Here is a 70,478-nt window from a genome sequence, read left to right on the forward strand (position 1 = left end):
TCGTGATCCACCTGCCTTGGCCTCCCAAAGTGCTGGGATTACAGGCGTGAGCCATCACGCCCAGCAACAATTTTGAAATTCTTAGTCATCTTTGACCAACAGGTCCTGCACATTTTTCCTTTCCTTTCGTTTCTTTTCTAGCTCACTGCAGCCTCGAACTCCTGGCCTCCAGTGATCCTGTTACCTCAGCCTCCCAAGTAGCTGGGAATACAGGTGCATTTCACCACTCCCGGCCATTTTTTTTTTTTTTCTTTGAGAGAGAGTCTCGTTCTTGTTGCCCAGGCTGGAATGCAATGGCGTGAACTCGACTCACTGCAACCTCTGCCTCCAGAGTTCAAGCGATTCTCCTGCCTCAGCCTCCCAGGTAGCTGGGATTACAGGCGCCCGCCACCATGCTTGGCTAATTTTTGTATTTTTAGTAGAGACGGGGTTTCACTATGTTGGCCAGGCTGGTCTTGAACTCCTGACCTCAGGTGATCCGCCCATCTCAGCCTCCCAAAGTGCTGGGATTACAGGTGTGAGTCACTGTGCCCAGCTTTTTTTTTTTTTTTTTTTTTTTTTAAATAGCATCTTGCTCTGTCACCCAGGCTGGAGTGCAGTGACATGATCTGGGCTCACTGCACCCTCCACCTCCCAGGTTTAAGCAATTCTCCTGCCTCAGCCTCCCGAGTAGCTGGGACTACAGGCACACGCCACCACAACCAGCTAATTTTTTTTTTTTTTTTTTTTGAGACGGAGTCTTGCTCTGTCGCCCAGGCTGGAGTGCAGTGGCGCAATCTCGGCTCACTGCAAGCTCCGCCTCCCGGGTTCACGCCATTCTCCTGCCTCAGCCTCTCCGAGTAGCTGGGACTACAGGCGCCCGCCACCACGCCCAGCTAATTTTTTTGTATTTTTAGTAGAGATGGGGTGTCACCGTGGTCTCGATCTCCTGACCCCGTGATCCGCCCGCCTAGGCCTCCCAAAGTGCTGGGATTGCAAGCGTGAGCCACCACGCCCGGCCTATTTTTGTATTTTTAGTAGAGACGGGGTTTCGCCATGTTGGGCAGGCTGGTCTCGAACTCCTGACCTCGAGTGATCTGCCCACCTCAGCCTCCCAAAGTGCTGGGATTACAGGCGTGAACCATCGTGCCCGGCCTCATTTTTACATTTTTTGTAGAGATAGGCTCTCATGATGTTGCCCAGGCTGGTTTTGAACTCCTGAGCTCAGGCGATCCTCCCTCCTCATACCAGTTCTCAGGACAGGTTGCTGAGAACTCCTCAGGCTCTGAGGACACTGAGGTGGGAGGGAACCCGCGCTCTCCTTGCCCCTCGCCCCGAGGTGGGAGGGAACCCGCGCTCTCCTTGCCCCTCGCCCCCCAGTGAAAACACTCTCATGTCAGGACTCGGCTCTCGTATTACTGAACACAAACCATGGTTCTCTGGGCAACGCAGGTGTCTAGGTTTCTCCTTCTCTTCCAGCAATCCTTTTAAGTTGTGCTGAGAAATTACTGAAGTTGAAACACACACAAAGCCCAGGGGAAAAAGAATGCAGGCCTCAGACCCTTGACCTTGAAGCGAGCAATGGAAATAGCCCCCCCCGAGAGGCGGGGGTCCAGAGGGGACTGGTGGAACTCGAACGTCCCCCGCAACACACAGGGTCCTGGCTCGGGGCTGGGCCTCTCGGGCTCTGAATTCTGGGGTGAGGCGGGGATCGGGAGCCGTCTCTTCTCCTTGGAGGAGCTCGTGGGGGGATCTCCTTGCTTGGTTTGGGGTGGCCTCAAGACCTGTGGTGAGAGGATGGAGGGTGTCCAGGCCCCCTGGTGTCTGAGCCCCTAAGCCCTGTCTACCCCTGCAGGTCATGCAGGCAGTACTCAGCCTCTTGCCCACCCTCAACTTCCCATCCATGTCTAAACCCTGAAACATAGTTCAGAGGCACAAAACTAAGGGGGCGGCTGAAAGCCAGGATGCTCTACATCCAACTAAGAAAATTATCACCAGCACAGCGTGTGTTTTCCAATCTGCCAAGTTCCGCTGTGTCATCTGTGAAATGGGTGCATGAACGGTAAAGTACTGTGTAAAGCAAAAAGCTAACATTCACTATTGCGTCCTTCCTGTTCCAATGTCACTCCCTTAAGGGCCCTGCCCCTGCTGCCCAGAGCGTCCCGGCATTCAGCACCCCTACTGTGTGGGGCAGGCGTGCCGTCTGTTCTCCCTGCTGCTCAGTGGGTGGGCCCTCCTGGGTGGAGTAGAACATGTTTAAGCCCTTAACCTGGGATCAACGCTCCCTCGTCCACAGGGCTGCTGTGGGACGTCATGGTTTCCTGGCCAGGCGAGGTGGGTGGCTCATACCTGTATTCCCAGCAATTTGGGAGGCCGAGGTGGGACAATCATCTGAGGTCAGGAGTTCAGGACCAGCCTGGCCAATATGATGAACCCCGTCTCTACTAAAAATACAAAAAATTAGCTGGGCGTGGTGGTGTGCGCCTATAATCCCAGCTACTCAGGAGGCTGAGGCAGGAGAATTGCTTGAACTGGGGAGGTGGAGGTTGCAGTGAGTTGAGATCGCGCCACTGAAGTCCAGCCTGGGCGACAGGGCAAGACTCCATCTCAAAAAAAAAAAAAAAAAAAAAAAAAAGGCTTGCTGAAGTTGTCGTGGCAGAGGATCAGGGGCAGCAGAGGGTGAGAGGTCTATTCGCTGTGCTCCCCCCCGCCCCAATAAAAACACTCTCATGTCACAGCTTGGCTCTCGTATGACTAAACACAAACTGTAGTTCTCCAGACAACGCAGGCATGTTTCTCCTTCTCTTCCAGAAATCCTTTTAAATTGTGCTAAGAAATTATCGAGGTTGAAACACACACATGCAAAACCCAAGGACAAAAGGATGCATGCCTCAGACCCTTGACCTTGAAGGGAGCAATGAAACTAGCCCCCAGAGGCAGGGGTCTGGAGAGGTCTCATGGAACGCGAGTGTCGCCTGCCGTGCACAGGGGCCTCGCTGGGTCTCTCGGGCTCTGAATTCTGGGGTGAGGCGGGGATGGAAGCCATCCCTGGAGCCAAGGTAGAGATGGGGGCTGTCAGGTTTCATTAAGGTTCGTCCCACACAGGGGACTCTTCTAAACTTCTTGCTTCTCAAGGTGAGTCTCTGACACTGGTGTCACCAGGGAGAAATACAGGGTCTCAGGCCAGGCGCCGTGGCTCACGCCTGTACTCCCAGCACTTTGGGAGGCTGAGGAGGGCAGATCACCTGAGGTCAGGAGTTTGAGGCCAGCCTGGCCAACATGGTGAAACCCTGTCTCTACTAAAAATACAAAAATTAGCCGGGCGTGGTGGCGTGGGCCTGTAATCCCAGTTGCTTGGGTGGCTGAAGCAGAATTGCTTAAGCCCGGAAGGCAGAGGTTGTAGTGAGCTGAGATTGCGGCAGTGCACTCCAGCCTGGGCAACAGAGCAAGACTCTGTCTTTAAAAAGAAAGAAAGAAAAATGCAGATTCCCAGGCCCACACCAGACCTGCAGAAGCTGAATCTGCTTTGAAATGATGCTCCCCTGTGGGAGGCAGATGCATTCTTAAGTTTGGAAGGCACAGACACCCAGACCCCTTTCTCCTGGGTTCACAGGTTGAGCAGTCAGGAGATCCACTAGCCTGAGCCACCGGAGCTACCCAGAGGGCGCAGGACCCCCAGCTGTCGGCCCCTGGGGTCTGAACACCTAAGGGATGGCCCTGAGCACTGTCAGGGCTCTGGCTGGAGCACAGCCCCGGCCCTTTGGCCTCAGGTGGTGTCGGACAACATGGGTTTTTCCTGGAAGCCAAGGGATCATTTAGTCACGTCTGGAAGAGAAGGTGATGAACGCAGACCCACAAGACGCACAAGCAATAGAGAAACTAGCAACTTGAAAACGGGCTCTGTAAATGCTTTCCGAGAGGCGGGCCTGCGGGCCCATGTTAGTTCAGCTCTCTGGGTGCTGCGTGCGACCATCCAGTCCTTGGCTGATTCTTGGTAGCAACTGTCACCATCCCTACTTGATCTCATTTTCCTGAGGATCTGGAGGGGGTGGGCAGCGTGGACCCATTTCACAGAGGGTAGAGCAGAGACTCAGAGAGCCAGGGACTTTCCCCTGGGTGGCACGCTGGGGAGTGGTGTCAGAGCTAGGATTTGAACCTGGACTCTCTGACCTTGAGACTCCTAACCATTCCCATCCCAAAGGAGATCAGTCTCACGGAGGGGACGCTCAGGTTGGCCCCAGGGCTCGGGAGTGACTATGGTTCCACATACAGATGGGGAAAGAGGCAGGATCCCCGGGTCACTGTTGGGGGAGCACTGGTGTGGGAAGCAGATGGAAGGGGGCCATACCCAGGGGCCAGTCGGTGGGCCCACTGACCTGTGAACCTGGAGAAGAGGGGCATCTGGGTGGGAGCTGAAGGGCCGTGGGTCAGCCAGCACAGGGCACACCCGAACTGGGTGTCCCCTCGTGGGCTCCCAGGGCCTGGCACAGGCTTACCTCGGAGGGAGGAGGTCCCCATCCCCTGGCACTCTATTACTGGGCTGTGGGCTGCTCACAAGTCATACACCATCACCCCTACACCAGCACATCGCAATGATCCCACTTCATTTATTACCAAAATATCACAGAATTCCAGTCATAGTTAACATACAGTGTTTAACACGAACCTGCTATCTGTAGAAAGAACTGAGTATCTGGACAATTGAGTCGTTTGGAACTGTAAGCCACGCCCCAAACCGCATCACTCCGTACTTCAAAAATACGCTTTTTTGAGAGCTTTGGAAACTGAATTAAAATGTCTACACAGCTATGAACAATTGTTTAATAAAACTTTTTCATGTTTCCATTACATGTAAATATATCAATTTGGCATCTCTATAAAAACTCTGAAAATGGTGCAAAAGTTTCATTCTCTTTGAGAAAGCCATTGACAAAAAATATTCACACTTCACTAAAATTTTGAAAAATGGTCTTCTTTCAAAGCTTCTTTATTTCTGAAGTCTTCTGGGTTATCAAAATCTAGGTTTGCTTTTTCCTCCTAAAACACTAAAGAACATTTATTCACAAGGATTAAAAAAATAAAAATAAAAAGGCAATGGGCTGATGAAAAACTGATAAGGGCTTTTTTTTTTTTTCTGAAAATAATTTAAAAAGCTTAAAAGTTACATAGGCATCTTCAAAAGAACACAATGGGATTCATTTTATTGTTGACTTTTGGACACCAGTGTCAGACTTTATTGAAAACAAACCCATGTAAAAACAAAGTTAAAATGAAAAATGGCACCTGAAAAATAAATTATTTTATATAAAACAAATCAATAACTTAAAACACACTAATATACAAAAGGTCTAACCATCTACTGTACAACATGGGAATCGGTTAAGAGAGCCTCCCCTCCCCCAAAGCAAGTCACTGCTGTAAACGGAACATCACACGGTCACGGTCAAAGAGGTGGCCCCAAACCAACGGAAAAGCCTTCTCTTCTGGTGGAAGAAAAATCCAGTCCTGTCAAAGTCTCCGTTAGCCTAACTTAGGTACTGGCGGTGACTTACAAGTGAGAAAAAAAAAATTGTTTTTTTAAATGGCCAAGAAAGAAACCTGAACGATGTCACTGAAGGGTTGTAGAAAAATAGGATCCAGCCATTAGAGGTCAGGGGAAATCAAAAGGTTTGGAAATGTGAACCCTGCCTGGGATCCCAGATTCAGATTCCACTGCCATCGTTACATGCCAATTGCCAATGCCACTCAAAAGAAAGCACTTGTGACTTCAGGGCTGTCTTGGGAAGTTTGGGGACAGGACCCCCTGACCCCCAGAGTCTGCTAAACCCCAGGGGTCTCTGCTAAGGAGCTGCCTCAGGTCCTAGTAGGTGAGGTAGGTCTGGGGAAGATGGGAGGGGATTGAGGTGGAGGGTGGGGTGGAGGGACAGGATAGAGGCCTCCTGTCAGCTGAATTCTTATTCCCTTTCATCCAACAGAGGAAGGCTACGAAAAGCACATGGAAATAAAACGGGGCTGAATCAGATGTGAAATGTAACAGCTGAGTGATGTCAATTTCGATTTTTCAAATCCGATGCCGGACTGGGTAAGTCATGTCTTTTCAATGCCTGGTGGACAAATGGCCTTCGTTTGGAAGCAAACCGGGTCAAGGAATTGCCACTAACCGTCTTCGGGTGCTTCTATTTCTCTGATCCAGCAGGGACCCCTGGGCTGCCGGCTCCAAAGGGCCGGTCTTGGCTCCTGACAGCAGCACGGTTCAGTCCCTGGAGGCTGGGTCTCCAGGACTAAGGCCAAGCGCAGACTCTCAGAGGTTAAGGCAGCTGCCCTTGGCCAGGAAAAGGCTCACCTTCCAGGAGAAGGTGGCGGAACCCACCCAGCACCACCTGCGGGCGGGCCCCCGAGGAAGCCCATGAATTTCAGGATATTCACGCAGGATGGTGGCCGGGGAGGGGACTCAGCACCCGGGAGGGAATCAGTCACAGAGCTGCGACTAGAGGCACAGCCAGCACAGAAAACTGTGGCTTGGCAAATTACACTGAAAACGAAATAATGGCAGAGCCAAGGGGGAACAAGGGAGAATTCATCAGGAAGCAGGTTCACAAATTCGGAGCTGCCTGGGGTCTAACTACCAGAGGAAGTTACACACAGGTCAAAAGGGAATTCAATCAAAGCCTCTTTGGTATTTCCCAAACCAGATTTTTGATAAATGAACATTATCTACTCTGAACGCTTTTTCATCGAAATTCCCAAATAAAAGGAGAGCACTCATTTTTGCTAAATACAAATACAACTGATCTATGTAAAATTTTTTAAGAAATGGTTTCTTTTGGGTTGAGCCTTTTTTAAGAAAAGGGATCTCCCCTTTGCAAACAGGCCTTGGTAAGATGTAATGAACTTTGAGGGCACAGGGCCAGCAACTAGAACCTTGATGGAACGGAGATTGCTTTTCAGGAGTGACAGTTCAAAAGCTAAATCCTTCCACAAGCTTGCAAGCTAAGACTCCCAAATAAAGGCATTGGAATTTTTTAGCTAGAAGGCTGTTCAAACAGCGGAGACCACATACAATGAGAATGTTCCTGAACTGAGAAACTTCAGGGAACTTTCAAAGGCTCATATACTTCACAGTTTCTTCTCACCTGTCCCAGCATCAGAACAATTGATAAAATTCAGATAAAAGGGGGCAAGGAAAGAAGCTGAGGTGCTGGCTACAAGCCCGTCATCATTTTCACAGTTGAAGCTTAAGACAGAGTTCTCTGTTGAATGCTAGCTATGGGCATGTGTGGGAGTGAGACTCCAGGGGGAGTTTCAGAAGCGGGAATCCCGCCTTCCATCAGAAGATGTTGGCTCCCACCTTCCATCAGAAGGGTGTTGGCTCCCACCTTCCATCAGAAGATGCTGGCCCAGGAAAACCTGAAAGGCTTCTTTTTCCAGGAAAACATTCTGGTCCCAGGATAGAGACTGCTCTTGGGCAACAGAGCAGGGACCTCTTTTGTGTCGAATCTGGGCAAACGGGCCTCGGTTTTGGCTTTTCCTGACGAACTGGGATTCTGTGGGAGAAAGGAGGTCCTCTCTGGCACCAGGCCGAATTTTATGAGACACGGCCTGGGTACGGATGGCAACATCATCAATTTGCAAGGATTGAGCACACAGCCCCTCAGTAAAAGATCAGGGAAAGGGGAGGGGATGGGCATCCTCAATTGTCCAGGGGCCTCTCGAGACGCTGACCTGCTCTGGGGACGGTGGTGCCTGCCTATTGCTCAATTTCCCACTTCAATAAATAAATACATAAATAGATAGGTATAAATAAACAGATAAATACAGCCGTCATCTCATGAGAGCAATAACTAAAAAACAGCCTACGGTCACGTTTTAGTCTCACGTCAAGGTTAAAAACTGCTGGTACTAAGTTATCCTGTTTGTGATTCTCTCTGTATACTAGTTATTTATAAATGCCAGATCCCAGTCCTGAGGAGTTTTGGGAGATCTGGCCCTGCCTATTTCACAGGCTTTCTCTTTCACCCTTCCTCCGGGCTCCCGGCTTAAAAGCCACCAGCCTGTAACCGCACATTCCTGCGTCACAGATTCAGAAATGCTTTTGCTTGAGGCAAGTATTGGTTTCTTAAGATCTTACGACTCCTCCCTGAATGCTGGGCCGCCTGCACCTTCCCTAGCCAAAAAGAAAGAAAAGGTAAAATAAAAAACAAAACAAAATTCGAGCAAAACAAAATCAAATTTAATGGTCTTAAATGCAAAAGTAAAAACAAACAAAAAACACAAAAAAGCAAAAGAAAATTAACAGAACAGAACAACCCAAAATGTCAAGGCAGTTATGAAGAGAACTTTGAGGGTTAATCTTTAAAACTACAAATCAAAGGTTTTGGTTAATAGATAACTGGCAAGAAGTAAGTACTTTTCTGCTGAGTGTTCATACAAAAGCAAAATTCCAAAACAAAATCCGACTAAAACAGAAAAAGGTCTAAGCGCTCACGAGAAGGGATGCGAGAAATACAATGCTCAAATGTTTCTGTGTTATTAAAAAACAGAGCCATTTTACGCCTCCAAGCTATGTTAAATGCTCTGGAAAACGGGAGAAATTATCGTGAACAACAGTATCCAATGTGTGGGGCGCCGTGCATGCAATGTGTGGACAGAAACTCGGGGTGTCAGAGTAGCAACACATCTTCAGGCGTGCCTGGAGCTTAGATCTGACTCTGGAATATACTGGAGTTTCCCTGAAACTCTTTGGTCCATTCCCATTGGTGCCTGGGCTTACGAAACACGTTTGTGTCCTCTGGAGGGCCCGCCCGGCACGCGGCCCACGGCTCGCGGCCCCAGTGGTGGCCCACGCTGGTCGGGCCCGCTGCCATTCCCAGGACCACTCGGCAGAGCCTGGGACTAAGTGAGCAGGAGGTGGCAACGGGACCTGCCTGGAAAAGGAACTTCCTGTCAACCAAAGCATACATCGCTTACAATGTTGAAGCGGTTGAGAAAACGCACACTCAGCATCTGTCTAACATCTTTAGATTAAAAACTAAAACTAAAAGGTGATTTTTTTTTGCTACCCAGTCTGTGGAGACATTGAATGAAACGCGTGTTAGACAGTCTTAGAGGTTAAAGCATGCTTCAGGTTCACCACCATCCAGAGGGACTGGTTAGTCAATGCAGTTCTACTTAGATTTCTGTTTAATATATATCTTAAAGGAAATAACTTACGAAACTTAAGATTGGTCTAACATTGTGGGATTTCAAACATTTGAACATGTCGGTTGCATCCCAGAGTATAAAAACCTTCTCACTTCTCATTCAGACAAAGACAAACACTTGTGAAAATTGGCGCAAAATGAGTTGTACACTAACAAGAAAAGTTTCAACTCCTTCACTCTTAATTATCTATTCCGTACAAAAAAAAGCATGAGCGAGTTATTTGTGGGACTTGTTGGTTTTGAAGGAAACCTGTAAGATTTTGTCCCCCAGGCGGTAGCCATTCAGGCTGGCTATGGCCATCGCGGCTTCTTCATAGTTTGTCATGGTCACAAAGCCAAACCCTTTGCACTTGTTGGTGTTGAAGTCGCGGATCACTTTCACATTGGTGACGGCGCCAAACGGCCCAAACATCTGCCAGAGGATCCCCTCGTCGGCGTCCTGCCCCAGGTTGTAGATGAAAATGCACCAGCCGGAGGAGGCGTTTCCCGGCACATTGACGCCAGAGAGCCCGCTCATGTGATCGACGCCCATGGGGGAGAACCTGGCAGACAGAGAGCAAGCGTCAGGCCACGGTCAGTGCAGGCGGCCTGGGGATGAGGCAAGGCCTGGACGCATGCTGACCATGGCCGCCGGGTCCCATCCCGCTCTGCGCAGCCACGAGGTGCTCACGGTCGAGACACCTGCATGGGTCAAAACCCTGGGAGGAATTAAATACAGTAGTGGAGGGGCGGGACCCTGTTCTGTAGGGAGCTGACTCTGAGGGGCTGGTTGGTGCCCTCCACTCCTCCTACTGTGTATGTGGGGGGTTTCTGTTTAGGGGTTCCTGTGGTTCCCCACATTTTAGATGATGGGCTCTTCTGGTCCTCCATTGAGGAAACTCTCTGCAGGCCTCTGACAGCCTCAGCTCTCCCTGGAGGAAACTCCTCGTACTGTGGGGTACATGCAGGGGCTGAACTCCTTTTTCCAAATTTTGCACCTTCCCCTCATCATGACCCGCCCCCAAGGGTTCACAGCCCAGTGGTCTCTGGTTAGATCACGCCTTTGCCTGGGCCACTGTAGGGCACAGAATTCCTTCCCAAGCACCAGGCAACCAACCCTCTGTGGCTGGAGCTCAATATCCCACGAGGGTCAGGGGCCAAACCACTGAGGGTTGAGAACTCAAGGGACAGGGAAGGGCCCTGGGACACCAGCAACTGCAGGCTCACCAAACTTGACCACACACGTGGGGCTCTTTCCACAGTGATACTTTTATTTACATAAAAAATAAGCCTTTCTGGGCCAGGCATGGTGGCTCAAGCCCGGAATCTCAGGACTTTGAGATCCTCCCAAGGTGGGAGGATCACTTGAGGCCAGGAGTTTGAGACCAGTCTAGGCAACACAGAGAGACCCCATCTCTAGGAAAAAAACAAACAAAAACCTCAGAAAACAAAAATTAAACTAAACTAAACTAAAATAAAATAAAATAAAGCCTTCTGAAAACGGACAGATGCCATAATAAGGATTCAGGCAGATGACAAAACAGTTCCTAAAGCCATGCTTCCCTCTGGAACTTTCTCAAATTAAAAAAGTAAAGTTCTGCCAGGCGCGGTGGCTCACGCTTGTAATCCCAGCACTTTGGGAGGCCGAGGCAGGTGGATTACGAGGTCAGGAGATCGAGACCACAGTGGAACCCCGTCTCTACTAAAAATACAAAAAATTAGCCGGGCGTGGTGGCAGGCGCCTGTAGTCCCAGCTACTCGGAGAGGCTGAGGCAGAAGAATGGCGTGAACCCGGGAGGCGGAGCTTGCAGTGAGCCGAGATCGCACCACTGCACTCCAGCCTGGGTGACAGAGCGAGACTCCGTCTCAAAAAAAAAAAAAAAAAAAGTAAAGTTCTGAGGGTCAGTTTGGGAATATCTGAGTAGCATACATCTGTGAAGCCGGCATCTGTGAAGCTGCATGATGCATGCAGAGAAGCATCACCTGCTCCAAAATAAAACTGGTCTTCAGGCTATGGCCCTATCAGCCAAGTGCAGCCCTGCAGGCCCCAGCTGGGGTAAGTGAGTGCCTTCAAGTGCAATTAAACAGATTCACCCTCTCGACAGACACGAGAGGACACCAGCTGCCGCGGGGCAGCTCACTAGCCCAAGGGTGATTTTCTTTTTTTTGAGAGAGGGTCTCACTATGTTATCCAGTATGGTCTCAAACTCTTAGGCTCAAGTGATCCTCCTGTCTCCTGAGTAGCTGGACCACAGGTGTGTGCTACCATGCTGGGCTAATTTTTACATTTTTTGTAAAGCCATTTTTAGGATGGAAAGACTAAGGAGACAGGGTCTATGTTGTCCAGGCTGGTCTCAAATTCCTGGACTCAAGTGATCCTCCTGCTTTGGCCTCCCAAAGCATTGGGATTACAGGCGTGAGTCAATGCGCCCAGCCTTCTTAGGAATTACTCTTGCTGGTAGTTTTTCTCCTGCTGATTTCTCTGGTCTTGACAGTCATAAATCTTCTCCTCTCTTCCTCCAACCCAATTCTTTTCCATCCCTTATCTCTGGGCTTTTCTGGACGTGATAGGGACTGACTGCAAACTCCCTGCAGTCTGGGTCTTTCTTCCTCCTCTTCTCTCAGCCTCCTAAGCGAATCTTTCCCTCTTTCCCTCCAGACTCTCCCGCCCTCCCCACTTCTTTCCATCCCTTTGTCTTGGTGGTTGCCCTGCCACTCACTTTCCTGCTCGACCAGAAATGTCCACTTCTCTGGCTTCCCCTTTCTTTTCTTGTCCTCGTTACTGGGACCAGAGTCCCATGTCTCCTCCTCCAACCTTCCCTGTTTTCCTTCCAGGCTAGGGAGCAGTTCACCCAACCCCACTGCCCACATAGGCCACCCCATCAAGAGCAGTGCCGACTGTATGATGGGATTTCTATAGCTGGATTTTAAAATTCAGCTCCATTCCGTCCAGAGAAGCTTCCCCAGCCTTGTCTTCAAGCCAGAAACCTCAAGGAAGGCAGGCCAGCTTTGGAATTTGAGCCAGGCTGAGAACGCTGGGTAACTCAGCCATGAGAATAACACCTCTCACAGCAGCATGTGTGGCACTGGGCAGCGCCCACCCAGCCTCACTGTTAAAACAATGATGGGGCCGGGCTCATGCCTATAATCCCAGTACATTGGGAGGCTGAGGTAGGAGGATCACTTGAGGCTAGGAGTTTAAGACCAGCCTGGGCAACATAGTGAGACCCCATCTCAACAAAAAATGAAAACATTAAAAATTTAAAAAAAGGGAAATCTATCCTTGTCATACCTGAGATAAGCCCTTGATGCCACTCCTTGAGGTTTTGACAAAAACAAAACAAAACAGTCCTGACACTGAGACTTCTGCTGTTTCTGAGGCGACAGCACACCAGATCCTGGAGTCCAAGGCCCTGACTCTCATCGCCTCTATCCCACTTCATCCTGGCAGCCAGAACCATTTTCAGGATGGAAAGGCTAAGGAATCCGGGAAAACTGCTCCCCTCTAGGACAGGGCTTATAAACAGAATGCATACATACAACATTCACCAATACAAATGACTCCACAAGGCAGGTGTTTGAAAAAGGTTTGCCTTAGGGCTGCTGATCAAATGTCTAAGAACTCTGGAAGATCTGCTGTCACCCGAGTATACCTAAGGCAGCGTCTTTTCTCCCACAAATATGAGACGTTCATTATTCATTTATTTTTTAGAGAAAGGGTCTCATTCTGTCACCCAGGCTGCAGTGCAGTGGTGCAATCATAGCTCACTGTAGCCTTCACCTCCTGGGTTCAAGCGATCCTCCCACCGTGGCCTCCTGAGTAGCTGGGACTAAAGGCCAGCACCACCACGCCCCGTTTTTTCATTACTTTTTGTAGGAACAGGGGTCTCACTTTGTTGCTCAGGCTGCTCAAACTCGGGGCTTCAAGTAATCCTCCTGCCTCGGCCTCCTGATAGCTGAGATTACAGGTGTGTGCTCCCCCACACTGGGCATGAAACCATCTTTAAAGCTCACAGGTCTGTTCTGCTGTTACTAGGAACTGCGTGCCGAAGCTCTAAGTGCTCACACTCACAGCAACTGGTGGGGACTGGTGCTGTCTTTTTTTTTTTTTTTTTAATGAAAACAAAAAAAGACAGGTTCTGGCTCTGTGGCCCAGGCTGGAGTGCAGTGGTATGATCACAACTCACTGCAGCCTCAACCTCCTGGGCTCAAGCAATCCTCCCACCTCAGCTTCCTGAGTTGCTGCAACGACAGGAGCATACCGCCATGCCTGGCCAGCTTTGAATTTTTTGTAGAGATGGGGTCTCACAATATTGCCCAGGTTGGTCTTGAACTCCTGGGCTCAATTGATCTTCCTCTCTCGGCCACCCAAGGTGCTAGGATTACAGGGATGAGCCACTGTGTCCAGCCTGGAGTCACTGTTTTGATTCCCATGAAAGACAACGCCCCATCGGAAGTAAACGGCTTTCCTACAGACACCTTTCTGACGGAGGCTGTGGTGTGGAGCTGCAGAATGATTCTGAAACGCGCTCTCTGACGGGATCAGTCTAGCATCCCCGTGGTTTCTATTCTGTGGCTGTGCCGTCGCCTGCCAGCGGGGCTAAGTATGGCTTTCAGGAGTGCGCACCCTCCCGACCCACCTGAATCTCTGCGCCTGGTGGTGAACGGGGCCTCCGAACCGTCGCGCTGGCGAATGGTACAGCTGCGAGAGGAGTGCCACGTTTTTGTTCTGGTTGGGGTTGGCTGCAAACTTCACTGTGATGGGCTCAGAGGAACCTGGGGGTTTATGACCATTGAAACTGGTAATTGCCTCTTCTGCCTCCGACCGTTTGTCAAACCGGATAAACGCAACCCCTCTGGACAAACCTTTTTAACAAATCAACAAAAACGGAGTTAGGGGGAAAACCGCTAGAACTTTCAAAACTGAAAAGCAAAAGTCAGGTCAGTCTACTGTGGGCCAGGCTGGAAGTCTGGTTAAGGAAATAAACAAAAATTAAACCTAAAAGTGAAAACAAATGGATGGAGTAAAGAAAACCAATGACTAACAGAAGATTAAAGCTTCAGACTTTCTTCCCGGCTGAAACTATGACTCCACAGTGTCGGCGCCCAAAGATATTTTGGTGACAGACATCCCCAGTAGACACCCAGGCCTCTTATTTGGAAGAAAGCAACATTAGTAAACAGCACATCCACCATCACTATTTAGCCGCCAGATGCCCGCCACAGAGTGGGTGCGTGGGTGTGGTGTGTGGTTAGTGGGTAACAGGGTCAGAGTGGGGACTGCGTCTGAGAGATCCTCCCTGGGCTCTGGGGCCACTCTCCTGGCTGCTGTCTCTGGGCCCGCTGTGACAGCAGGCCTCGTGGCCGAGCCTGCTGCAAAGGTGCCCAGCTCAGCCTGCATGCCTTCTCCTTCATGCCAGGAGGGAGTGGGGTCCTGTGACCACCCCCTGCCAGCTCCGTGTTGCTGCTGTTACCTCACTCCTGTCTTGGGATACTCCACTCTAAGGTCCTACACCCTCCCGTGGGCCCCAAATTGCCATCAGAATCAAATGAGGCCAGAACACTGCCCAGGCTCACACAGCGGAGCTGAACCTATCCACAGGCTCGCCAGGCAGGCCTGGGGTCCCTGTGTAGGAAGGGCCAGGGCCCCAGCAGCCAAGCCCAGAGGGCACCTTCTCTTGCCACCTCAACTGAGCCACCCAAGGGCCAGTCCTGGGTTCCCAGCTGAACCCAATCCCTGGACGGAGCAGTGTGAGACCTGAGGCCCGTCCTGCTGTGGGGGGCATTGGTCAGCTGGGCATGGGTGTGAGATGCTGAGCAAGGCAGGTGGAAGGAGAGCATGGCTGTCCTCCACCCCTGCCCGTCCATATGCTAGGCCCGGGAGGGAAACATGAGTAGCCCGTCCCTTGAGGAACCTGGGGAGCGGGCTAGGAACTGGATGAGGGGGATGGGGGTGAGGGCACACTGAGCAGCGGACTAGCTCCTTCTCCTGGGGCAAGGACACGATGGAGTCAGGGGAAGGCCCAGGGGTGGGAGAGGTGACAGCTGAGGGGCCAGTCTGAGAGTGACATCACTAGGCAGGAGTCGTGGGTGTGTCCCAGTGGGAGAGGCCGTCACAGACAGCCCAACCCAAACACCCTGGTTCTCAAGACTTTTAGTCAAGCCAGGCCAAGGCTCGTGCCTGTGGTCTCAGCTACTCCAGAGGCTGAGGCAAGAGAATCGCCTGAGGCCAGGAGTTCAAGACCAGCCTGGACAACATAGTAAGATCTCACCTCTTAAGGAAAAAGAAAGACTTCTAGTCAAAGGGTGTCTTAAGTCAGGTTTCCTCCAGGCAAAGGCCTCTGGCGCATGGTAACAAACAACGACCAAAGCCAGGCAGCCTGGGGTCTTGGGTGACCTGTCCAGCGGGCACCCAACTGTTCCAATGTCCTGTCTCCACGCCTCACGCGGCACCTTACTCCAGCACTTCCCAGAGGGTCCCGCCAGCTGCCCCCACAATCGCGACACTGCAGGCCCCCCGTGAGCACACAGACAGCAGTTTTAGTAAGGTCAGACCTAGCGCTATGCACATGTACCAGGAATATTCTGGGGCTCAAGCTCATTTCTGAGCTGCTGCTCAGAAGGAACACCTGAAAACATAACCCTGATAGATGCTGTTTTGAGTCTCTCACGACACGAATGACAGCTTAGTCAAGTCTTGGAAACCTAAATGAAAATCTAACTTTAGGCAAATATGACTGAGAGCTGACGCTGGCCGGCTTGTAGGGAAGCTGGCTCCAAGCAGATGGCTTCATTGTTTCTAAAGACCCTGTGGCCCAGTGGAGAGAAGGCATGCGTGCAAGTGTGGGTTCCTTGTCTAGGGTTGTAGAGTGGCTTTCAAATGCAAACTGCCTTAGTGAAACGAAGAAAACTCTAGTAAGGGGGGCAGGAGGGATGCTGTTTAACACAGGGGGATATCAATTCACTCAATTATTTAATGGATGTATACTTTCTGAAGATGGCTCTGCATTTGTTTTTTGTTTTTTTCTTCCCCTAGTGTTTTTTAATTTTTTTTTTTAAGATAGAGTCTTGCCCTGTCGCCCAGGCTGGAGTACAATGGCAGGATCTCAGCTCACTGCAACCTCCACCTCCCCAGTTCAAGTGATTCTCCTGCCTCAGCCTCCCAAGTAGGTGGGACTCCAGGCGCCTGCCACCATGCCCGGCTGATTTTTATTTTATTTTACTTTATTTATTTAGAGATGGAGTTTCGCTCTTTTTGCCCAGGCTGGAATGCAACGGTGCGATCTCGGCTTACTGCAACCTCTGCCTCCCGGGTTCAAACGATACTCCTGCCTCAGCCTTCCCAGTAGCTGGGATTACAGGTGCCTGCCACCATGCCTGGCTAATTTTTTGTATATTTAGTAGAGATGGGGTTTCACCATGTTGGCCAGGATGGTCTCGACCTCTCGACCTCGTGATCCGCCCGCCTCGGCCTCCCAAAGTGCTGGGATTACAGGCGTGAGCCACTGTGCCCGGCCTATTTTTAGTACAGATGGGGTTTTGCCATGTTGGCCAGGCAGGTCTCGAACTGCTGACCTCAGGTGATCCACCCACCTTGGCCTCCCAAAATGCTGGGATTACAGGCGTGAGCCACGGCACCTGGCCCCCCTTGTGTTTTTTAGAATTTAACAGCAGAGTCCAAGAAACGGCATAACCTCCAGATGAATACACTATAAAGTTCACAATTAAGGTGGATATAGAAGCAAAGGAATAAAAAAAAATTAAGCTCTGTCAGCTCAGGATGGGATTTTTTCCTCTCTCTTTTTTTTAAAAAGAGTTGGGGGTCTTGCTCTGTTGGCCAGGCTGTTCTGAACTCCTGGGCTCAAGCAATCCTCCCACCTCAGCCTCCCAAAGTATTAGGATTACAGGCGTGAGCCACCACGCCCGGCCATCCTCATCTATTTAACACTAAAAAGCCCGTCACAGGAAGGCAAACTCCACACAGGCTGGCCTGCCACACACTTCTCTTCCCTGCTGGCCGCCTTGGGCCTCATGAGATCCCAGCAACAGGCACCCTCTGTCTCCAGCAGAGGGAGCCACAGCCCTGGGATGGGAGCCTCACCTTCCCACCAATTCTGCACCCTGGGGTGGGAAGCAGAGCCGGGAGACCCTCCTGGCTCCCTTCTCTCTGCCTCCCTCACTGCTCTGCAAAGATGCCAAAGGTTCCTTACGCCACCTTGAGGTTCACAGCCGACCCTGGGGGCGCAATACTGAGGTGCCCCCAACACCCTGGGAGACACTACCTTGCAGAGGGAAAGGAAGCAATGCCCCCAGCAGCTGTGTGCAGAGGTGAGCTCCCCCTGCCTGTGGCCTGCGTGTGCCTAAGAGACTAGGGAAGGCCCCAGGAGAGTTGGGTGGCTGGAGGCGTGTTCTCAGGCATTGGGGGGCTCCAAGTGGAGCACAGGCTTCCCTCATCAGGGCCATACTGGACACAAACAGGCCGAGGCAGAGCCATGCATGTGGGGTCTAGAGGAGGAGGGGAGTGGACTGTGGGCCAGTGAGGTTGGCTCCCCCGGCCCCGGGCCCTGCACAGCCAGCTCAGATGCCCCAGTGCAGAATGGGGGGCAATAAACCCACACACTGGCCCACTGACAGGATCGTTTGCTCGGCTGGCACTTGAAGGTAAGTGAGGGGACTTCAGGGACCACAGGAGACTCTTCTGGTGCAGACCAGGGGAGTTTACACCGAGTAACTGGCATCCCACGACCCAGAGCAAAGGCAGAATGGCGGCGGCCGTGCGAGTGAGCCCTGTCCTTCGGCACTGCCCGGTGCCAGGGCGCGAGTCTGTGCTAGGCTACAGGCAGCCCCCAGGGCCCCCATGAAATACAAAGGGGCCCTTCCCCTCCTCGGGCCCCAGCGGGACCAAAGGCTGGCAGTGGCAGGGCCAGTGCATGCCAGGTGGGGTTCCTACAGCCGGAGAGGAGGGAGAGAGACTGATAAGGCCGCCCACCCCAAAGCACGCTGCTCAGGGGATGCAGGACAATGTGCGTGCCCCTCCAGCCTGCAGGCCAGGAAGGCCCCACCTGTGTGCACATGAAAGGCGAGGCTCTGGGCTGCTGGGGGAGTGCTACTGTTCTCTCAAAGAGGTCACCTCAGAGCATGACTTCCTGTGGCCCAACTACTCGGTGTTATTTCAACATCACAGCCAGGTGGGGCGCACACAGTCTATGTGGGAAGAATATGAAAACCACCCATATGACGCATGGGCCTCACTGGGCTCGGGGAGCAGACTCTTCCCTCCTGGTTAGTTAGCACACTCCTGCTCCTGCCCCAAACAGAGATGAGCGATCCTAAATCCCCACAGGGTGGCCCGAGCTCCCTGTCCCCCAGGCAGGGCCATGTGCAGGGCTTGGCAAAGGATGTGGTGGGGCACTAGTTCCTAGCCTGGTGCGGCAGGCGAGCCAGGCAGCGGGGCCGGAGCACAGCCGTGGGCGTGCGCGTGTCCCCTGCTCATCTCTGCCTGACGGCATCACACAAAGCCCAGAGCCTACGTCCAGTGCCAGGACGGACTGGGAGGGCCAGCAAAGTGGCCAGGATTGCCTACCCATTAGAGGAATTCACTGCCATGTGCTCTGTGCACTTTAGATGTGCTCCCCAGAGAGGGGCATCCGAATTCTGGGGATTTGGGCCATCAGACTACTGCACCCCAAATGCCTGCAATGAAAGCCACAGTGGACAAATGTGCAGCAGCCTTTTTTTTTTTCTTTTTTTTAAGAAACAGGGTCTTGCTCTGTTGCCCAGGCTGAAGAGTAGTGGCACGATCACGGCTCACTACAGCTGTGAACTCCTGGGCTCAAGCAATCCTCCCACCTCAGTCTCCTGAGCAGCTGTGATGACAGGCCCGCGCCACCACACCTGGCTGCAGTATCCTTTTTTTTTTTTTTGAGATGGAATCCCGCTCTGTTGCCCAGGCTAGAGTTCAGTGGCACAATCTTGGCTCGCCGCAATCTCTGCCTCCTGGGTTCAGGCGATTCTCCTGCCTCAGCCTCCCTAGTAGCTGGGATTACAGGCGCCTGCCACCACACCTGGCTAATTTTTGTATTTTTAGTAGAGATGGGGCTTCACCATGTTGGCCAGGCTGGTCTCGAACTCCTGACCTCAGGTGATCCGTCCACCTTGGCCTCCCAAAGTGCTGGGATTACAGGCGTGAGCCATCACACCCGGCCTGCAGTGTCCTTTTCACCCCATTCATGGGCAAGGCCAGGACATTTGGGTGCCTGAGGGAAGGTGCTAGAATCTCTGTGTTTTCACTGTACATGAAATGCTGGCCTAATCCCGAGCTTTTTGTTTTTGTTTTTTTAAGACGGAGTCTCGCTCTGTCACCCAGGCTGGAGTGCAGTGGCAAGACCTCGGCTCACTGCAACCTCCGCTTCCCGGGCTCACGCCATTCTCCTGTCTCAGCCTCCCAAGTAGCTGGGACTACAGGCGCCCGCCACCATGCCCAGCTAATTTTTTGTATTTTTAGTAGAGACAGGGTTTCACCATGTTGGTCAGGCTGGTCTCAATCTCCTGACCTCATGATCCACCCGCCTTGGCCTCCCAAAGTGCTGGGATTACAGGCGTGAGCCACCACGCCCAGACATTCCCAGCTTCTTTTTTTTTTTTTTTTTTGAGAAGGAGTCTCGCTCTTTCACCCAGGCTGGATTGCAGTGGCGCGATCTCAGCTCACTGCAGGCTCCGTCCCCCGGGGTTCACGCCATTCTCCCGCCTCAGCCTCTGGCATAGCTGGGACTACAGGCGCCCGCCACCTCGCCCGGCTAATTTTTTTGTATTTTTTTAGTAGAGACGGGGTTTCACCGTGTTAGCCAGGATGGTCTTGATCTCCTGACCTCGTGATCCGCCCGCCTCGGCCTCCCAAAGTGCTGGGATTACAGGCGTGAGCCACCGCGCCCGGCCCCCAGCTTCTTTTAATGCCATCTTACCTCCTCAGCCTCCTCAAACCAAAGTCAACGGCTTCTCATTTTGGTGCTGTCCTCGTTTGCAGAATAACTAATGACATTTAAAATCAAACGGTGATCTGCCTTCCCTAGAAAACCCAGCCTCCACCTAGAGAACACCCTCCCCACGCATCTGGGGCCCCTCTGGTACCTGTGGTCTGATCCACGAGGACCCGCGAGTTGATGATCCGCCCAAACCGAGAGAACATGTCCTCTACGTCCTTCTGGGTCATGGTCCGAGGGAGCCCGCTGATGTACAAGTTGGCGTCTTTGATCACCTCTGAGCTCGGGCGAGCATACGACACCTTGAGAACACAACCACTTTCCGAGATTAGTACAGGCATGTGGCCAAAGCATTGAGGAGGGTGCTGAATGTTGGGTTAGGAAAAGCCAACACTGCGTGTTAGAAATCATGCAGGGAACAATTATCATCACTGACGCTCACTGCCTGCAGCCGCATGGTGGCAAGCTCACTGAGGGATGGGCCGTGAGCCGGGGTGCCTGGCAGCGCTTCCTCACTGGGTGCTCACCATCCTCAAGGAGGCAGGCGTGACTCCTATGTCACAAAGCCCAGCAACTGAGGGCCCGCGGCTTGTGGGTGGCTACCTCTCTGATGTGCTGGACAGTGAACCAGTGCCAGAGATAGGTCCTGGTGCCTGAAAGCAGCCCATGCTGCAGCGGGCAAGCAAGCTGGGAGCTACTGGGAGCACACGAGACTCCCCTGCCAAAGAGCAAGCTCGCCACGGAAGCCCTGACGGGGGCCGTGAGTTCTGGGAGGACCCCGAGTTTGTATGCAAATCCACTCAAGTGTTCAATATTAAATGACTCAGTGCCTTTTGGATTTATATTTTGCAAAATCAAAGAAAACTGAAGAGAACCTTCTGGGTGCTTTGACAAAATGGTACATTCATCATTTGTGTGAAGAGGGTGGTGAGGGGAGCCCAGAGGCCAATGCAAGACAAGGTCTTCAGTGCTTTCTCAGGTTGGCGCTGACGGCCGTGCAGACCCCATGGGCCCAGAAGGAGGAAAAGGACCACGGCGGAACCCCTCTGCCTGTGAAGGGGCAGCCTGACAGGACTCACAGCCTCGTCAGGAGGCTGGGATATGGAGGAGGGAGCAGGAGCTGTGTTCCCGAGAAGGGTGGGGACTTGAACCTGTGCGAAAGCTCGTTCCCTTTGAGTGAGGGGCACAGAACTGATGAGCCAAGGTAACCGAGACCAGAACGCAGGGAGAAGCCGCCGCTCAGGAGTCACTGGGCAGAATCTGTGTGCCGAGAACACACACACACCATCCTCTGAGAAGCTCCTATCATGTTCCAGAGAAGGAACAACAGACATTGCCCCTGCTCATAGGGCAGCAGGTGGCCCAGCAGGGGAACAGGACAGCCCCACAAGGAGGAGTGTGGGGCTGGAGGCCAGCTCCGCCTGGTAGGGGTGGGAATCGAGGGAGCATGTCACTACGGGGCCCATGAGGTCTCTGGGGAAGCCGTGCTGCTCCCAGGCCCGGGGTACCTCCATCAGCCTGTGGGCAGGAGCTCTGGGGACACTTGCTCACCCCATGATGTGGGTCGGGGCTGCCAGTGCTATTCCCAGAGAAAAAGAGGCTGCCTTGGCCCCCAGCCTCCCCTGGTGTCCGGGCCTGCCCTGGCTTTCTGCAGACCCATCTGGACTGGGGCAGTATTTGGGGGCCTGCCAAACTGTGACCCTGGCGCCGGTGGAGCGGAGCTGAGGCTGGCACTGACTGGACCTACTGCCGTCCCTGGATGAAGCCCCAGGGAGAAGCGCCCTAAAGCCAAATGCTGGGGAAAGCTCTGATGCCTCCCAAGGACAGGTGTCTCCAAGGACCATGGGAACTCTGCTTTCCTCTTCTCTCTGGACACTGTCATGTTCAGTCAGGCTAGAATCAGAGCAGCAGCTGGCGCACAGCGGGCATGCACTGACCTGGGGCTCCCTGGCCCCTCGGCCAGAACCATCTTTCCTAAGCTCCCAACATTGCTTGCTCTTTGGCCTCAATCAGGTCTTTTTCTGGCTGCCCATTCTCAAGAATTCATCCAGTGAGGGGTTCAATCATGTTCCCCCCACCCCACAATCCAAATTCATATGCCGAAGTCCTAACCCCTCGGGACCTCAAAACATGACCCGATTTGGATACAGTCATTGGGGATGTAATCAGTTAAGACGAGGTCACACTGGTATAGTGTGATCTCTAATCAAATGTGACTGATGTCCTTATAAAAGAGGGAAATTTAGGCCAGGCATGGTGGTGCAGGCCAGTAATCCCACTGTTTTGGATGCTGAGGTGGGAGATCGCTTGAACCCAGGAGTTCAGCCTGGGCAACATGGCAAGACCCCATCTCTACAAAAAATAAAATTAGCTGGTCATGGTGAGGCACACCTCTAGTCCCAGCTACTTGGGAGGCTGAGGTGGGAGGATCACCTAGGCTCAGGAGTTTGAGGCTGCAGTGAGCCGTGATCACACCACTGCAGTCCAGCCTGGGTGACTGAGTGAGGCCCTGTCTTTAAAAAAAAAGAAGTATTTTTTTTTTGGCCGGGTGCGGTGGCTCACGCCTATAATCCCAGCACTTTGGGAGGCCGAGGCGGGCGGATCACGAGGTCAGGAGATCGAGACCATCCTGGCTAACATGGTGAAACCCCATCTCTACTAAAAATACAAAAAATTAGCTGGGCATGGTGGCAGGCGCCTGTGGTCCCAGCTACTCGGGAGGCTGAGGCAGGAGAATGGCGTGAACCCGGGAGGCGGAGCTTGCAGTGAGCCGAGATTGCGCCACTGCACTCCAGCCTGAGTGACAGAGCAAGACTCCGTCTCAAAAACAAAAGTTTTTTTTTTTGAAAAAAATAAATTCAATTTAGAAAGGCGGGAAATGTGGATACAGGCACTCTCACGGGGAGAGAAGGCTGTGTGAAGATGGAGGCAGACACTGGGGTGATGCTTCTCTAAACCAAGGAATGCCAGAGACCACCAGCCTCCACCAGAAGCTGTGAGAGAGGCCTGGGACAGATCCCTTCCCAGTGCCTTCGAGAGAAACCAACCCTGCTGACACCTTGGTCTTGGACTTCCAGCCTCCAGAACTGTGAGTTGATACCCTTCTTCTGTTGAAGCAACCTGGCCTGTGGGGCTTTGTCACGGCAGCTGAGCAAACACCTGACCACTCAGCTTGCCACAGATCCCTCCACTGGCATCAACGCCCAGTTCCTCCTGTCCCTATTTAGTTCTTAATTGTGTTGATCATGACCTGACACACTACATTTTTAATTTTTTTTTTAGTTTTTTTTTGTAGAGACAGGGTCTCGCTATGTTGCTCAGGTTAGACTTGAACTCCTGGGCTCAAGTGATCCTCCTGCCCCAGCCTCCCAAATGGCTTGGATTACAGGCATGCATCACCCTGCCTGGCATCTATTTTACTTATCTTTTAACTTTGCAAATAGACTGTGTGAGGGCCAGACTTGTGTGTTTCCTGCCGTATCCAAAGCACTCAGAGCAGCCTCGGGTGAACGGCAGGCATCCGGGGACTGCTGCTGCGTGAGTGGAGTGCGCAGTAGCCACTGCTGTGAAGAACGCCTGCCTATCTGCACTGCAGTCCCCGGCGCTGGCTTCTGTGGGTGACAGTTTTGCTGTTCTGGTTCCTGAGGCTTGGATCTCACAATGTGCTGGGGAAGCCTCCAGGTGACAACGTTAAGTGCCTGCAGCCACACACAGCACCCGGTTTCACACCCTGGCTTTGCCCCTCCATCCCTCCGTGACCTTGGCAGAGCTCTTTCACTACTTGAAACATCAGCTTCTTCAACCCAAATCTGGAGACCATTTTTTATGGGGCTGTGGAGAGGGCACATGAGATACAGGATGGAAGGTCTGGCCCCCTGTCAGCCTTTGGTAAGCACTGGCTATGTGTGGCACACAGGGACCCAGCAGTGATACAGAGCTGCACACAGAGACTGTGCAGCGTCCCGGCAGGGACACCGAGCTGCATCTGGGACATGCTCAGCCTGTCTCCTCCATGCAGGACCACTCCCACTGTGGCTGCCTGGGCTGCTACTACGGGAAAAAGATAGGGATGAGGAGACAGGACTCCTCCTTCTCCACTCTGCCACCAAGGGAATGACATCAGGACCAAAGAGGACAGAGCGGACAGGGTGAAGGCAAGGCACGTCTGGGCTGTCTGTGCCAGGCTGGTGCCTCAGAGCCCAGGATGAGCACAAGGCTCCAGGAGGCCCTGCCTGCAGGGGAGGAGCGGGGCAGAGGCTTGGGGCCAGCCTGCAGTTCCCAGGATGTGCCTGGCCACTGGGTCTCCTCTAGGATGTGGCCCTTGCCTTGTGCCCCTGCAGGTCCTGCTGCTCAGAATACCCTCATCTCCACCCTGGCCTGGCTAACTCCCTCTCCTCCTCCAGATCTCAACTCTGGCTTTCTTGAGGGAGCCTCCCCCGGCACTGGCCACTATTATAGGCTCCTGAGCCCACCCTGGGACCACCTTACAGAGAATAGTGGGCACCGCTGGGCTCCCCAAGGGCGGATCACGGGCCAGTGACCCCCAGCACCTGGCAGAGGGCTTGGCCCTAGCCCGTATTGTCATAAAGGATTTGTCTAGTCTCTGTCCCAGATTCCTAGGGGGAAGCTTGTAAAACTCCTGGAATTTCTGTCTTTGTTACCAGGAGGCCTTGGATCCCACTTGAGTTTGTGCTAAGTGATGGCTCAGGATGGGCCCCGGCACCAGAAAGACCAAGCATGTGACTAGAGGGCTGGGGCTGTGAGCTGGGCGATACGGGCCTGACCTTCAGGGTGGGGGAGGGGAAAGGGGTGCTAGGGATGGAGTTCGATCACATGGCCGAAGAGTCAATCGGTCATGCATTCGTAATGAGCCCAGTAAACACGCCAGACACCAAAGCTCCACAGAGCCTCCTGGCAGGTGCACAGGTCACATGCAGGGAGGATGAGGCACCTGATCCCACCAGGTGCAGACATGTGAGCTCTGTGCTTGGGGGACCCTCCCTGTGTGGCTCTTCATTTGGCAGGCCCTGAGTTGCAACCTTTATAAACAAACTGTCATCAGAAGCGTGAGTTCCAGGAGTCATTCTAGTGAGTCATGCACCCTGAAGGGGTGGCAGGAACCTCTGAATTTGTAGCCAGTTGGTCAAAAGTGCAGGGGCCTGGCGTCTCCCAAAGGGTGACTGGCATCTGAGGTGAGGGTGGTCTTGTTGGGGACCGTGGCTTTAAATGTGAGGGCCCTGTGCTAACTCTGGGTGACTGGTGTCAGAATAGGACTGCAGGACACCAGGTGGCATCAGACCAACATGCAATAAAATCCAGGATGAGTTGAACGCACAACTCCATCCAGGCCCTTATCATGCTGCACAGATGAGTCACCTTTAAACTGGGGAGGGCAGGGGATATGAAGCCCCTCAGTATCAAGGTATCTGGCCCAGTACCAGACACTGGCCAGGGGCTCAGTAAAGGTTTGCGGAATGAACACACTTGGAGCACAGAGGACCCCAGGGCTGCGCCAGGGGAACTGCTAGAGGAGCCAGGCCCGGGCACCCTCAGGGAGACCTGGGGAGAAATTACTTAGGGCTGTCACGTCCCCATGAGGCTGGCCTGTTTCTGCAGAACTAGGACAGTGGTGGGAAGCCACCGAGAACCAGACTCTGCCAGCAGAGGGCAGGGCCACTGAAGGTGAGGCAGGCTTCTGCATGCATGGCCGGGATGACAGGGAGGGACACCTGCCCAGGCCTGGGCCCCTGGGGTCCTGTGAAGCTCTGGCTCCAAACTCAGGCAGCCACTCCAGCCTTTGCCACCAACATCAATCCTAGAGAGGCAAGAGAGTCCTGTTTACACACTGGGCACCCGGCTCTTGCATCTGAGTAAACGGAACAGCTGCACAGGAATAATCAACCGTTCTGCTCCACACCTCAGCCTGGCTGCCTCAGAAACAAGAACCTTCAAACATTTTCTAAATGGGGGAGAGAATTCCTAGATGGGGAGTCCAGGGCCAAGGATAAGCTACCCGGGGCTGGAGGCAAGGAAGCGCTGCCCCTGCCCAGGTGGAATCCCATGGCGCTTGGCTGCCCTCACCAGCCCCCACCGGGGAAGGTGCCTCTGAGGACCTGCACTGGACACGAGGAGGCAAGAGTGGCGCGCCTGCCCTCAGGGAGCCCACTGCACACCACGTCCATGCGGCACAGGGCGGGTCTGGGAGAGCTGCTGCTGAGCGAGGGTTTGGCCACTGAGTAACCAAGATGATGGGGCAGTCTGAAGGCAGGGACAGAGGCCACCTCTTGGCTGAAGGTGCTGTCACTGCCAGGTCACAGGACCTCTCTTGGTGGGCAGGCAAAAATCCAGGCTCCCAGGCCCACCCTGCAGTGACTCAGGAGGCCCCCTGTGGCCTTGGAATCTGTATTTTACAGCTCCCCAGGGGGCCCTGATAATTGGCAGGTCCAAGAGGGACCCTTCTGGGTGCCTGATGTGACTCAGGGAGCACCTTTCTCTGGGGCAGGGGAATCTAGCAGATCTAAAGGCTCACACAGGACCATCTCATTCCAAATGGCCTCGGAGCAAGAGAGGGGATTCTGGCCGGGAAGCCCTCACGTCTGTGGGTATCTTGTGAAGGCAGGCACTGAGGGTGGGTGGGTGCAATGGCTGCTGCAGGAAGCCCAGTTGCAGGGGCCTGCCTGGGGCACGGGAGGCTCAGGGAAGGCTCAGCAGCACCCAGGACTGACAGGAGACCAGGGAGCAAAGGTCGGAAAGACACGAGGCTTGATCCAGGTGGCAGGAGCTGCCCACGAACCCGGGAGCCAGAAGGCAGACACGTGGGGACGGGGGTAAGTGGGGCTCGGGGTTGACAGCCCCAGTGCACAAGGGCGTGGGTCAGATGATGAGGACAGAGGAAATCCATCTGTGTGACCTGGAGGACCTGCGACTCATCCCAGGAAGCCACTACGGCCCTGCTGGAGGTGCCGCCCCTGGGTTGCTGCACATTGGCTTCCTCGGGTCACCTGCCGCTGTGAAGCCTCCACACACAACTGCCTGTTACGCATGGCTATCCTCTGTCTTGTTTACTGTCTGCACCCCCGACCCATGGGGGCACTGAATTTATCTGTTTTGGTCACTGTGGGGCACACAGTAGGTGCTGGGTGAGGGAAGGGTTACAACTGGCCCTAAGGAGGGCGGAGGGAGCTCTGGGCGGCTGGGGGTGGATGGAGCTGTCCAGGGATGGGAACACAGCGAGCCAGGCAGGAGAGATGACAGGGGAGGCCTGGGAGCTGATGCAACCTGGGGGCACCCTGGGCGGGGAGTGGGCCCTGCGCCACCCATGTAAGGCCTGGGACAGTCACCACCTGACCAGGGTATCTGATGGGAGCCTCCGAGGAGCGGCTGTACTCATAGCCCCTTGGAGAGTGACTGTGAGGCTAGGCAGGGCTCAGCACAGACCTGTGCCCAGGGCAGGAATGGACGTGGCGGTGATCAGATCCCTTTACCTTAATGGTTTTTGACTGGAGCCTCAAGCCGTTCAGCGTGTTGATTGCTCTCTCTGCATCCTTCGCGGTCACGTAGTTCACAAAGCCATAGCCCAAGCTGTGTCCTGTGCGGGAGAACACGAAGACACTGGTAAGCCAACCGTCTGCGAGTGAGGGACAGGGAGGTCGGGAAGCACTATATCTGCTTGGCCTTTGGGAAATGGGATTACAGGTGCTAGCAAACTTTCTTACTTTCTTTAGCAAACACGGACATTTTCTGCAATGAACACAGGTTACTTTTTTTTTTTTTAAGAGCTAGGATCTTGCTCTGTCACCCAGGGTGGAGTCCAGCGCTATGATCACAGCTCACCGCCACCTCAAATTCTTGGGCTCAAGACAGCCTCCCACCTCAGCCTCCAGAGTATCTGGGACTACAGGCCCGCTCCAGCAGGCCCAAGCTAATTGTTAAAATTATTTTTAGAGATGGGGTTTCACTATGTCGCCCAGGCTGGTCTAAAACTTCTGGGCTCAAGCAATCCTCCCACCTTGGCCCCACCTCGACCTCCCAAAGTGTTGGGATTACAGATGTGAGCCACTGCGCCTGGCCAAGAGGTTTTACTTTTGTAATTAAAATAACCCCAAAAGTTATTTACAAAGGAGTATTTTTTAAAAATACTGTGCTACGGACAGCATCTTTCTGAACAACCAGTCCCGTGGGTGCCGGCCGCTCTGTGGGGCCTGGGTGGTGAGGATGAGGAAGGCCACAGCAGTGGACAGGCTGGTGGGACCCCAGTTTGTGTCACTGCTGTTTCTCTGCCACTTCCTTGTCCACAGCAGGAGGGCCTGCTGGCACCACCCACCACCAGTTCCATTTATCTTCCCAAGCCTGAGACCAGTCTGACCCCACTGTGGGGCAGAAGAGTCCAAGGAGAGGCCAGGGGCTGAGAATCCCCAGCCCTGCCAGACACTGGGGGAGAACCAGGGTCACAGGCAGGTGTCCCTGCACCCCCTTTGTGAAACACTCAGCACAGGTACAAGCGAACACCCATTCACTGGATACCATGGGAGGGACTTGGGAGGGCAAGGGCAGGACAAGAGGGGACAGCCTCTGGGGTCAGGGTTCAGAAGGAGCTTCACAGGACATTTGGCCAAACGCTCTCACTAAAGGGGAAGTGAGGAGGCACTAGGAAGAGTGCAATCCCCGTCTCCCCGCAGCTTATCCACGCACTTGCAAGGCTGCTGAGCATCTGCTGTGGGCCTGAGCCTCACCCAGCACTGCTCCATTCCCCCAGCCGGCAGAGCGGGACAATGAGCAGGTCACCGAAGAGGATGCGGCCTGGAGCGCCACTGAGGCAGAGATCCTCCTGGCAGCTGGGCCAGGGGCATCCAGATCCATCTCACCGACAGCAAGATTACAAATCCAGCAGACAGCCTAACCCAGGTTTGCCACTTTCTTTTTAAAATGAATTTTATTTTTCAGAACAGTTTTAGGTTTACAGAAAAATTACAAGGATAATACCAAGTTCCCATATGGCCCCCTCCCAGTTTCCCCTATCGGTACCACCGCACGTGAGTAAGAAATGCTGGTGATGATGAATGTTCCCATTACCTCTGGTCCACGCCCCACCCGCTTCCTTAGCCTTTCCCTCATGTTCTTTCCTGCCCCAGGACCTCATCCAGGATCCCACGTGACATTTGGTAGTCACATACCCTCAGGCTCCTCTAGACTATGACAGTTTCTTGTTTCTCGTGACCTTGACGGTTTTGAGGACTGGTCGGACATTCCGTAGACTCTCGATCGGGTTTGATGGAGTCTCTGTCACGGCTGGAGTGGGGCTGCGGGTGTTGGCGTGGAAGAGCACGGCTGGAGCACCCTCCTCGTCACACCATGTCAAGGGCACAGGCCGTCAACGTGCCTTATGGCTGCTGGTGCTGACCCTGATCACTGGGCCGAGGCAGTCAGTTTGCCAGGTTTCTTGGCTATAAAGTGACTCCCACCCCTTTCCACACTTCCCTCCGTGGAAGGAAATCAGGGCGCCCAGCCCACACTTAAGGCATGGCCCTGACATAGCAGCTACAGAAATGATGTGCAGTTAGTTCTGCACGGGGCGCTCTCATTCCTAAAGAACAAAACCAAAATCAGATCCTCTAGACCCGTATTTCTTATAAAACTCCACAGGGCTAAGAGACTCAGCTCTGGGGCCCTGGACAAAGTGAGAACCCGGAGTACCAAGACCGCAGGACCAGGCCCGTGTGGAGCAAATTGGGATTGCAGCTCGGAGAACAAGCAACGGAGCAGTGCAGCCAGGTCAGGACTGCCAGGGCCTCTGCAAGCGCTCCAGACGGCAGTGTAAAATTGGCAGGTGTCCCCGCACCCCCTTTGTGACACACTCAGCACAGGTACAAGCGAACACCCACTCACTGGACACCACGGGAGGGACTCGGGATGGCAAGGGCAGGACCAGAGGGGACAGCCTCTGGGGTCAGGGATTCCTGTGATATGGATTCTTGACCACGACGCCAGCCTGGCTGAGTTTTTTTCACTCCTGAACATCTGCTCTCGAATTGCTCAGCGCCATCTGCATTTGGGCCCCATCTTTCTGCTCCATCCACAAGCCTGGACCACCTGCCTCCTTGGCTGCAGCGCCTCAGGCAGCCTAAGCGCTGCTTGAGAAAGTCACACACCGGTAAGGACTCGAGCACCAATCCCCGTTTCTGTGTCCTCAGCCACAGCCGGTTCTTCTCAACACAGAAGCATGGTCCCTGCTTGGCCCAAGTCCCTGCTTCCTCATCTCCCAGGTGCTGGGTGGTCCTGACTGGTCCCCTAGGATGGTCAGTGCCCTGGGGACCATTTCAGGATGTGTCCCCTGAGCTTTTGGCAGCTCAGGGTAGGGCCTACCCTTTTGGGACACCCCTCCTCCGGGATGTGGAAACCACACCAGGTTTCCGTCTCCCTGTCTGTCCCTTCTCAGGCTCCTCACTCCCTGTCCATTCCATGGAGACCCACGGGCCCTGAGGACCCACCTTTGGCCCTTGTCTCTGCCATATGCTCTTCCTCACCACATGTGCCCAAGCCTACCAACATCACCGAGGGAGTCGCACACCCTTGGGCGGCCCCTGTCGCCTTCCATGGTCAAGCTCTTCTCTGTCCTCAAGGAGCTGATGCATTAACTGAGCACCTACTATGTGTCAGGCCCTGTGCTTGGCTGGGGGTTAGTGATGCATGACAGAGGACGGTCACTGCCGTCATGAAAGCTGTCACATCCCTGGGAACAAGTCAGACAACATGGCAGTGAGAAACTGACAAGCATTAAGACGGGTCAGGAGGGCCCATGGCGGAGGAGATATTTTAAACAAAACCTCTCTGCGTGGCTGGAGTGAGCATTCCAGATAGAAGAGCAGGTGCCAAGTCTCCGAGGCAGAGACAATGCCAGTGTATTCCCAGAAAGTAGAGGTGGCCCGTGTGGCAAGGGCCTAGGAGGTGGCCACTGGCAGCAGGGTAGAGCCAGTGTGGAGCCAGCGGGCTGATGATCTAATCCAGATGGGAGATGCAGCTATGTGCACAGGCCAGGGCAGTAGAGGAATGCCCCACCCAGAGGACTGGTAGTGGGGGCAGGCCCCTGACCTCCCTACAGGCTGAGCCTTGTGAGTCAAGGCCTGGCTTCATCCCCAGAATCTGCTCTCCTCTCTGTGGTAGATGCCTGGAGGCAGTGGGAAGGCAGGCAGGTGAGGGATGAAGGCGCCCTGGTTTCCACCTGCTGGGTGAGGCCGTCACTGGAAGGGCTTTGTCCAGCACCTGACCACCCACCTCCACCTTTGCCTCCAATACAAACAAACCTGGGCAGCTTTCCAAGCCACCAATGACTGCCCAGGCCACACCCCCAACCAATGAAGTCAGAAAAGGAGGAGGTGGGGGGGTTGCCAGTTGGCTTCAGTGGTTTTAAGACAGGGTCTCAGTCTGTTGCCAAGACTGGAGTGCAGTGGCATGATCTCGGCTCACTGCAACCTCTGCCTCCTAGGCTCAGGCGATGCTCCCACCTCAGCCCCCCAAGTAGCTGGGACTAGAGGGGCATGCCACCATGCTCGGCTAATCTTTTAATTTTTTGTAGACATGGGGTTTTGCCATGTTGCCCAGGTTGGTCTCAAACTCCTGAGCTCAAGCAATCCTCCCATCTTGGCCTCCCAAAGTGCCGGGATTATAGGCGTGCGCCACCGCCCCCAGCCTCCTCAGTAGTTTTTAAAGCTCCCTAGTGATTCCAGTACATGAGGGGCATGGGGCTTCCCATGGTTATGCAGAGGAGAAGAGGCCTCCAGAGGAGAAGTGGAAACGGGCCCCCAAATTACTGTTTCTCCAGGCAGGGTCCACAAGCCACCTGCACCAGGGGCATCTGGAGTTCAAGGCAACAACTTGGCTCCCTAGATGCCCCTACCCCAGACCGGGACCCAGGATGTCAGGCAGGTGTGGGAATCCACATCTCCAAACTCCTTACAGATGCTCCTCCTGCCCACCAGTGGCAGAGCCTTCCAGAGCCCCTGCCTGGAGATGGGAGATCAGCCCCGAGACAGGAGGCCTGAGGGTTTGCGAGGGAGCAGGAGGACAGGGAGCCAAGCTCAGAGGGGCCTGGCTCCTGCACAGGCCGTGGAGGGCCTGCCTGGTGTCGGTGCTTGGGGGGCAAACGGGGCCCCTGGGATGGGAGATGGGATGGAGAGGGTGCAGGTGGGAGATACAGGGAAGCAGGAAGGAGGAGACCAGCAGGGAGGAATGCAGGACGCAGAACCCGGGAGTGAAATGCAGGGCTGTCCCGGAGGACAGTGCACGCCCGGCTCTCACTTCCTTCAACTGGAGGAAGAGCCTCCTCCCCTTTCTGGCCACAAGGCAGGGTCTGAGACTCGCATTTCCCCAAGTATCCTGATGCTGCTGCTGGCCCAGGGACTGCACTCTGAAAGCTGCTGCCTGGAGAAGACAAAGCTGCCTCTGCGGGGAGCATGATGGTTGCCTTACTGGGCACCCATACCCCGCCCACACTGGACAAACGCCGGCCAGTGCTCTCGAACTTCCAAACACATTTCTCCCTCTCTTTGGATGAGGTTTAAGACTGGAAAGCTGCTTCCTTGTCTTACACTGCCAGACACAATGCTTCCATCCCTCAGTGCTTCTTGCAGCTGGAAATGCCCTGACCTGACATGTGGTGCAGGGCTGAGGGGGCTAATGCCCTGTGGGTGAAGCCCTCCTCTGCACCATGAGGGCAGGTCCCGTGAGTTCTCTCTTTAAAGGCTCAAGGGAAGACTTCACTGAGAGACAGAGACTGGAGGTGGGGAGTGAATTAATTCAGCAATAAATAAGAAACAGCAAAGGTCTGCAAAAGAAAAGAAATAGGCAAAGGACAAGAAGGGTATTTTACAAAAGAAGTACAAACAACCACTAAATAGAAACAGTGATGAACTTCACTCGAAATAGGAATCACCCTGATCGGATGTCGCTCGTCCCTCACAGGGTGGCAAAGGTGAGAAATCCCGCTAAGGCTAGCGGATAGCAGGGCCAGACAGAAGGAAGGGTGAACTAAACGTCCCCTAGGGAACGAGTTAGCGACAGGGACCAAGAGCCTTTAAAAGGTGCGCTCTCCCATCCGCCGCTTCGCAGGCAGGAAGACTTTCTATGGAAATAACCAGTGAGCAAAGATTTGTGCCAGGACATTTATCTCAGCGGGGCTTTCAAATATCAACAAATGGGAAGCAGAATACTATGCGACCGATGATGATGGGATCGCGAGATGTTCAGTGAAGTGGAAAAACATCCAGATACAGGAAGGAAAGTTCATCCACAGCCTGAGGGAAGAGCCTATTCTGTAGAAGTACATGACTGCTTATGGCCATGAATACGTAAAGAAAATCGTTTGGAGGGACATGTGCCTAAAAGCTAACAGCGGTGTGATTGTGGGTGATTTTTGTTTGTTTTGTTTGTTTTTGCTTGGCTCATGCTTAAGTTTTTTTTTCTGTGAGGAGCAAACATGACTCATATTAAGAAAAAAGCCGTCAGGCTGGGAAAGTCCGGAAGGGCATTCCTGCAGAGGGAACAGTGTTCAGAGAATCACGAGCGCCCAAGAGTAGGGCCTCCCTGGGGGGTTCGGGGCAGGGGGTGGTGCAGCGAGTGGGGAGAGCGGGCAGTTGCCCAGGGGTGTCCCTACCCTCTCGGTACACCCCTCCTCTGGGATGTGGTTAAAGCCTTGGGCAGGGGTGCGGGCTTTAACCCGACCAGAGACACACAGCAAGACAGAAGCCGTGAATGGGGCTGCAGCCCGGTAGCTCCAGCATGACAGGCCGTCCATGAGGGTAGAGGGCTGATTCCTTCTTATCCCCCAAGGGACATATGGGGCCACTGTGGAGAGACCAGACACCGGGGCAGGGCTGCCCAGGAAGGCAGCAGGCAGGACCATCGGGTGCTGCAGTGGCCTCCTTAGCTGGTGTTTGTGGGTGGAACAGCCAACAACCAACCAACGCCATATCCCCAACATAGGGACCAGGGCCAGGCCAGCCAGAAACATTCTGAGTCTTGAAGGCAGCACGTGGGACAGTCCCTTCCTCCCAGCCATCACCACACCCCTCCTTCCTCCCGCCACCAGTGCCCAGCCCATGGCTGGCACTCAACCAGTATTTGCTGAATGATGATCTGTAGTCTCCCCCATCCCCAGCAGCACTCATTCTTTCATTCCTTCCTTCATTCTGCAAACACTGACTGGCTATGTCTAGGGCTACGGAGATTAACAAAGCTCCTCCCTCCAGGAGAGATACTGATGTGCTGGACCAGAAAGCTCCAGCTCAGTGCCAGGTGGAAACCCCACAGTGCACATCGGCCCGGGTGCCATGGGAACCCACAGTGGAGCATCTGACACTTAGGCCAGGGGAGGCCTCCTTAAGCAAACACGACCAGGACCTGAATGGTTTGAGGAGGGGAGTGACAGGGTCACATGCGGGCTGTCAAACAGGCCCCTCTGCTACAGTGAGGAGAGTGGTCTTCAGGGAGCATAGGAAGCCAGTTAAGAAGCCAAAACGACAGCGCGGGCCACAAGCAGTGGTGTCCTGGGCTAGAATGGTGGCTGAGGAGAGAGGGGAAAGGGATGGACTGAAGAAACACCCAGGAGGATGAGAGCCAAGGGCACTCCTAGATTTCTGAGCAGAGCTACCAAGTGGATGGTGGTGCCATCGGCTAAGGTGGGGACAACTGGAAACGAGTGGCTGGCTTTAGGGAGAGTCAGGTCAGTTTAGAATATACTGAATTTGAGGGGTCAAGGGCGTCTGGAGCTCAGGACAGCTTTCTGGTCAAAAAGGAGGTGGCAGACAGAGGGCAGCTGGGAGCCATGGGGTGACTCTGCCCACCCTGAGTGTCGGCTTTGGAAGAAGAGGAGAATGACATAACCCTCTGAGCATAATCCTCTGGCATGACCAGCTGAGTCAAAGGCTGGGGAAAGGTGCTAAAGACAGATAGGGCACGGCCTCAGGGGCAGTTAGACAGGTGGGAGGAGGAGGTGCTCCTGAAAGCCAATGGGAGAGGATGCTTCTGGAAGGAGGTGGAGACAGGCAACGGGACAGTATGTGGGTGGGAGGCCAACGCACACAGCAGTGGCTCTCGCTAGGGGAGACTCTGTCTCCCAGGGGACATGCGGCAATGTCAGGACATTTTTGGGTTTCACCACTGGGATGTCACTACTGGGAGCACGTGGGTGGAGACCAGGGATGCTGCTCAATACCCTGCAGCGTCCAGTGCGGTGTCCAGCCCTGACGTCAGGAGCCACAGACGTGGAGGAACTCTGAGCTAGAGGAAGCTGGAAGTCTGGAAGGAGTTCCTTTCAAGACACTCGAAGCCCAGGAAAAGCAGGCACTTGGAGAGCCTGAGGCTCTTGGGAAGCCAGGAAGGGAAGGGAAGGGAGGATCGGGGCTGGAGAGCTGGAGATGCTGTTAGTTCCACTGCGAAGCGGGAGGTGGTCATCAGCTGAGGGTGAAGGGGGTGGTCAGAGGACTGAGGAGGGTAAACGGGGAAACGGCTGCTGTGGGGCTCAGGGACACCGTGTTGTGAGCTGAACTAGGCCAGGGATCAGATTCGCTGGGGTGCCTGCCTGGCCGGGTGAGAGGCTGTCTTGGGAGGCTAGGAGAAAGCCGTTGGCTGGGGAGAGCGGTGGTGAGACCTAGCGCCGCACCCCGGGCCCTGCCAGCAAAGAGGTTTGCCCACACTGGCGGCAGGCTGAGCAAAGCCAGGTTGCAGCATGTTCTCCATAAAGCTCCAGTCACTTGAAGAGCTGCTAACAAGAGGCTGGGCCAAGATGAAAGCCCAGGCCCAGCCACTCCACAACTCCTGGTGTGCCAGTCACTAACTACTGTCCAAAGATAAGACAGGCTCACCTCTGAACTGAAATAATTCCCAAATTACACTTTTGCAGCCTTCACTGATTCTCAAAACCAGTTCTCTCCAGACTGAGCCAAATCTAGGTGTTCCTTTAGCATAGCTCACATTCCTGTGAAAACCACAAGGGAATAGACAAAGAAGTCAGGTTGCAGGAGAATGACTGCAAATTCCACGGGAATGCTTGCAAAATCTCCTGTGCTCAGGAATATCAAGGAAAATTTCCTTCCACCAGAAAGTCAGAGGAAAAAGGTGAGACTTGTTACTGGCACAGGAGAATTTTAAAACCCTTCTCTTATTCAGGATGGTCTCCTGGAGCAGGAGAGAGATGCTGGCTTCTAGAACATTCTAACACTGCTCAAGTTTGTATACTGCGTAAAATCCCTATTGAGAAGGTGTTTATTAAATCAGACTCTCGGAGTTGGAAGGAGAGAAGGCTTTCTTATTCAGTGCCTGCATCTGAAGAGCTAATTCCCTGTAGAGCGGCCAGACAGGCTCTTTGGGAGTCATTCGGGGGTCAGGTGTCTTAAGGTTACTGGGGAAATGTTGAAGATAAAGTGCAACGATGGGTACATCAGGTTCAACACATCACTCTATGTTCATGTATGGTTGAAATGTTTCATAATAGAAACCTTTTTTAACTTTTGTTTTATTTCAGACAGAGTCTCACTCTGTTGCCCAGACTGGAGTGCAGTGGCGCAATCTCAGCTCACTGCAACCTCTGCCTCCCAGCTTCAAGTGATTCTCCTGCCTCGGCCTCTTGAGTAGCTGGGATTATAGAAGTGCGCCACCACGCCTGGCTAATTTTTGAATTTTAGTATAGACAGGGTTTCACCATGTTGGCCAGGCTGGTCTCGAACTCCTGACCTCAGGTGATCTGCCTGCCTTGGCCTCCCAAAGTGCTGGGATTCTAGGCATGAGCCACCGTGCCCAGCATTTAACTTTTAAATCAGTTTTCGTTTTTTTTTTTTTGGAGACAAGGTCTCACTATGTTGCCCAGGCTAAAGTGTAGAAGACACTTTAGTACCAAGCGGTGCTTGGTAAGGTGCAATCTCGGCTCACTGCAACCTCAATCCCTGAGACTCAAGCAATTCTCCTGCCTCAGCCCCTCCAAATAGCCAGGACCACAGATGCGGGCCACCACGCTCAGCTAAGTTTTTGTATTTTTCGTAGAGATGGGGTTTCACCACGTTGCCCAGGCTGGTCTTGAACTCCTGAGCAAGTGATCCTCCCCCACCTCGACCTCCCAAAGTGCTGGGATTATAGGTGTGAGCCACCGTGCCCAGCCTGAAGTGAGTTTTCAGTATAGGGAATCACAGTCCCCAAATCCAGGGTGGCAGCCAGAGCCCCGAGAGGACTGGCCACTCCTTGGCTTCCTAAAGCAGAGCGGAGACAGAAAGGAAGGCAGGGGGGTGGGGGCAGGTAGAGGGAGGAGGAGGAAGAGGGGCCATTGGGAGAGGAGGAGGAGGAGAGCTCCGCACATGGTCTGTTCGTAATTCTCTCCAGAGTCCTTGAAGCCACGCTCTCAGAATGGAGGCCACTCTGTAAGGAGGGCCTTCACAGGTGCCAGGACCTCTGCAAACACCTACGAGGTAGGGACCACCAGGATGTAGGAGCCACAATCTCCACATTCTGGATGGGGACACAAAGGCTTAGAAGTCCCACTGTGAGGGAGTGGAACAGCAGGGCTTTTAGCTGCCAGGCTCCCGCCCCTCTGAGAGTTCAAGCTCAGCATGGTGCAGGAGTTCAAGTTGATGGCGTTGACAGTAGACAGAGCAGCCCAAACATAACGAAGGGCTGTCCACGAGGTCCTCGGTGTTCTGCTGACCTGGGCCTGACCAAGCGTGGGGGCCTGGAGAGACAGAGGCGGGCCTACCTGCGCCTGCCCTGGACAGTACATTCACCAGGGTCCCTTCCACACATGGGACCCAATCAATCTGCCCAGGCCAAGCCAGGTCAGGCTGTGGTTCTCCAGCCCCTTCCAGCTCTCAGAATGCCCGTCTCTGGTTCCTTCCTCTCCTCCCACTGCCTTATTTTGTACATGCTCTCTGTCTTATAGTGAATTTTTCCTCTTTTGGGAACTTATGTCCGATCTTATACAAGAGCCATGGACAGAGTTTGAAATAAAAATGAAACTTCACAGCCATTGTTTCAAGGCTGTAGTTACCCTGCACTGAGGAATGCCACGGAGTCACAGGCAAAGGAGACAGTGCCCAACGGACGGCCACCAATACCCGGTTTACTAGAACGCCTCCATTTCTTTACCTGCTACTTTATCCCGAATAAGTTTTGCAGATTCAACTTCACCAATGCTGCTGAACAGGCTTCGTAACTCATCCTGGGTCATGTTCTGAGGGAGGTAGTTGACGATCAAATTCGTTCTCCCGATGTCACCCCTGCAGTCGTCGGCCATGTGGTCTTCATAACCATTAGACATTGTATTTTTCAAAAATCTGCCAAGAGAAAAAGAGCAAGTAAATTCAAAATGTTCATATTGCAGTATATGAAGGCAAAACTAGTAACTGCATTTGCACTTAGAGATTTTTTCTTTTTCTTTTCTTTTTTTTTTTTTTGTTTTGTTTTTGAGACAGAGTCTCACTCCGTCACCCAGGCTGGAGTGCAGTGGCACAATCTCAGCTTACTGCAACCTCTGCGTCCCAAGTTCAAGTGATTCTCCTACCTCAGCCTCCTGAGTAGCTGGGATTACAGGCGTCTGCCATGTATTTTTAGTAGAGACAGGGTTTCGTTGTGTTAGCCAGGCTGGTCTCGAACTCCTGACCTCAGGTGATCCACCTGCCTCAGCCTCCCAGAGTGCTGGGATTAGAGGCGTGAGTCACGGCACCTGGCCCTGCACTTACAGATTCTTTTCTACGCTGCATCTTAACTTACAGCCACACAAAAATCTGCATGTGGATGTTCACAGCGGCTTCACTCATAATTGCCAAAACCTGGAAGCAACCAGGATCTCCTCCAATGGGTGAATGAATAAACAGACTCCATTCGTGTGGTTCAGCTGCACACGGGCATATTTTTTGATGATAAAAAGAAACGAGTTATTAAGCCAGGAAAGACATTTAAAGGAACTTTAAATGTATATTGTTAAGTGATATACTGTATGATTCCAACTCTACCACCTTCTGGAAGAGGCACACTACAGAGAAAAAGATCAATGGTTGCCAGGGATGCGGCTCAGGGTGGGGGGGACAACAAATAGTGGAACACAGGATTGTCAGGGTTTTAGGGCAGTGAAACTATTTTGCATGATATATAATGGTGGATGTGACAATACATGTTTGTCAAAACCCATAGAATGAACAATATACAGAGTGAACTCTAATCTGAATTACGGGCTTTAGTTACTAATAATGTGTCAATATTGATTCACCAAGAATAACAGAGGTACCACGTGAATGTGAGATGCTAATAATGGGTGTGGTGGCGCCATCACAGCTCACAGCAGCCTTGAACTCCTGGGAGATCCTCAAGCGATCCTCTCACCTCAGCCTCCTGAGTAGCCGGGAACACAGGCATGCGCCACCATTTCCGGCTAATTTTTAAAACTTTTTGTAGAGATGGTATCTTGCCCAGGTTAATTTTGAACTCCTGGCCTCAAGTAATCCTTCCGTCTCACCCTCCCAAAGTGCTAGGATTACGGGCATGAGCCACTGTGTCCGGCTTCTTTCTATTTTAAAAAAATTTTATTCAGTCAATACTTCATTGTAATGCTACGGAACGAATGTTCTCCACTTCACAATTTTTCTGTAAACTTAAAACTGCTCTAAAAAAGAGTCTATGGACACAAAACAGAACAACTCCAAGTTCACTATGAGGGCTTCGGAGAGACCTACAAACAATTCCAGCACCACAATTTAAGATCCTGTAAAAAAGCCTTTGGGTTGTCTCTCGAGAGAATTCCAGATTTCCGATTGCTTTCTGCCCATGTCCAGAGCCTGTGGGGTGTACCTGAACCCCGCCCCTGGACAGCCTGCTGCTGAGGGGGCAGGTAGGCAATGGTCCTCTGCACCTGTTTATTCCCAAAGATGCAGTGACTGAGCTGGAAAGAGGTGAGGGTTTCTCTACCAGTCAGAGGAACTTCACAGTTTGCAGGCTTTGAAATGTCTTTCTCAGTTGCTGAAGTCTTTCCTTTCAGTGTAAACATCAGAGCCAGTGATGACTTTGGAGAAGAGTCCAGATCAATGCGGCCAAGCATGCCGAGCCCGCCCTGCTGAAAGTGCGCCGCACACTGGGCTCACTCCTCAGAGGCCCCTCATCCCTGCCTCTAAACACGCAGGCAGTCATCTCTGTGGATGGCCACCCGCCTGGAGGTCTCGGTGAGAGCCCACCCCTTTCCCCAGATCCCTGTTGCTCAATTCTGTTACGTTTGAACACCCAGTGCCCACGGTCACGCGCCTTTGGCCTTCTTTAAAAATAGCCTTGCCAGCAGTTACATAAAAATCTGAACACACCTCTCATGTGGAGATTTCCTACCTACTCCCTGAATCAACGCCGAGGGAAGAATTAGGTCTGGTTTCTTTCTTCCTGGTAGAAACATCCAGGTCTTCCCTACCCTCCTACTACTCTCAGACGATGTGCAAAATCAGTACAATTTCCAAGCATTTCTTTTATTTGAGGATGTCCTATGCTCCCTGCTCTTTAAAAAGTAGGTTAGCATCAAAAGCCATAGAAAAAAAGACTGAAAAGTGAGACTCCATGAAATGAAAAACTTCTGTACAGCAAAAGGCATCATAGACCTAGACAAGGAGGAGTAGCCTGGAGAAAAGATTCACTGCATATTCTATTATTTAGACCTGTGGTTTTCACACTGGGCCATTCTGCCCCCAAGGGGACACAGGGCAATGTCTGGAGACATTTTTGGTTACTGTGACTTGGTCAGAGCCAGGGGTCAGGGGGAGGGGGTGCTACTGACATCTGGTGGGTAGAAGTCAGAGAGCTGTAAAGCATCCTTCAGAGCACAGGATGGCCCCACAACCAAGAATTATCTAACCCCAAATGTCAGTACTGCTGAGGTTGGGAAAACTTGATTCGGAACATCTACAAATTGGTATGGGATAAAAGAAGAGACGTAACCAAGAAGGAAGTAGGCAAAGGATGTGAGCGGCAATTTATCAAGGCCTGAAATTCAAATGGCTCGTAAGTCCAGAAAAAGACACTGAACTTCATCTTCATGAACAATGAGGAAAATGCAAAAGAAAACCAGATGCTATTTTCTGCCAGTCACATGGAATAAAATCCAGCGCAAGATCACCTGCTACTGATCTGAGTATGAGATGGTACAACCTTCTGACTCACAACTGCAGGATCTTTCTACAGAAATAATCACCCAAGTGCAGGAGTTCAATACCAGTCTGGACAACAATGTGAGACCCTGACTCTTAACAAAAAATAAAATAATTTAGTGGGCATGGTGACCCATGCCTATAGTTTTAGCTACTTGGGAGACAAAGGCAGGGAGGATCGCTTGAGCCCAGGAGATCGAGGCTGCATGAGCCATGATGGTGCCACTGCACTCCAGCCTGGGCAACAGAGTAAGACCCTGTCTCAAAACAAAACAAAACAAAAAGTGCAAGGAAGGCACTACCTCATAGTTCATAAGAGTATAAAACTGGATAGAATTCTAAATATTCGTTAATGGGAAATGGCTAAATTTCAACTTTTAGTAGCAGCTCGGGACCTACAGAGTTTAATCATGAGAAACTCCACGTGTCTGTTACACCATCTGTGGCCATGAGATTTTAAAATAGATCACTGGCTCAAAAACAAACAAACAGACAAAAACATTTGCTGGAAGCTGATCCAAACAGACCACAAGGGTTAACTCTGAAGAATTAAAATGCACATTGAAGCTTGCTCAAAATGTAATTCAAGCATTTCCCTTCTTTCTTCCTCTTTTTTCTTTTACCTTTCCTTCTCCTCGCCCTTTCTCTAAGAGTTAGGCATCTACTTTGCTTTTTCCCTCATTCTGCTTTCACAGACGGTGAGATGGACAATGGCTGCCCCAGGCTTACTGTCCACAGTGTGGTATCCTCTAGGTCTGGGAAAAGTGGACCTTCTGAAACACACATCATGACCTGTGGGACAAATCTGGCCCATTGCCTGTTGTTATAAATAAAGTTTTATTGGAACACAGCTTGTCTCATTTGTTTATGTATTGTCTGTCTATAGATAGTTTTGTACTACAATAACAGAGTTAAATAGTAGCAACCGTATGGCCAAAAAAGCTTAGAATATTTACCATCTGGCTCTTCATACACAAAAAATCTGCCGACCTCTGTTTTAAAATGTAAAAATATAAAATTTCTTGGAGAAAAATCTTTGTGGCATTGGGCTGGGGAAAGATTTCTCAGACACAACACCAAAAGCCCACTTCATTTAAAAAAAAAAATGGATAAACTGGATATCATCAAAATTTAAAACTTTTGCTCTGTGAAAGATACTGCTAGGAGAATTAAAATCCACCAACTGGAGTAAATATTTGCAAAAGGGACTTGTAGTCAGAACACTTTTTTTTTTTTGAGTCAAAGTCTCACTCCACTGCCCAGGCTGAAGTGCGATGCCATAATCATAACTCATTGCAGCCACAAACTCTTGGGTTCAAGCGATCCTCCTGCCTCAGCCTTCTGGCTAATTTTTTATTTTTTGTTGAGATGGGGTCTCGCTATGTTGCCCACGCTGGTCTTGAATTCCTGGTGTCAAGTGATCCTCCCATCTCGGCCTCTCGTGTTAGAATTATAGGCATGAGCCACCTCACCCAACCCAGAACACTTTTTTTTTTTTTTTTTGAGATGGAGTCTCGCTCTGTCATCCAGGCTGGAGTGCAATGGCGTGATCTCTGCTCACTGCAAGCTCCGCCTCCCGGGTTCATGCCATTCTCCTGCCTCAGCCTGTAGCTGGGACTACAGGCACCCGCCACCACACCCAGCCAATTTTTTGTATTTTTAGTAGAGACGGAGTTTCACCGTATTAGCCAGGATGGTCTCGATCTCCTGACCTCGTGATCTGCCCGTCCGCCCACCTCGGCCTCCCAAAGTGCTGGGATTACAGGCGTGAGCCACCACGCCTGGCCCAGAACACTTTTTTTTAAGCTCTCAAAACATAAGCAGGCCAGTGTGGTGGCTCACACCTGAAATTCCAGCACTTTGGGAGGCTGAGATAGGTGGATCACCTGAGGTCAGGAGTTTGAGACCAGTCCGGCCAACATGGTGAAACCCCATCTCTACAAAAATACAACAACAACAAAAAATTAGCAAGGCGTGGTGGTGGGTATCTGTAATCTCAGTTACTGGGGAGGCTGAGGCAGGAGAATTGCTTGAACCCAGGAGGCAGAGGTTGCAACGAGCCGAGATCGCGCCACTGTACTCCAACCTGGGCGATAGGGCCAGACTCCATCTCCAAAAACCAAAAACAACATAATGAGCAAACAACCTGGTTTCAAAAATGGCAAAAGATTTGAACAGATACTATACCAAAGAATATATATGGATGACGGACAGGCACATGAAAAGATGCTCAACATCATTAGTCAAACTAAAACCACATCAAGACACCCCTACCCACCTATTAGAATGGCTAAAGCAAAATAAAACAAAAACAACCAACAGCAACAAAACAGACAATGTCAAGTGCTGGCAGGGATGTGGAGAAGCCAGAATATTCATACACTGCTGGTGGGAATGCAAAAATGTGAAATGTGACAGCCACTTTGGAAAACAGATTGGCAGTTTCTTATGGTGAAATATACACTTAGCATGGGATCCAGCAATCCTACTCATAGTATTAAGGCAATAGAAAGGAAAATCTATGTTCACACAAAAATCTGTATATAAATGTGCAGAGTGGCATTATTCATAATCATCCAAAACTACAACAACCGAAATATTCTTCAAGCCATTCATGGATAAACTGGGATACACCATACAACAGAATACTACCTGGCAATAAAAGGTGCCACCAATTCATGCTACTTGTGTGAATCTCAAATACACCTTGCCACATCATTTCTGTGCCTTCCTGGAAAAGGCAAAACCATAGGGATGGATCTGTGGTCGCTGGGGTTAGGGAGTGAGGGAAAAAGTTGATTACACAGGGACAGGAGGAGGGAGTATTTCTGTTTGTGGGAGAGCGAACTTTCCAATCTTTATTATGGTGGTAATCAAACAACTTTATCCATTTGTCAAAACTCAGAGAACTCTACTCGAAAGAATGAATTTTCCTACATGCAAATTTAAAAATAAATTGTCTGAGTGTGGCGGCTCATGCCTTTAATCCCAGCGCTTTCGGAGGCCAAGGTGGGAGGACTGCTTAAGCCTGGAGTTCAAGACCAGCCTGGGCAGCACAGAGAGATGCCATCACTACAAAAAAAAAAAAAAAAAATTAAAAATTACCCAGGAATGGTGGTGCACACCTGTATGCAATCCCAGCTAATCAGGGGGCTCGGCTGGGAGGATCACTAGAGCCTGGGAGGTCAACACTGCAGTTAGCTATGATTGCGCCACTGCAGTCCAGCCTGGGCGACAGAGTGAGATCCTGCCTCAAAAACAACAACAAAACCACAATAAAAATAAACTTTAAAAGGTTTAAAAAGAGAACTTCTGCTTTGTGGCCCTGTTCCTCCTGACACTCTGAGTCAAGGCTGAGCAGTCCCTGCAGGTCAAGTTCTTGGTCAACTAGCAACACGGGAGAAACCAACAACCTGCCCTGCAAAGCAGTTTCATGGCATTTCTGGGCCCCCACCCCACTCTCTGGAGGCCCTTCCCTTGACCTTCTCCAAATCTGCATCATCAATCCTGGGCCAAATCAGCTTCTCTCCCACAAGCTCCAACCACAACCAGGCCTTGTCACCACTCAATTGTCAATGACTCCCAAGTCATAGCCACTTCTGTCTCTCCAGGTGCAAGGCCTGCACTGTCCTGCAATCAAGATGCTCACCCCTCTGGTCTTCCCTGTCAGTGGTCACTGCCCACTGAGGCTGGGCGGTCACGCAATGATGCTCACGGACAGGCATGCCGTTAATAAGTGGCAGGGCCAGGCTTCAAGTTGTCATGACAGTGCAACTGTCAAACTGGCAAGGCCCTTCACAATCGGACCCAGGTGGTTCTCCAGCCTCAGTCGCCACCCTCCCTTCCCGCTCACTCCAGCTTCTTGCCAATATGCTACAGGCCTCTGTTTTGGCTGTTCCCTCTGCAGGGCACTAGTGTCCTCTCTTTCACTTCCCAGCTCATTTTTTAAAATTAGTATTTTTTTTTTTTAAGAGATGGGGGGTCTCGCTTTGTTGCCCAGGCTGGTCTTGAACTCCCAAGCTCAAGTGATCCTTCTACTTTGGCCTCCCAAAGTGCTGGGATTGCAGGTGTGAGCCACCATGCCTGGCCTCCTAGCTCACTTTGATTTTTACTTATTTTTCTTTTGAGACAGGGTCTTGCTCTGCTGCCAAACTGGAGTGCAGTGGCACAATCACGGCTCACTGCAGCCTCGAACTGCCTCAGTTTCCCAAGTAGCTGGGACTACTGGTGTGTGCCACCATACCCGGCTGATTTTTAAATTTTTTGTAGAGACAGGGGTCTCATTTTGTTGCCCATGGTGGCTTCAAGTCATCCTCCCACCGGGGCCTCCCAAAGTGCTGGGATTATAGGTGAGAGCCACTACACCAGGCTGGCTCATCTTCAAAAAGCTACCTTCCTGGCCTGGTGTGGTGGCTTATGCCTGTAATCCCAGCAATTTGGGAGGCCGAGGCAGGCGGATCACCTGAGGTCAGGAGTTTGAGAACAGCATGGCCAACACAGTGAAACCCTGTCTATACTGAAAATACAAAAATTAGCTGGGTGTGATGGTGCATGCCTGTAGTACCAGCTACTCAGGAGGCTGAGATAGGAGACTCGCTTGAATCCGGGAGGCAGAGGTTGCAGTGAGTCAAGATCACGCCACTGCACTCCAGCCTGGGCAACAGAGTGAGACTGTCTCAAAAAAAAAAAAAAAAAGGCCACCTTCCTCCAGGACAACAGGTTACTTACTCTAGTTCTCAGTGCCTCCATGCCATTGCTGTAAACCTTTGTTACTGTCCCAACCACTCCTATCATTATTTGCCTTACACTCAATGACCAGTGTCAATGGCGAGAACCTTGAGGGCCCAGGTTATATCATTGCCATCTAAGAGTTCCCAGGCAAACCGAGGGTGTGTCACACAGTAGGACAGGAAGCTGCTGACTCTCAGACCAGGCTGGAGTGCAGAGGCATGATCACGGCTCACTGCAGCCCCGGCCTCCTGGACTCAGGTGATCCTCCCACCTAAGCCTCCCAAGTACCTATGACTGCAGGTGCGTGTCACTACGCAGTCTTACTAAGTCCTCTATGTAGTTCTAAGCTTTTTTATGTTTTGTAGAGAGGGGGGTCTTGCTTTGTCACCCAGGCTGGAGTGCAGTGGCGTGATCTTGACTCACTGCAACCTCCGCCTCCTAGGTTCAAGCGATTCTCCGGCTTCAGCCTCCCAAGTAGCTGGAATTACAGGCACCTGCCACCACGCCTGGCTAATTTTTGTATTTTTAGTAGAGACAGGGTTTCACCACGTTGGCCAGGCTGCTCTCGCACTCCTGACCTCAGGTGACCCACCCGCCTTGGCCTCCCAAAGTGCTGGGATTACAGGCATGAGCCACCACGCTTGGCCGCTTTTTTATGTTTTGTAGAGAGGGGGGTCTCGCCATGTTGTTGAGGCTGGTCTTTAACTCCTGACGTCAAGTGATCCTCCTACCTCAGCCTCCCAAGCACTGGGCTTAGAGGTGAGAGCCACCGTCGGTGCCTGGCCTCTGGGAGAAGTCTTGTTTGGATGATCTCTGAAGGTTTTTGACTCCAATGCACTATTTTAAACAATCCTGGTTGTCTATGTGACATCAGTGATGTTGTTCACATCTGTAGATCATGTAGCGCATATCCAGGGGAGAGAGATGTGTGCATCTTTATGTGTGACAGCAAAAGAATGAAGCAGTGAGGCTGCTTTCCATCAGGCATGCAAGAGAATCACTTTCATTGCATCATGACGGAGCAGGTATTCTAAACCACTTGAGCCAGAGCAAAACTAGAACAGTCAAATCTAACTTCAGGCTCAATCTTGACACTTCACACATCATCTGACAGGGCTTGGACCCAATAATGTTTAAGGTCCTTTCCAGATGCAACATTCTGAGTCTTCAAGGTAAAAAAGGCTTAGGTCATTCAGGAAATGCTCTGCTGCCAGAAAAAACCCAAAGCACCACCTGACCCAGTTATAAATGCCACGCAAGGCGAGGTCTCAGGTAGACATGGCACCAGCTTCTTCCAGGCCCCTGCCCATGGCCCACAGAAGGGCAGGATGCCTGGCTGGAGCAGCTCCAGCTAAGTGACAATTCCCTTTCAGCCAGGCTGAGAAGCCTGGGGCAGAAGCAGGTCAGGTGTGGCTGGCCTGTGGCCCAGTCCAGGCACCCCATAGCCCTGCTAAGAGCTCTGGCTTCTTTCTGGCTGGTCAAGGCCAAAGGCCACTGCAGGGATCTTGCGCAGAAGTGCAAAGCAACAGGGCATGGCAGGAAAAAACCCTGAGCTCTGGAGCCTGGCAGGCCTGAGCTGGGCACTAAGTCTCCTGCTCATCGGCTGAATTACTGTGCAGAAGTCGCTCCCCTTCCCAGAGCTTCAGCTTCCTCCACTGGGGATGTCACCCCTTGCTCCATAGCGCCTGGTACAGTGAGTACCTGTCTCTAGTCCCACTTCATGAACAAAATCAAGGTGAATGTATGTCTCCCCAACCTCCCTGTCTGCAGCTACAAACACCTTCATCTCCTCTCCTCCTGTCCTTGCCCTCTCTTCAAACCGCCTCCGCCCCCTGAATTACTTCATTTGGTGGCATAGCCCCACCTGTCCCCCAAGCCACCTCTCTCTATCCCTTGGACCTAATCAAGCACCATGTCCTGCCAGTTTGACATGTGAGATCTCTCACTGTCCTGCCACCTCTCTGCCACCATCCCTATTCAGATTCCTGTCACCTCCTGCTAGACCGACTCCTAAGTGGGATTTCAAACTCAGTGTCTCTAAACCCAGCTTCATATTCTTGCTCCTAGTCACTCCCCTTCCTTGAGTCTGCCTGTTTCTGTTCATGGTGACATGAGTCTGGCCATCCAGCTGTTCAGGATTGTTCCCACTCCTGTGATTCCTTCCCCTGACATAAACGTCTCACTCTTAAAAATTTTTTTTTTTTAGAGATGGGATCTCGCTATGTTGCCCAGGCTGGTCTTGAACTCCTGGCCTTGAGCAATCTTCCACCTTGGCCTCCCAAGCTGTTGGGGTTACAGGTGTGAGCCACTACACCCAGCCACAGATGTCTGTTTGACAGGTACCTGGATCCAGTCACTTCTGAGTAGTCTGCCAATCTTTCCTTTCCCTGGCACAGACAAAATATCAACCACGTGCCAGGCACAGAGCAAAGCATCAGGCATACAAAATAAAGAAGCAGTCCCAGTCCTGACCCTCAAGCGGTTCGGCCATTACGGGTCCACCTCAGTACCGCAATAGCCTGTGACTGGTTTCTCCTTGTCTCCTCCCAGCCTCTCCACCAGGGTGAGCAGTGAACTAAAACTGCTCAGTAGCCACCCCTGGCCTAGCTGCAGGGTAACAGCCAAGCCCTCTGCCCAGTGGACACCTGAGCACTCCTGCCACCACTACCCACTTCAGCCTTCTTGCCCCTAAAGAACCCACGTGGTTCTTTGAACACACGATGTTCTCTCAACACTGCGATGTTCCCACCTACGGGCTTGGCTGTACCCTACAAAGCCCCACCCTATTGTCTTTGCCTGGTTAGCTCCTCCCCACCGCTACTGCCTCCTCTCCTCCAGGAAGCATTCTGGGCTGTCCTGTGCCCACCCAGGTTCCTTTTCTGGGCTTCCACATCAGCCAGGGCATAACTCTCACAGCACTCATCAGAGTGGGCTGAGATGACCTACAGACATCATGCACACTCTCCAGAGCCTAGCGGGGGCCCAGGACACAGCAGCGGAGCAGGGAGAGTCGTTCAGAGGAGGGAGCGAGCCTCACTTCCCTCCCACAGGCTGGCTTCCGTCGGTCTTCCCCTGACCCACAGCTCGGGTCGGCCGCACCGCCTCGCTACTGCCACCTAGGGGCGCAAGCCGGGCGCTGCGCTTCTCTCGCCATTCAGCCTTAAATTCGATTCAATAAACTGAATGGGATGAGAACACTAATGAGGGAACAGTTGATTCCGGTGCGGGTGGAGGAAGAGTGGCAGTCAGACGAGGCTTCAAACGGCCAGTGAGCTTTGGGCTGAGCCACGGAGCATAAGCAACGGATCTCCAGGTGGAAGAGATCTGTCTCTAGGTGGAGGCTGCAACACGCAGGGAGGGTTAGAGTTCGGGGTCTACGTGCAGGGGCGGGGAGGGTTAGGGTGTGAAGCAACTGGCACTCCAAACTAAGGGCTTCTAGCTTTATCTTTTAAGGCACCAGAGAGGTCAAGAAAACGTGTCTTTTTTCTGCGCAAAGATTTTAAATCAGAAGGGATACAATTTGGCCGGACGTGGTGGCTCACGCCTGTAATCCCAGCACTTTGGGAGGCCGAGGTGGGTGGATCATGAGCTCAGGAGTTCAAGACCAGCCTGGGCAAGATGGTGAAACCCCATCTCTACTGAAAGTACAAAAATTACAGCGCGCCTGTAATCCCAACTACTCAGGAGGCTGAGACAGGAGAATTGCTTGAACCTGGGGGGCGGAGGTTGCAGTGAGCCGAGATCGCGCCACTGCACTCCAGCCTGGGTGACAGAGTGAGACTCCATCTCAAAAAAAAAAAAAACAAAACAAAACAGAAGGGATACAATTAGATGTGCATTTACAGAACAGAACTCCTGCTGGAGTGTGGAAACAGGGAAGAGACGGGAAGCGGAGAGGGAGAGAGGCAAGAAATTTTCATAATTTGTTTTTTCATAAACAGTTTTTTCATAATTCTCTCATTTCTTTTACTTGAAATAGCACCATGGGCCGGGCGCGGTGTCTCACACCTGTAATCCCAGGACTTTAGGAGGCCAAGGCAGGTGGATTACCTGAGGTCAGGAGTTCGAGACTAGCCTGCTCAACAAGGCGAAATCCCATCTCTACTAAAAATGCAAAAAAATTAGCTGGGCGCGGTGGCTCACGCCTGTAATCCCCGCACTTTGGGAGGCCGAGGCGGGCGGATCACAAGGTCAGGAGATCGAGACCATCCTGGCTAACACGATGAAACCCCGTCTCTACTGAAAATACAAAAAATTAGTCGGGCGTGATGGCGGGCGCCTGTAGTCCCAGCTACTCGGGAGGCTGAGGCAGGAGAATGGCGTGAACCCGGGAGGCGGAGCTTGCAGTGAGCCGAGATTGCGCCACTGCACTCCAGCCTGGGCAAGAGAGCGAGACTCCGTCTCAAAAAAATAAAAAATAAAAAATAAATAGCACCATGATCTCAGACTCAACACATCCAGACTGAAACTCTGTCTGCTCAAAACCAATGCATCAACATAAACAGTATTATTTCCTTCCACATTTGGAGACGTTCATGTATCTCAACCTCTTCGTGGGCCTCGAAGTTGCAGAATTTGATAACAGATCCCAGCACAGAACTTTGCACACAGAAAATATTCGATGACAACTGAGTGGAGTGCCCTGGAGCCTTGTGATTATAGGAGCAGCACAATCGAGTGGTTATGATTCAGAGGGCCCGAGTTCAAACCCTGGCACGGCCACTTTAGTGCATGAGACTGGTCATATCAAGTGACCCATCTAAGCCTCAGTTTCTTCATCTCTAAAATGGAAATTAATGGAAACTATAACATCACCTGCCTCAAGGACTGCAGACAAACGTCCACAAAGTGTCAAGCACATAGTAAATCCTCAATAAATACTGGTGGTTATGTACAACATCATTTATTCAGTGCCTACCAGGCACAGACCACGCACAACGCAACGGGCTTCCTACCCTCTTCAATTTGCACCACACTTTTGTCCTTCCCATTTTACAGATAAGAAAACTAAGGCTCAACAGAGTCAAGTTTGTTCGAGGTCTTGGAAGCATCTCTCAGGGCATTAGAACTTTTGGAGGAAGAGCATTTAGTTCAGTAATGGTTCTCACCTGAGACCCCTCCCCCGCAACCCGGGCCATCTGGCAATGTTTGGAGATACTTTTGATCCTCACGACTTGGGGCATGGGGATACTGCTGGCATCTAGTGGGTAGAGGCCAGGAATACGGCTTAACTTCCTACGTTGCACAGGGAAGCCCCCACCACCACCACAACCAAAAACTATCTGACCCCAAACATCAGTAGGGCCAACGTTGAGAAACCCTGCTCTGGACAGATCATTCTCCTCATCTTCCCACTTCTGGCCATCCGGATCTTAGATGAACACTTTCTAGCAAGGGGGCTCAAGTCCCACCACGGGAAGCCCGTGCACAAGTTGTGCAGAAGTTCTTCTCCACCTGCCCTGCACACAGTAGGGACCAAAACCCATTTTAACAAGCCCCGCAGCCCAGAGCACCGGAAAAGGAAGGAAGGGCATCCATCCCCCATTGTTCAACTGTGTGCAGCTTGTGTTTCCAACAGGCACACACACATATTTTACAAATCCTAACGTCCCACGCCCCACAAACAGCTTTGTTAGAGATGGCGCTCAAAAAAAGATGCAGTTTAGATTTTTTTTTCCCCAGGACTCCCGTGTATCTACTGAAGGGTTTGCACACTTCTCAAAAGACCTCGCACCGGCCGCGGTGTTCTGACAACGACCACAAAAGAATCTGTGGGATTTCCCGGGGGAGCAAGCCCGTGGGCCGTGACCTCTGCGCGCTCAAAGCGTTCCCCGCGCTCCCCCGTCGCTGGCCCCACTCTCCCGCCCCCGGAGCCCGGGCTTCCAAGGCGACCGAGGCCCCCGGCCGTGCAGCCCGGCCCCCCGGCGCATGCCCACGCCGTATCCCCCTCGCCCGTCCCTCGAGGCGCCAGAGGAATCCGGCCCTGGGGCCTGTCGCCGGCGCCCACACCGGCCCGCCCCGACCCGCCCGCCGCGGCCCCCGCGCGCGTCCCCTCCCCCGGTCCGGCGCGGCCTGGGCCTCGGCCGGTGCAGGCCCGCGGGCGCCCCGCGGCCAGGCCAGGCGAGCTCAGGCCTGCCGCGGCCTACCCCGTCGGGCGCCGCCGAAGGCCCCCCACCGCCTCACCTGGATGCGGGCGGGCGGGCCCGGGGCTGCTCCGGGGCGGGCGGGAGGCGGCGGCGGCGCGGCGCTAACGGCTCCGCTCGGCCTCGGTAGCGGTGGCGGCGGTGGCGGCGACGGCGACGGCGGCAGCGGCTCCTCCTCAGCGCGCACGACCCGCTCCGGCCCGCGGCCCGGACACGCCCCCCCGGCGCGCGAGCCCATTGGCCGACGTCCGCCACGGCGCGCTGCTCATTGGCCGGCGTGGCTGTCGCGGCGTTCCGGGGCGCGCGGGAGAGGCGGGACTTCCGGTCGGCGCCGCCTGCGAAGGGCTCCGTGGCCGGCGGAGACGCGGGCAGCCAGCGATGGCCGCGGAGGGGGCGAACTGGGTTCCGGCCCTCGGGGGCTGACGGAAGGCGGTGGCTGAGGAGCAGCGCCTCTGGTTGAGCGCTCGCCGTGTGTCCCGCACCTGTCTGTCCTGCCGCCGCCCAGTAAGGTAGGAACGAACGGTCAGCGCGCCGGGGTTACGGGTACAGAACCTGGGTTCGAATCCCGGCCCCGACGTTCCGCACTACGTGCCGTTGGGCAGGAGCTGACGTCACCGTGCCGGGCCTCAGTTTCCTTCTCTGGTGCGCTGAGGAGGCGGGGCATGGAACGTGGTCAGCGCTCCATCGGTGTTGGCTCTTTGAGCAAGCTAGTTCCCGAAGGCTCAGCATCTCATTCATTCATTAAAATGTCATTGAGCGCCTATTGTGTGTCAATCACTGTATGGGCAGTGAGCAGAAAAAAAATACCTGGTCTTATTGGGCTAACATTCTAAGCCAGCGCTGGCCTAGAATGCCCTAGTAGAAATACACGCAAGCTACATGTTTAATTTTTTTTATATAAAGATGGGCGCTGGCTCTGTTGCCCAAGCTGGTCTCGAACTCCTGGACTCAAGCGATTCTCCTGCCTCCGCCTCCCAAAGAGCTGGGATTACAGGCATGCCTGCACTCTGCCTAATTTTTTCTTTTTTTTTATGATCTGAAAATAATAGTGTTTTTATTTTTATTTATTTATTTATTTGAGATGGAGTCTCGCTCTGTCGCCAGGCTGGAGTGCAGTGGCGTGATCTCGGCTCACTGCAACCTCCGCTTCCCAGGTTCAAGCGATTCTCCTGCCTCAGCCTCCTGAGTAGCTGGGCCTACAGGCGCTGCGCCACCACAACCAGCTAATTTTTGTATTTTTAGTAGAGACGGGGTTTCACCGTGTTGGCCATGATGATCTGTATCTCTTGACCTCGTGATCTGCCCGCCTCAGCCTCCCAAAGTGCTGGGATTACAGGTGTGAGCCACTGTGCCTGGCCTACAATTTTGTTTTTCTGTTTGTTTGTTTGTTTGTTTTGAGACAGGATCTCACTCTGTCACCCAAGTTGGAGTGCAGTGGTGTGATCACGGCTCACTGCAGCCTCAGCTTCCCCAGCTCAGGCAATCAATCCTCCGGCTTCAGATTCCTGAGTAGCTGAGACTGCAGGATGTGCCACTATGCCTGGCTAATATATATATATATATATATATTTTTTTTTTTTTTTTGTAGCGATGAGGTCTTGCTGTATTGCCTAGGCTGGTCTCAAACTTCTAGACTTAAGTGATCCTCCTGCTTTGGCCTCCCAAAGTGTTGGGATTACAGGCATGAGCCACGGTGCCCAGCCTATTTCTTTTTTTAATCATATTTTCTTAGAAAAGTTTGTTTTTTTTTTTTTTTTTTTGAGACAGGGTCTCACTCTGCTGTGCAGGCTGGAATGCAGTGACGTGATCTCAGCTCACTGCAACCTCTGCCTCCCTGTTCAAGTGATTCTCGTGCCTCAGCCTCCCAAGTAGCTGGGATCACAGGCGTGCACCATCATACCCAGCTAATTCTTGTAGTAGAGATGGGGTTTTGCCATGTTGGCCAGGCTGGTCTCAAACTCCTGGCCTCAAGTGATCCACCCACCTGGGCCTCCCAAAGTGCTGGGATTTACAGGCGTGAGCCACCACCCGGCCTAGGAAAGCTTTTTAGAGATTGGGTCTCACTGTGTTGCCCAGGCTGGAGTGCAGTGGCTGTTCACAGATGCAGTCATCCCACAGGTTTAACTCCTGACCTCAAGCAGTTCTCCTGCCTTAGGCTCCCAAGTAGCTGGGACTATAGGCATGTGCCACCACACCTAGCTCAATTAAATGTTAAATTTAACATTTAATTGTTAAATTTTATAGTAACCAGCATTCTGGGTCATCACACTGCAATAGAAGTATAAACAAAGCAGGCTGGGTGCAGTGGCTCACGCCTGTAATCCCAGCACTTTGGGAGGCCGAGGTGGGCAGATAACGAGGTCAGGAGTTCGAGACCAGCCTAACCAACATGGTGAAACCTCAGTCTCTACTAAAAATACAAAAATTAGCTGGGTGTGGTGGCAGGAGCCTGTAATGCCAGCTACTCGGGAGGCTGAGGCAGGATAATCACTTGAAACTGGAAGATGGAGGTTGCAGTGAGCCGAGATCCCGCCACTGCACTCCAGCCTAGGTGAAAGAGGGAAATTACATCTCAAAAAAAAAGTATAAGCAAGCCACAGATTTGTCAGCGAGGTATGTAATTTAAATTGATTAAATTGTTAGCCATGTTTAAGTAAAAAGAAACAGGTGATGTTAGTTGTATTGTGTTTTATTTAACTCAGTAGGTTGAATATGTTATTATTTAAACATGTAGTCAATATTTTAAAATATAGGATGTTTTGCATCTATTACCTTTCCAAAATACAAGATACTTTGTGTCCTTTTTCTTTCCTGCATGCTTTTTTTTTTTTTATTTTTTTTTTGAGACAGAGTCCCACTCTGTTGCCAAGGCTGGAGTTCAGTGGCGGGATCTCAGCTAACTGCAACCTCTCCACCCCGGGTTCAAGCGATTCTCCTGCCTCAGCCTCTTGAGTAACTGGGATCACAGGCACCCACCACCACACCCCGCTAATTTTTTTTTTTTTTTTTTTTTTCTGAGATGACTGTCTCACCCAAGCTGGAGCGTAGTGGCAGTATCTCGGCTCAGTACAACTTCCGCTTCCCAGGTTCAAAGTGATTCTCCTGCCTCAGCCTCCCCGAGTAGCTGGGATTACAGGCGCCCGCCACCACGCCTGTCTAATTTTTGTATTTTTAGTAGAAATGGGGTTTTACCATGTTGGCCAGGCTGGTCTTGAAGTCCTGACCTCAGGTGATCTGCCTGCCTTGCCCTCCCAAAGTGCTGGGATTACAGACGTGAGGCACCGCACCCAGCCTAATTTTTGTATTTTTAGTAGAGACGAAGTTTCACCATGTTGGCCAGGCTGCCCTGCATGGTTTTGTTTGTTTGTTTTGAGACGGAGTCTTGCTCTGTTGCCCAGGCTGGAGTGCAGTGGTGTGATCTTAGCTCACAGTAACCTCTGCCTCCTGGGTTTAAGCGATTCTCCTGCCTCAGCCTCCCGAGTAGCTGGAACTACAGGCATGCACCACCACACCTGGCTAATATTTATATATTTATTTTTTGCTTTGTTTTGTTTTGTTTTGAGACGGAGTCTTGCTCTGTTGCCCAGGCTGGAGTGCAGTGGCGTGATCTCGGCTCACTGCAAGCTCCGTCTCCTGGGTTCATGCCATTCTCCTGCCTCAGCCTCCCGAGTGGCTAGGAATACAGGCACCTGCCACCACGCCCGGCTAATTTTTTCTTGTATTTTTAGTAGAGACGGGGTTTCACTGTGTTAGCCAAGATGGTCTCTATCTCCTGACCTCGTGATCTGCCTGCCTTGGCCTCCCAAAGTGCTGGGATTACAGGCGTGAGCTGCAGCATCTGACCTATATTTATATTTTTATTTATTATTGTTATTATTATTTTGAGATGGAATCTTGCACTGTTGCCCAGGCTGGAGTGCAGTGGTGTGATCTCAGCTCACTGCAACCTCCGCCTCCCGGGTTCAAGTGATTCTTGTGCCTCAGCCTCCCAAGTAGCTGGGACCGCCTGCTACCACGCCTGGCTAATTTTTTTGTATTTTTAGTGGAAACAGGATTTCATCATGTTGGCCAGGCCAGTATTGAACTCCCAACTTCAGGTGATCCACCAACCTCGGCCTCCCAAAGTGCTGGGATTACAGGCATGAGCTGCTGCACCTGGCCTCCATGTGTGTTTTGTAGGGTTTTTTTTTTTTTTTTTTTTTGTACTTGGCACATGGCTGGTTCCATTAAAGAACTGACTTTCTAGCCAGGCAATGGTGGCTCATGCCTGTAATCTCCAGCACTTTGGGAAGCCAAAGTGGGAGGATAACTTGGGGCCAGGAGTTCAAGACCAGCCTGGGCAACATAGCAAGCTCCCATCTCTACCAAAAATAAAAAAAATAAGCCAGGTGATATGGTGTGGGCCTTTAGTCTCAGCTACTTGAAAGGCTGAGGTAAGAGGATTCCTCGAGCCCAGGAGTTCGAGACTGCAGTGAGTTGTGATCATGCCACAACACTTCAGCCTGGGCAACAGAGCAAAACCCCATGTCAAAAAAAAACAAAAAACAAAACACTGAGCGTAAGTTTTTAATTAATTCAAATTTAAATAACCACATAGGGCTAGTCACTCCTACAGTGGACAGCATAGGGTTGGTATAGTGGTGACAAGTCCTCTGAATTAAGTGGGTCCTTCATGGCAAATGCTTTATGGACATCCTCCTATGAAATCCTAGAAATAGGCCGGGCGCGGTGGCTCACGCCTATAATCCCAGCACTTTGGGAGGCCGAGGCGGGCGGATCACGAGGTCAGCAGTTCAAGACAAGCCTGGCCAACATAGTGAAACCCCATCTCTACTAAAAATACAAAAATTAGCTGGGCATGGTAGTGGGCGCCTGTGATCCCAGCTACTCAGAAGGCTGAGGCAGGAGAATCGCTTGAACCTGGGAGGTGGAGGTTGCAGTGAAACGAGATCACGCCACTGCACTCCAGCCTGGGCACAAAAGCCAAACTCCATATCAAAAAAAAAGGAAAAGGAAACATTTTAAACTGAGATTGGGGTGATGGGCAACAGAGTGAGACTCTGTCTCAAAAAAAAAAAGGCCTTATTTTTTAGAAAAATGTAGACCAGGCACAGTGGTTCACACCTGTAATCCCAGCACTTTGGGAGGCTGAGGCAGCAGGATCTCTTGAGGCCGGGAGTTTGAGACCAGCCCAGGTAATATAGCAAGACCCCCATCTCTAGTAAAAATTTAAAAAATTTGCTGGGTGTGGTGGCACACACCTGTGCTCCCAGCTACTGGGGAGGCTGAGGTGGGAGGATTGGTTAAGCCTGGGAGGTCAACGCTACAGTGAGCTGTGATTGCACCACTGCCCTCTATTCTGGGTGACAGTGTGACCCTATCTCAAAAAAAAAAAAAAAAAAAGGAAAAATTTTAGATTTACAGAAATGCTGCCAAAGTAGTAGTAGAGAGTTACCAGGCCTGGTGCAGTGGCAGGTACTTATAATCCCAGCTACTTGGGAGGCTAAAGTGGGAGGATCTCTGAGCCCAGGAGTTGCAGACCAGCCTGGGCAACATAGCCAGACCCTGTCCTTTTTTTTTCCTTTTTTTTTGAGACCAAGTCTCGCTCTGTCGCTCAGGCTGGAGTGCAGTGGTGTGATCTTGACTCACTGCAATCTGCATCTCCTGGGTTCAAGCGATTCTCCTGCCTCAGCCTCCCGAGTAGTGGGATTACATGCGCCCACCACCATACCCAGCTAATTTTTGTATTTTTACTAGAGATGGGTTTTCACTGTGTTGGCCAGGTTGGTCTCCAACTCCTGACCTCAGGTAATTCACCTGCCTTGGCCTCCCAAAGTGCTGGGATTACAGGCGTGAGCCACCAGACCCTGTGTTAAAAACAAACAAACAAAAAAACAGAGTTACCATTATTCTCTATTAGTAACATATTTTAGTTACAAATGAGTAACATATTGGTAACTAATAATGATAGTTTGTTGCAGTTAATGGACCAATACTGATACTTTGCTATTAACTGAAGGTCAGAGTTTATTTAGTCTTCCTTTGTGTTGCCCTAGTATCTTTTTTCTCTCCCAGGATCCCACCCAGGAGACTATCTCACTTTTTTTTTTTTTTTTTTGAGACAGAGTCTGGCTTTGTCACCCGGGCTGGAGCGCAGTGGCGCGATCTCGGCTCACTGCAGCCTTCACCTCCTGGGTTCAAGTGATCCTCCCGCCTCAGCCTCCTAAGTACCTCGGACTTCAGGCACCCGCCATCATGCCTGGCTAATTTTTGTATTTTTAGTAGAGACGGGGTTTCGCCATGTTGGCCAGGCTGGTCTTGAACTCCTGACCTCAAGTGATCCACCTGCTCCGCCTCCCAACGTGCTGGGATTACAGGCATGAGCCACCGTGCCCGGCCAGTCCATCTCACTTTTAGTTCTCTTATCTCGTTAGGCTCTTCTTGGCTGTGACAGATTCTCAGACTTCCCTAGTTTTTGATGATCATGACAGTTTTGAGTGCCGGTCAGGTATTTTGGTAAGAGTGTCCCTCTTTTGGAATTTATCTGGAGTTTTTCTCGTAAGAGTGGGATGACACGTTTTTGGCAGCAAGATCAAGGAAATAAAGTACCATTTTAATCACACCATATCAAGGGTACATCCTATCAAATGTATTATTTATTTATTTAAAGAGACAGGGTCCCGGCCGGGCACTGTGGCTCACGCGTCTAATCCTAGTCCTTTGAGAGACAGAGGCAGGTAGATCACTTGAGATCAGGAGTTTGAGACCAGCCTGGCCAACATGGTGAAACCCTATCTCTACTAAAAAAAGTACAAAAATTAGCTGGATGTGGTGGAATGCACCTGTAGTCCCAGCTGCTCTGGAGGCTGACGCATGAGAATTGCTTGAACCTGGGAGGCAGAGGTTGTAGTGAGCCAAGATTGTGCCACTACACTCCAGCCTGGGGATTACAGGTGTGCACCACCATGCCTAGCTAATTTTGTATTTTTCAGTAGAGACGGGGTTTCACCATGTTGGCCAGGCTGGTGTTGAACTCCTGACCTCAGGTGATCCACCTGTCTCGTTCTCTTTAGTCTCAGCTACTTGAAAGGCTGAGGTGAGAGGATTCCTCAAGCCCAGGAGTTCGAGACTGCAGTGAGTTGTGATCATGCCACAACACTTCAGCCTGGGCAACAGAGCAAAAACCCCATGTCAAAAAAAAAAAACAAAAAACTGAGCGTAAGTTTTTAATTAATTCAAATTAATTAATTCAAAATTAATTCAAATTAATTCAAATCCTGAGTAGCTGGGATCACAGGCGCCCACTACCGTGCCCAGCTAATTTTTGTATTTTTAGTAGAGATGGGGTTTCACTATGTTGGCTAGGCTTGTCTTGAACTGCTGACCTCGTGATCCGCCCGCCTCAGCTTCCCAAAGTGCTGGGATTACAGGCATGAGCCACCGTGCCCAGCCCTCTTTTTTTTTTTTTTTTTTTAATAGTGTGGAAGGAAGTCACTATGTGTAGCCCACATCTAAGTTATGGAAGGTTATACTCTATTTCTTTAAGGGTAGACTGTCTACATAATTTTCTTTTAATTTTAGAGACAGAGTCTTGCTGTGTTGCCCAGGCTGGAATGCAGTGGTGTGATCATGGCTCACTGCAGCCTCAACTTCCTAGGCTCAAGAGATCCTTCCGCCTCAGCCTCTCTAGTAGCTGGGACTACAGGTGAGCGTCATCACATCTGGCTACTTTTTGTGTTTTTTTGTAGAGGTGGGATCTTACTATGTTGCTCAGGCTAGTCTGGAACTCCTGGCCTCAAGTACTCCTCCTGCCTTGGCCACCCAAACTTCTGGTGTTACGATTTGCATCACCACATCTGGCCCTACATAAATTATTATTATTTTTTAAGCTTGTCCACAGCTGAAACATAAGTTTTCTAGAATCCTTCCACATGGGAGATTTTTCTCATTCTCCCCCACTTATTAGGTCATTGAATTATATCAGGATGGAATGCTGGATATTTATTTATTTATTTATTGTATTTTACTTTCGAGATGGAGTTTTGCCCTTGTTGCCCAGGCTGGAGTACAGTGGCATGATCTCGGCTCACCACAACCTCCGCCTCCCGGGTTCAAGCGATTCTCCTGCCTCAGCCTCCCAAGTAGCTGGGATTACAGGCATGTGCCACCACGCCCAGCTAATTTTGTAATTTTTTTTTTTTTTTTTTGAGACAGAGTCTCGCTCTGTCACCCAGGCTGGAGTGCAGTGGCGCAATCTCGGCTCACTGCAAGCTCCGCCTCCCGGGTTCACACCATTCTCCTGCCTCAGCCTCTCCAAGTAGCTGGGACTACAGGCGCCCGCCACCACACCCAGCTAATTTTTTTGTATTTTTAGTAGAGACGGGGTTTCACCGTGGTCTCGATCTCCTGACCTTGTGATCTGCCCGCCTCGGCCTCCCAAAATGCTGGGATTACAAGCGTGAGCTACCGCGCCCGGCCTAATTTTGTAATTTTTAGTAGAGACAGGGTTTCTCCATGTTGGTCAGGCTGGTCTCGAACTCCCGACCTCAAGTGATCCGCCCGCCTCAGCCTCCCAAAGTGCTGGGATTACGGGCGTGAGCCACCGTGCCTGGCCTGGATGTTTATTTTATGCTTTGTGTTATAACCCAATACTACTGTATTTTGTCAGTCAAACTGTTCCAGCTTTGGCCGTCTACCACTCTTTAATTTGGCTTCTGTGGCCCTGTGACATATTCCAATCAATGTGTTTTTCAGTGGTTTTTTTGTTTGTTCGTTTTATTCGAAGCAGTTCCTTAAACTTTGTGGCAACACAAAATGCTGCAGTCATGTCTTGTATATTTCTGCCCTTCGTCCTAGAAGCAGCCATATCTCCAAGGAGGAGGCCCTGGTTCCTTTTGGTAGAGAATGATATAGAAAACCAGGATCTGGGGTACCAGAAGTGCTCATTGCTACTGGAATGTTGTTTCTTTAGATCTTTAGATCACCAATAGCTTTTTTTTTTTTTTTTTTTTTTCTTGAGACAGAGTCTCGCGCTCTCGCCCAGCCTGGAGTGCAGTGGTGTGATCTCGGCTCACTGCAAGCTCCGCCTCCCGGGTTCATGCCATTCTCCTGCCTCGGCCTCCAAGTAGCTGGGACTACAGGCGCCTGACACCACGCCCGGCTAATTTTTGTGTATTTTTAGTAGAGATGGGGTTTCACCGTGTTAGCCAGGATGGTCTCGATCTCCTGACTTTGTGATCCATCTGCCTCGGCCTCCCGAAGTGCTGGGATTACAGGCGTGAGCCACCGCGCCCGGCCTTTTTTTTTTTTTTTTAAAGATGGTCTCACTGTGTTGTTCAGGCTGGAGTGCAGTGGTGCTATCTTGGCTCACTGCAGCCTCAACCTCCTGGGCTCAAGCTATCCTCCCACCTCAACATCCCAAGTAGCTGGGATTGCAGGTGCGTGCCACCGTGCCCACCTAAATTTTTGTATTTTTTGTAGAGATAGGGTTTTACCATGTTGCCCAGCCTGGTCTCGAACTCCTGAGCTCAAGTGATCCACCCACCTTGGTGTCCTGAAGTGCTGGGATTACAGGCGTGAGCCCCCAAACCCAGCATCAATAGCTCTTTTCTTTCCTTTTTTTTTTTCTTTTTTTCTTTTTCTTTTTTTTGTTTTTGTGAAAGGGTCTGCCCTCACCAGCTGTGGGACCTTGGGCAAGTCATTTAATGTCTCTGAGTTTCAGCTTCCTCATCTCTAAAATGGGGGTGGGCCAGATGCAGTGGCTCACACCTGTACTCCCAGCACTTTGGGAGGCTGAGGTGGGCAGATCATTTGAGGCTAAGAGTTCAAGACCAGCCTGGCCAATATGGTAAAACCCCATCTCTACTAAAAATACAAAAATTAGCCAGGCATGGTGGTACACACCTGTAATCCCAGCTATTCTGGAGGCTGAGGCAGGAGAATCACTTGAACCGGAGAGGGGGAGATTGCAGTGAGCCGAGGTGGCGCCACTGCACTCCAGTCTGGGCAACAGAGCGAGACTCTGTTTCCAATAAATAAAAATAAAATAAGGCTGGTGTGGTGGCTCACTCCTGTAATCCCAGCACATTGGAGGCCAAGGCAGGCAGATCATCTGAGGTTGGGAGTTCGAGACCATCCTGACCAACATGGAGAAACCCTGTCTCTACTAAAAATACAAAATTAGCTGGGCGTGGTGGCGGGTGCCTGTAATCCCACCTCCTCGGGAGGCTGAGGCTGGAGAATTGCTTGAACCCAGGAGGCAGAGGTTGCGGTGAGCCGAGATCACACCATTACACTCCAGCCTGGGAGACGAGTGAAACTCCGTCTCAAAAAATAAAATAAATAAAATGAGGGTGATCACAGTACAGGTGATCCTTGAACAACCCGGGTCTGAACTGCACAGGTCCACTTACAGCTGGATTTACTTCCACCTCTGCCACCTGTGAGACAGCAAGACCAACCCCTCCTCCTCCTCCTCCTCCTCCTCAGCCTACTCCGAGTGAAGATGACGAAGATGAAGACCATTATGATCCACTTCCACTTAATGAAAGATGAATATATTTTCTCTTCCTAATGATTTTTTTTTTTTTGGAGACAGAGTCTTGCTGTCTCCCCCAGGCTGGAGTACAGTGGTATGATCTTGGCACACTGCAACCTCTGCCTCCTGGGTTCCAGTGATTCTCCTGCCTCAGTCTCCCAAGTAGCTGGGATTACAGGCGCCCGCCACCATGCCCGGCTAATTTTTGTATTTTTAGTAGAGATGGGGTTTCACTATGTTGGCCAGGCTGGTCTCAAACTCCTGACCTCAGGTGATCTGCCTGACTTGGCCTCCCAAAGTGCTTGGATTACAGGCATGAGCCACCTTGCCTGGCCTCTTCCTAATGATTTTTTAAAGTACATCTTGTTTTCTGTGTCTTTATCATAAAAATATATGATACAAATAAAATACAGAATATGTGTTAATGGACTGTGTATATTATGAGTAAGGCTTCTGGTCGACAGCGGGCTATTATTGGTGGTTAAGTTTTGGGGGAGTGTGTGTTCAAGGGTCAACCGCACTTCCTGAGGGCACTGTGAGAACTAAAATAACCCACTTTTACAATCTTTGGAACCAGGGGCAGGTGCTGGGGCTCACACCTGTAATTACAGCACTTTGGGAGGCTGAGGCAGGAAGATCCCTTGAGGCCAAGAGTTTGAGACCAGCCTGGGCAACAAAGCAAGACTCCATCTCTACAAAAATTTTTAAAACTTAACCAGGCAGCTGAGCGCGGTGGCTCATGCCAGTAATCCCAGCACTTTGGGAGGCCGAGGCAGGCGGATCACAAGGTCAGGAGATCGAGACCATCCTGGCTAACACGGTGAAACCCCATCTCTACTAAAAATACAAAAAATTAGCTGGACGTGGCAGCATGCGCCTGTAGTCCCAGCTGCTGGGGAGGCTGAGGCAGGAGAATGGTGTGAACCTGGGTGGCGGAGCTTGCAGTGAGCCGAGATCGTGCCACTGCACCCCAGCCTGGGCGACAGAGCGAGACTCTGTCTCAAAAAAAAAAAAAAAAAAACCAGGCGTGCTGGCGTGTGCCTGTAGTCCCAGCTAGTCAGGTGGCTGAGGTGGGAGGATCCCTTGAGCTCAGAAGTTTGAGGTCGCCATGAGCCATGATCGTGCCACTGCACTCCAGCCTGGGTGACAGCAAGACCCTGTCTCTAAAAAAAATTTTCTAAAAAAACAAAACCCAGGTCTGCTTGGTCTCAAAGATCTTTATTTGCCTGCTCTGATTGTGAGATAGGAAGTTCTTATCTGGTTTTGCCTTTTTATTTATTTTTTTTGAGATGGAGTCTGTCTCTGTCATCCAGGCTGGAGTGCAGTGGCACAATCTCGGCTCACTGCAACCTCCGCTGATAGCGGATTACACTTTTAGTTTTTTATGAGATGGAGTTTTGCTTTTGTCGCCCAGGCTGGAGTGCAACGGCAAGATCTCGGCTCACTGCAACTTCCACCTCCCGGGTTCAAGCAATTCTCCTGCCTCAGGCTCCCAAGTAGCTGGGATTACAGGTGCGCACCACCATGCTCGGCTAATTTTTTTGTATTTTTAGTAGAGATGGGGTTTTGCCATGTTGGCCAGGCTAGTCTCGAACTCCTGACCTCAAGTGATCCACCTGCCTTGGCCTCCCAAAGTGCTGGGATTACAGGCATGAGCCACCACTTCTGGCTCTGTTTTGCTTTTTTTTTTTTTTTAATCAGAAGCATAGTCTTGATCCTGGGGAGTAGAAATTGGCCACAGTAGTTCGGGATATTCTTGCCGTCCCTCTCAGCCCGTCTGTTCCTTCAGCACAAGGTGTTGTGAGTCCAGGAGGTCAGGAGACACAGAAACTGACTGAGCCCAAGTCCCTGCTCTAGAGGACATCACTGCCCTGAGGCAGAGATGGAAATGTGGACACATAAATCCACCCAGCGTGACAAGGGATGGGCACAGATCTGCCTCCCACGGAGGGCAGTGTTGGGGCCACATTAATCCATGAGGAAGGGTCGGCTGGGCAGAGAAGAGAGGTGGGGAATTCCAGACAGGGAACGGCAGGAGCAACAGCACAAATTTGCCAGGGAGGATCATTCGGGGAGCAGGGGTGCCGGTTCGGAGGGGAGATCACAGTGAGGTGGCACTGGCCTTGAGCCCTGGAAAGTCGGGCAGAGAAGCTCTGATGTGATCCCATTGCCCACGTAGTCAGCCCACTACAGCCCGATTCGGCCCATGCCTGTTTTCCGGTGGCCCGTGAGCCAAGAGTGATTTTTCCACAGTTGGAAAAATAACAATAGTGTTTTGTGACATGTGAAAATTACATGAAATGCAAGTTTCAGCGTCCATAAAGTTTGACAGTAACACAGCCACGCCTCTCCTTTGTGTGTGGCCAGGGGACGCTCTTGAGCTGTCATAGAGGCGGAAGTTGTGCAGACAGAACCCACCTCATGGATGTGCAAACTGCATCACGCGGGGCCCTGCCCTTCCACTGTCCCCGTTCTGAAGTTCTTTATGGTTTATGATTGAAGGGCCCCAGGCTTTTATTTTGCATCAGGCCATGGACATTATATCATGTAGGGTACATGGCAACAGAGACCATATACCCTACAAAGCCCCAAATATTTGCTATCAAGCCCTTTTCAGAAAACATTGGTGGATCCCCTGCAGAGATTTCCATGTCCTGATACCCTGGAACCCATGAATATGGTACCTCACGTGGCAGGCTTAAGGGTCTTTTTTATTTTTTTTAAGAGATAGGGTCTTGCTCTGTCACCCAGGCTGGAGTGCAGTGGCACGATCACAGTTCACTACAGCCTCAAAACTTTTAGGCTCAAGCGATCCTCCTGGCTTAGCTTCCTGAGTAGCTGGGGCTATAGACATAATGCCCAGCTAATTAAAAAAAAAAATAGAGATGGGGTCTCACTATGTTGCCCAAGCTGGTTTTATTGAACTCCTGGCCTCAAGTGATACTCCCGCTCAGCCCCCCAGTGTTGGGATTACAGGCGTGAGCCACTGTGCCCAACCTGGTTAAAGATTTTGAGATGGGCCAGGCATGGTGGCTCATGCCTATAATCCCAGCACTTTGGGAGGCTGAGGCGGGTGGATCACCTGAGGCCAGGAGTTTGAGACCAGCCTGGCCAACATGGTGAAACCCCGTCTCTACTAAAAATATAAAAATTAGCCGGGCGTGGTGGCGCATGCCTGTAGTCCCAGCTACTCTGGAGGCTGAGGTTGCCATGTGCCAATGTCGTGCCATTGCACTTCAGCCTGGGCAACAGAGCAAGATTCCATCTCAAAAAAAAAACTTTGGGAGGCCAAGGTGGGTGGATCACAAGGTCAGGAGATCGAGACCATCCTGGCTAACATGGTGAAACCCTGTCTCTACTAAAAATACAAAAAATTAGCCGGGCGTGGTGGCGGGCGCCTGTAGTCCCAGCTACTCGGGAGGCTGAGGCAGGAGAATGGCATGAACCCGGGAGGCAGAGCTTGCAGTGAGCTGAGATTGCACCACTGCACTCCAGCCTGGGCGACAGAGTGAGATCTGTCTTAAATGAACAAACAAACAAACAAAGAATTTATCTTTTAGCTGAAAGAGTTTAAAACTGACAGGTGATTCTCTTTTTTTTTTTGAGACAGAGTTTCGCACTTGTTGCCCAGGCTGGAGTGCAATGGTGTGATCTTGGCTCACCGCAACCTCCGCCTCCTGGGTTCAAGCAATTTTCCTCCTGCCTCAGCCTCCCGAGTAGCTGGGATTACAGGCATGTGCCACCACGCGGGGCTAATTTTGTATTTTTAGTAGAGATGGGGTTTCTCTATGTTGATCAGGCTGGTCTCAAACTCCCAACCTCAGGTGGTCTACCCACCTCGGCTTCCCAAAGTGCTGGGATTACAGGCGTGAGCCATGGCGCCCAGCCATCTCTGTCTCTTTATTTCTCTCTTTCTTTCCTTTCTTTCTCCCTTCCTTCCTTCCTTTCTTTTCTTTTCCCTCCTTCCCTCCTTTCTCTTTCTCCCTTCCTTCCTTCCTTCCTTCCTTCCTTCCTTCCTTCCTTCCTTCCTTCCTTCTTTCCTTTTTTCCTTCTTTCCACAGGAACCTGGGGCAAGTAGAAGATACAACATGAGAAGGGGGGAGGCCTCCAGGGAGGCCATCTAGACAACTGAAGGAGGGACGGCAAAGTGGACTGGTGGCCAGAGGAGTACTGGAGGGTTCTGGAGAGAAGGAGGCTGATTCCAGATGTTTAAGATGTGGGGTCAGCAGGACCCTGGGTGACCAGTGAAATGTGGAGAAGGTGGCAGCCAGGTCAATTAGAGACAGATGTGGGGGAAAGCCATTCTCTCTCAAAATTCTGGAGGGTTCCATATACGGGATGGAGTTATTCTGGGGACATCATAAGAAATGGGTGTGCCTGTCAGGCGAGCAGTTCACTGGTCAGCCCCGACACAGAGCCGAAGCATCATAGCCCACCCCAGTTCACTGCCCATTCTGAAAACGGAAGCCAGGCAAGTTCCAAAAAGCCGGAAGAACCTTCTAGAAGCCCTGTTTTCTTCTGAGGCCCAACTTCAATCCGATGCCATCTCAAGCGCCAGTGAGATTGGTCATAGGAGAAGATTAGAGGCTTTATTTTTTCTCAGGCAGTTGAGTTTCTTTTCAGGTTAGCAGCAGTTTGGAGTTCACCTCCCGGATGAGGTCAGAGTTGGAGGGGCAGGTGGCCGCAGTGTGCTGTGTGCAGAGTCCTTGCAGCCACGACACATTTGCCGTTCTACCTTGTGCACAGTTCTGACTCAAAGAGACTGGCCCCAAAGCAGGCACAGAAATACCAGGCTTACTTACTTACTTACTTACTTTATTTATTTATTTATTTATTTTTGAGATGGAGTCTCAGTCTGTCGCCAGGCTGGAATGATCTCGGCTCACTGTAACCTCCGCCTCCTGGGTTCAAGCGATTCTCATGCCTCAGTCTCCTGAGTAGCTGGGATTACAGGCACGTGCCACCACACCCAGGTAATTTTTGTGTTTTTAGTAGAGATGGGGGTTTCACCATGTTGGCCAGGATGGTCTTGATTCCTGACCTCGTGATCCGCCTGCCTCAGCCTCCCAAAGTGCTGGGATTATAGGCGTGAGCCACTGCGCCTGGCCTATTTATTTATTTAAGACAGGGTCTTGCTCTGTTGCCCAGGCTGGAGTGCAGTGGCACAATCTCAGATCACGGCAACCTCTGCGTCCCAGATTCAAGCGATTCTCTTGCTTCAGCCTCCTGAGTGGTTGAGATTACAGGTACCCGCCACCATGCCCGGCTAATTTTTTTGTATTTGTAGTAGAGACGGGGTTTCACCATGTTGGGCAGTCTGGTCACGAACTCCTGATCTCAAATGATCGGCCCGCCTCAGCCTCCTAAAGTGCTGGGATTATAGGCATGAGCCACCGCGCCTGGCCACCAGGCTTAACTCTAGGAATTACTTCATTTTCCCCAGCCGCAGTTTGTTTATTTGTTCAAGGCAGGCAGTACCGGTGCCACCACCTGTTTAAAGCAGGCACCCAGAAGGGCACTTAACGCCCTTTCTTGGTGGCTGTCCAGTAAACAACATGGGGGTTGGCGACCCAGAGGGCAGCACAGACCCCTCCACTGCTTGTCACAGAATTGCGGCCTCTCTAACACCACACGCAAGATAACACGGGTCACTGGCCTGAGCCAGCTCGGGACATTTTCCAGAGTTCACTTTCTGGATCCTACCTATAACCCTTCCATTCCTCTCTCCTTCTCTCTCTCTTTCTTTCTTTCTTTCTTTCTTTCTTTCTTTCTTTCTTTCTTTCTTTCTTTCTTTCTTTCTTTCTTTCTCTCTCTCTTTTTCTCTTTTTTTTTTTTTTTTTTTTGAGACGGAGTCTCACTCTGTCGCCTGGGCTAGAGTACAGTGGCATGATCTCAGCTCACTGCAAGCTTTGCCTCACGGGTTCATGCCATTCTCCTGCCTCAGCCCCCGGAGTAGCTGGGACTACAGGCACCCGCCACCACTCCCGGCTAATTTATTTTTTAGTAGAGATGGGGTTTCACCGTGTTCGCCAGGATGGTCTTGATCTCCTGACCTTGTGATCCGCCCACCTCGTCCTCCCAAAGTGCTGGGATTACAGGTGTGAGCCATCGCGCCTGGCCTCTTTTTCTCTCTCTCTCTTTCTTTCCTTCTTTCTCTTTCTCCCTTCCTTCCTTCCTTCCATCCCTCTTTCCCTCTCTCTCTTTCTTTCTCTTTCTTTCTTTTATGGAGTCCCATTCTGTCACCCAGGCTGGAGTGCAGTGGTGCAATCTCGGCTCACTGAAACCTCTGCCTCCTGGGTTCAAGTGATCCTCCCGCCTCAGCCTCCTAAGTAGCTGGTACTACATGTGTGTGTCACCACGCCTGGCTAATTTTTGTATTTTAGTAGGGATGGTATATCACCATGTTGGCCATGCTGGTCTCAAACCCCTGACCTCATGTGATCTACCCATCTCAGCCTCCGAAAGTGCTGAGATTACAGGTGTGACCCACCATGCCCAGTCTCCAGAATATTTTCATCGCCCCAGAAAGAAACCCTGTACCCATTACCTGTCACTCCCCATCCCTGGAACCCACTAGTCTACTTCCTGACTCCATGGATTTTTCTACTCTGGATACTTCATATAAATGGAATCTTATCCAATGCATTATTTTGTGTCTGGCTTCTTTCACTGAGCATGTTTTTAAGGTTCACATGCTATTGTAGAAGGAGTTAGTACTTCATTCCGTTTTAGGGTTGAATATAATTTCATCCTATGCCGGAGGCTGAGTCAGGAGGGTTACTTGAGGCCAGGAGTTCCCTTAGGCAACATAGCAAGACTCTAACTTTAAAACATCTTTGAAAAATTAAGCCCAGGCTGGGTGGTTCATGCCTGTAATCCCAGCATTTTGGGGGGCCAAGGCAGGCAGATCACCTGAGGTCAGGAGCTTGAGACCAGCCTGGCCAACATGGTGAAAGCCCATCTCTACTAAAAATGCAAAAATTAGCCAGGTGTGGTGGCGGGAGCCTGTAATCCCAGCTACTAAGGAGGCTGAGGCAGGAGAATTGCTTGAACCCGGGAGGCAGAGGTTGCAGTGAGCCAAGATTGTGCCACTGCACTCCAGCCTAGGTGACAGAGCGAAATTCCGTATCAAAAAATAAAAATAAAATAAAAATTAGCTGGGAGTTGGCAGGGTGCAGTGTCTCACCCCTGTAATCTTAGCAAGTTGGGAGGCCGAGGGGGGCTGATCATCTGAGAATTGCTTGAACTCAGGAGGCGGAGGTTGCAGCCAGTGTAATGGTGCGATCTTGGCTCACTGCAACCTCTGCCTCGGTGGTTCAAGCGATTCTCCTGCCTCAGCCTCCCTGAGTAGCTGGGACTACAGGTGCCCACCATCACGCCCAGCTAATTTTTTTTTTTTGTATTTTTAGTAGAGACAAGATTTCACCATGTTGGCCAGACTGGTCTTGAACTCTTGACCTCAGGTGATCCTCCCGCCTTGGCTTCCCAAAGTGCTGAGATTACAGGCATGAGCCACCGCGCCCGGCCTTTTTTCCTTTCTTCCTTCCTTTCTTTCTTTCTTTCTTTTTCTTTCTCTCTTTCTTTCTTTCTTTCTTTCTTTCTTTTTCTTTCTCTCTTTCTTTCTTTCTTTCTTTCTCTCTTTCTCTCTTTCTCTCTCTCTCTTTCTCTTTCTCTCTTTCTTTCTCTCTCTCTCTCTTTCTCTCTTTCTTTCTTTCTTGACAGAGTCTGCTCTCTTGCCCAGGCTGGAGTACAATGGCACGATCTCGGCTCACTGC

The 70,478-nt window shown here is 51.5% G+C and overlaps 1 protein-coding gene across 2 annotated transcripts; it reads right to left on the reverse strand.

The window, feature by feature from the left end:
* Positions 1 to 4,572: 4,572 nt before the first annotated feature.
* On the reverse strand, positions 4,573 to 52,373 carry ELAVL1 (ELAV like RNA binding protein 1). Of its 2 annotated transcripts, none has more exons than XM_030807828.1 (6): positions 52,207 to 52,373; positions 38,261 to 38,448; positions 27,622 to 27,725; positions 20,286 to 20,439; positions 13,799 to 13,934; positions 4,573 to 9,721 (listed from the first exon to the last, which is right to left on the reverse strand). In XM_030807828.1, exons 2-6 carry the CDS (start codon positions 38,430 to 38,432, stop codon positions 9,397 to 9,399), a joined length of 891 nt encoding a protein of 296 aa, XP_030663688.1. In that variant the 5' UTR covers positions 38,433 to 38,448; positions 52,207 to 52,373; the 3' UTR covers positions 4,573 to 9,396. The 2 variants fall into 2 exon arrangements, with proteins under 2 accessions (XP_030663688.1, XP_030663687.1); XM_030807827.1 differs by having other exon boundaries at positions 5,186 to 9,721; positions 13,799 to 14,024.
* Between the last annotated feature and the right edge of the window lie 18,105 nt (positions 52,374 to 70,478).

Source organism: Nomascus leucogenys, unplaced genomic scaffold (assembly GCF_006542625.1).
Source record: "Nomascus leucogenys isolate Asia unplaced genomic scaffold, Asia_NLE_v1 Super-Scaffold_241, whole genome shotgun sequence".
NCBI lineage: Eukaryota > Metazoa > Chordata > Mammalia > Primates > Hylobatidae > Nomascus > Nomascus leucogenys.

Excerpts from the sequence above, each read along its gene's own strand:
- ELAVL1 (XM_030807827.1), bottom strand. The coding sequence starts at position 38,432 with ATGTCTAATGGTTATGAAGACCACATGGCCGACGACTGCAGGGGTGAC. Across the intron at positions 27,726-38,260 it reads TATTCGGGATAAAGTAGCAG|GACACAGCTTGGGCTATGGC; the intron begins GTAAAGAAATGG and ends TCTCCCGCACAG. Across the intron at positions 9,722-13,798 it reads CACCAGGCGCAGAGATTCAG|GTTCTCCCCCATGGGCGTCG; the intron begins GTGGGTCGGGAG and ends TCTGTCTGCCAG.